Genomic DNA, 72,089 nt, shown 5'->3' with positions numbered 1-72,089 from the left:
TCCTCCTCCTTGTTTGGGTACATCTACAATTAAACCTAATCTTTTTCTAAAATCTTCTTGGATAGTTTTCTTTCTCTGTTCGAATACTTTGCGTTCTTCTTTTCTGACTTGCCATTTCTTTAATTTTAATCTATACGAAATGTGCAATAGGCATTCAAACATTCGTATCCAACCGTGAAGAACTGACATCCCAAGTTGTAAACAGTTTTCATTTATTGGCAACTTTGCCAGTTTTTCAAAATTATTCATTTGTGATGGTGTCGCACCACAAATGTTGCAGGTTTGAGTTGCAGTATTAGTAACTGCATGAGCGACTTTTCCATCGATCATTGTCAAAAGAAAATTTTGAGTAATTGTGTACTCATTGTTATCGCTGACCCACTTCGTCGGTTGTAAAGCAGCTATTCTCTCCTCAACATAGGTTTTTTTCAGATTTTATACTATCAATATTTTCCTTACAAAATTGAAATCTTATGGGACGGCAATATCTTGTTGAAGAAGGCCTGTCGTTTATCCATATTTTAGTGTGATTTGTACCCGTACTATATATTTGCACAGGTACAAGTGACGTGACAATCATGTTTTCGTCGGAGAATTCCTCTCCAGATTCAAATTTCTGTTTATACCGCGAATGTCCGCCGCATCCATCAAACCCCCATTTAAAAGTAGCAACCAAATTGTAGATGTCTGGCTGTAATTGATGTAAAATATTTGAACATTGGGCTGTTTGCAACAGCCTACTAATTGTATGGTCTACAAGGTTTTGCAATTCCACTTCAGCCATAATTTCGGTGACTTCAATACCATTTGGGTAACAGCGCTTTTTTGCTTCCAAGACTTTTTCATAGCTTGGATAGATACTTGCATTTCTGTTCTTTGCTTGCGTTCGAAACATGCGGTACTGATCTATCGTGAGCTTTCCATTAATTATTAGTGAGAGAGCTTCGTCTTCAGTGTATGGTGTTATTTTCTCACTTGTAGTTATCCAAGCTGTCCTAACCTTACATGCTCGAGCTGGGGATGTCATCGTTGCCTCTTGAACAATCTGCAGCGAATGTAATAAGTATTTCTGTAGTGAATATGTAAAATTGTAAATACTCTTAGTGTAAATACTCTCTACTACTTAGCACAATTTAGATGTCTCTGTTTGTGATTTCGCAACAATTTATTAAGCTCGATTAACATTCTATTAATTACTATGTTTGCGCCTAATTCAGGTAATGTGGTTGACTGAAAAGTTCGCAATCATGATAAGTAATCAAATATTAACTGATTTGAGCTTTATAAAACCGGCTCTAAAAATATTTGTTTTAACATTTTCAATTAATTGCGTGTTCAAAATTTATTATACGTGTATACCACATTTCCTCTTTGTTCGTAATTGTGCAATAATTATAATCCTTTAATATTACTTACCTTTGCTGCATCTATCTTTCCTTCATAACGAAGCTTCATTTGAGTGGCGTAACTTAATTCACATGAACTGTGCAAATTTCGGACATCTTCCGTTTTTCTTCTTTTCGATCGTTCACTACTATCCAAAAAATCATTTGGCGGACGCCCTTTCGATGTGGACGCTGTAGTAGCAGCATCAACATGAGAATTAGCTACTATTTCTACTTCGGATTGCAGCCAAAGGGCATTTTGATTCAAAAAACGTTCCTTATGTCGGGAACACCCTTCAAATTTCTGAAACAATTTTCCAGCAATCTTTCTAATCCTTCTTGTTGCATTCATCACAATGTCTTCATCATCCTGGGGACACATACGTTGAACTTGCTCAATTAGATAATTGAGTTGGCCGGTTTTTCCTTGTCCCTTCTTTTCCCACATAATATGAAAAATTCTTTGCACCGTGATGGATATTGCCATATTAATAACGGTAATAACAACAAACTCGATAACAATAACAAAAACGAGAACGAAAATAGAAATAATAATGAAAACGAACACAAAAAAGACAGAAACGAGAACAAAAACGAAAATCAAAACAGAAAAACTGTAGCGGCGAAAAACAATAAGTATAACACGGTAACACTAAGAACACTAACACTAATAATTAAATAACACTGATAACACAATACAAATCAACCTGTCAAATACTCGTACTAAGCGCTCGTACAGGATGAATATCACGATCGAATAATGTGACAGGTTACGATTTGTTTGTATTACTTATTCAAGGCCTGGTATGATTTGAAGCGATCAAATGCAAAATCAAATATTTGACTTAGAAAAAATGTTTGAAGATTTTTATTTCAAACAATAAGAAATTCTGATCCTTATAAGCATGAATAGACTCATTTATTATTATTATTCATTATTATTATTATTCAATAATTTATGGAAGGCTTACATTTAATAGACTGCCTAAGTCTGACGTCACAGAGCTGGGCGGAACTTATACTGACTCCAAACAATTTCGTTGCTAACCACAGTTGCTAACGATAAACCGCCATAAAAAATTTGAAATTTCATTTAAAAAGTCACTTGGTTTATTTTATTTTAACACTAATTGGCGTTAAAAAGTTCTTATAAAAAATCAAAGTGTTTGTGAATTTCATCCCTTTAGAGGCCGCTAGGTAAGCTTTAGGTATGCTTGAAAATAAGGTGTTAACCAGTAGTAAATACATACAAAATTTCAAATTCTTCGGTTTAATGATAGCCGAAATACAAAATAAAACGTAAATTTTTGGCGCAACTTTAATCGCTCGAAAACAAAACAGATGCGACCTTATGTTTGTATAAAAAACTTGTGTTATTTTGGCAAGTACTACATCTTAGTAAAGTTTTCCGATTAAAACTGAACCACCCTAATTTTGAAGTATTATTGTTAACAATAATCAAGAAATGAACTTAAGTTTATTTCTTGATAATAATTTTTGTGAAATAATCATCTGGTTTTGCGTTTTAACGCGTCATTGATTTTCTTTTTTATTACTGTGTGTTGGATAGGTATTTTTTAACTCAAAAAATACTTCGGACTTATTTGGGAAGAAGGTTACAACAACATGATATCCGAATCGTGACTCTTTTTTAAAAACGCACGGTTAAGCCCGAAAGCTTCTAGTTATACATTTAGTACTAATATTGATTCATAAAAATAGTTATTCTGAAAAATTGTAAGCGATTAATAGTTTCTAAACTAACTTTCAGTATTCACTGTCGAATATCCGTAGACACCACCCTGTATATTAGCCATTTTATTGAAAATGCGCAAGTATGCGCAATTTATTTTTTTGGGAACGAAACGTATAGGCTTGAAACTACATAAAAAAACAAATTTCAACCTGGGATCTTGTGGGACTTTTTTTATAGCTCAAATCAAAGTTTAACATTGCAAATAAAATCTGTTTATGAACAGTGTTGAGAAAAAGATAAATAAATCCTGTATTCAAGAAGCTATTACAGTGTTACATAAACAACACATACAGTATAAAATTATAGTGAAATTTCATAAGGGTACAACTTTTAATATGTTTACAATCGTTTCTCAAAATTAATCAAATGTTTTTGGAAATTGATATGCAAAATAAGTGTTAACTTTACATGTCATTTTTATCCAGAGTTGAAGTTAATAAAAAGTGGTTATTGCGGAGTAGCGAGTATTACGATATAACCTAACGATCCCCATTTGCCAAAATATTAAAAAAGAAAATTAGTAAAATCATATTATGGCCAGTAATTTCACATTTCCTAACACTGTGTGCCTTGTGCTTATTGGACAATTATTATTACAAATTGTGAAACTAGATATGAAGTAGTCATTTAATTATTGTTAAGTCAACATGTAAACGTCGTACCAATTAATAAAATATAATAAATGTAGGATTAGATTGTCAAATTAAAAAACACCTGTTTTAACAGTAACAAACTATAGTTATTTGTATTATAAGTAAAGAAAGTATACTTCTTAAAGAAGAAGTTACTTTTCTTTAAGAATAATACATGAAGTTTTTTCGGACACTCAATTTAAATGAATATGAACATTTTATAAGAAATTATTTAAAAAGTACACGACGAGCTCGAGAATCAAATTGTCGTTTCTGCCGTTTCCCTCACTACAGCAACCAAACAAAAAAAATAAAGTAGTGATTCATCAGGAGATCATCAGGAGGTGTTATCAAAATCGTCACTAACATGTGGTGATTTACAGTTACAACAGTGTACATCAAGTATAAGCTTCTCTAACCTTAATAATTGTACGTTTAATATTTATTCTAATAAATAATTAATTGTTTATTTGGTTGCTATAAAAAATGGTTGCTATAAAGAAATGAGGTATTTTTCTTTGCGATTTGTAATAAGATAGGCCATTTGCAGTGAGTGTTCGAAAAAAGTATTTATTAATGTAAAGTAACAAACTATTAAACATTTAGTCTTTAAACATATTTAACACTCTTTTATTTACAAATGTATTAATCATTTATTTTATAAGAAAATAGTTCAATTATTCTTTACGTCTTTACTCGTACCCGCTCTTCTTCATTCAGTCTCTCTCTACTGTTCTCCCTCTGAATTGTGCTCTCTCTCAATCCCACATAAATATTATTCTTTGAGTTTCATATAAAACACTAAATAATTCATAAATAAAGATAGTTTATTACAAAATCTTTCGCATAAATTTAGAAATATGAATGTTTCATTAAATGATCTAAAACGCGGTTATTGCGGTACCCCTCTCATCTTCGATCATTTCAAATTCGAGAAAATAAGATTAGATACAGACGTAGACAAAGATATTTTATTTAAGAAAACGAGTCTAACAAGTTTTTTTCTGTATTAATTGGCTCTATTTATCTTTTTAACTATACCTAATTTTTTTTCGAAAAGTGATTTATGTGAAGCATTTGAAATGTTTTCAATGTAACATAAATTGATACGAGAAATTGATAACTACATGATAATTACACCAATTTTCTATACATACCCATTAATAAGTTGAAATTGGTTCAATCGATTATTAATTATTAAACATTCTCCTTACGCCATTATATAGCCCTGTACGATTTAATTTAATTCAGAAAAGACGTACAGATGATGAAGGTGATATTTTATAAATTTATATCGATATATTGTTTGATTAAGGTGAGAATTAATTAATTAACCCTTTTAAATCTTTAAAGCAATATTTTAGGATCTGTTGGGAATACCGCCAGGTTTTACCAATAAAACTTCATTTCCGATTGGTTTACTAGTACACATATGTCTTCTCACATTATCATTTATAATTATATTATGTTTGATCGTTTCATGTATTATAATACAAATCTTTTTGTGGGGAATGGATTTGTGGTTAATGTACAAATTGGGCCGGAATTACGGTGGTAGATTAATAGGACAAGACGCAGCTTTGGAATCGACCGACGAGAAAATTCCGATTTCGATCATAATAATTTTGAATCATGACGAAGATCGGGCAGCCCTTAATAAACGGTTAGAAGAAACATGTAAAAGAGTACATAACAGTCTTGGTAAACTATCGTGTACAATAGAAAGGTGTTTGGGTTTTCCTTATTACGTAAAGAATCAAGTAACTGACGAAGATATCTGTGTTTACACTAAAGTTAACGATAAAGAATATTTAACCAGAGATGAATTATTGGAACATATTCGCAAGAACTGCATGGTTAACGTTATTAATCAAAAAAGGTTGTGGTATGGACGAATATTTACGCAGAACGTTATATGGAATAAACAAAGCGAAACGAAGAAACAAGCAGCGGTAATGTTAGTCTTTAGACATTCTTTGGCCGATGGTGTTGCTCTAATAGGGTTCTTAAAAAATTTTATGATCCGTGAAAAAAATCCTCAACTCATGCAACTCGACCCAAAATATACAGCAAAACCAAAATTTTCCCTCGATAACGCTTACATTTATCGCAATCTACTCACTTCTAAACGAGATGAACCCAAATTTAATGTGATAAACAACGAACGTCATGTAGTCTTTTATATAGAAGACGAAATTAAGTATGTTCCGTTAATAAAAAAAATCAAAAATAAGTTGGGGATAGGATTTACTGAGATATTAATTGCTGGATTAACCGCTAGTTTAGCGGAAATACTAGCGAGAAGAGGTGAAAAAATGGATAAGTGTTCCACAGCGCTTATATTTAGGCCCATAGACGAAGATTTAGTGAGTATTGTTAATGGAACGTACAATTACAATAAACTTACGAATAACTCAATACCAATTGTACTTAACACTCAAGTTACAATGCAGAAAGAATCTACGATGTTAGATCGGCTTAAATCCATTGGAAATGAACTTAATAAAGGAAAATTTTCAATTGATGGTTTGGTAACAATAACTACTACAAATAATAATTAAAATTAAACGAATATATTTCAAATGTTTAGGTGTATTATGAACTTTCAAACATGGGACATTTGATACCTTCTTCCATTGTAAAACAAATCGTTTCCCACACTAGTAACTTAACAGCAGGTGCAACTAATGTTGGTGGATTGAAAGCGGGAACAATAGCTGGATGTGAAGTTGAAGCAGCTATGTCATTTATTACGTACTTCAGCAACACATGTATTAATTAACTAATTACGCAAACATCAATTTTTATAATCTTATTTTTTAGGTTTTGTTTTATCGATAATTTCGAAAGACGATCGTTTTCAATTAGCTCTGACTATGAAGGAGAATGTTGTGAAAAGTAGAAAAGAAGCTCAAGATGTTATTGATAACGTATTTATGTTTGTTGATAATTTAAGTGAAGAATTACAAATCCAATAATCTAAATCATTTCTTACGATTACTATTGCATAAGATATAAAAGCACAATTATTGTAACTGAAGAATAAATAAATATAAAATTATTAATTCAATCTTCTTGCGCAATCTTCTTATTCAATTAATAAAAATTTTATTCAACTAACACTGCTCTTTGATGCGGCTCGATGTTACTTTCAGTTTGTAATACTTTCGACAACTGCAAGATAGCTTTCGGAACAATGAATGTTTGGGAAAAGGTGAAGGGCCCTAACTTAACCGTAACGGTAGTGGTGTAGGTAGTTTTCACTACCCCGAAGGTGGTGGTATACAATGTGGGTAATAGTTTGAGTAACGAGGCGATGATGAAAGAACTGTTTAAAAACAATATAGAGGGTGATATGGGAAAAGTTCAAGAAGGGAGCAAAAATGGTGTTTAACTCTGGAAAAAAGGATATCTAATAAAGTAATAGAAGTGAGTGGAAAAGTGTATAATAATAATAATAAAGGCCTTTATTTTGCATATAACAATAATACAATTCAACTGACATGATTTGCTATATAGGCGAGGTTCAGTTCGGAGACTGCTCTACCACCTAACCTATAATCAAGGGTGAGCACTACCCGGGTGATTTTATACCGGGGTAAATACCCGGGTATAGAAAGTACCCGGTACTCGGGTATTTAACTAAAACGTAACCCACGCTACACCTGACATTAATGTTGTGCACATCCGTTCTGAACGAGATTTTATTGTATAAATAAGGTGGAACTGCTGCACTCAGAAGAATTTTACGAAACATCGTTACGGCATGTAACTCCTTCCTATTTCCCATATTGAGCCACCTAGCATCTCTCAGTCTATGTGAAATTTAATATATAGCGCAGTATCCCATATATCAGACGTAAACACGCATTCTGAATTCGTTGAATCCTTTGTCGATCCCGGAGTCTGAGGTGGGACCCATAGATCATGTCACAATAATTTAAGCACGATAAAACAATGGCATCACAAAGCTATTTTTTGAGTTCTGCGTTTAGGATATCGCGGTTCTGAAATATCAGCCTGAGTTTAAAATAACATGCTTTTAGACAACTGTTAATATGCGAAGTAAAGTTAATGTGCTTGTCCAGTGTCAGACCAAGGATCCTCACCTCATTTTGAGCAGCAATAGCAACACCATTGATCTGTAATTAACTGCTGTAATAGCGATCATTACATAGCAAAATAAACTGCGTTTTAACTGGATTTATGTCAAGACAGTGCGCATGCATTTTTCTGACACGCTTGCCCTGTCTCTGACGGCGCAAAGGACATATACAACTGTGTGTCATCAGCATACAGGTGATTTTCCACGTTGCTCAAACGAGTGCACAATTTAGCTGTGTAGATCTAAAATAATAATGGACTGAGGACCGATCCCTGTGGAACACCACAGTTCACAGGAAGAGAATCAGATGTATCACTCCCATACACCACCATTTGTCTTCTGTTTAGCATAAAACTATTAATTAATTGAACCGCTGATGGCGCTAGCCCACATGATGAAAGAATACTCAGTAGAATTTGGTGGTTAATAGAATCGAAAGCCTTGGAAAAATCCAGTAATACAAGCGCCACACATAGTCTATTGTTTACACATAGTCAATGGCTTGATGTACATCATCCAATATTTTCAACAACGCGGTACTACAGCTGTAACCCTCCCTAAATCCTGACTGATATTCAGGCAACAAATTATTCCGTTTTACAAACTTACGAAGTTGGATATCCATAATTTTTTGCAATGGGGAACTATTTGCGCTGTTTTCCAGCTGCCCGGAAAAACAGAGTGAACTAGACAAAATTTTATTATATACGTTAAAGGTTCCAACAGAAATGGGAAGCACAAAGACAACATCTCCTTATTAATGCCGTCACAACCGGAAGCGTTACTACCAATTGACTCAAAAAGCGCAAGCACCTCACGACTTGAAACACTCTCGAAGCTCATTCGCTCACCACCAAAAATTGGTTTTGATAAATAATCGTTGACCATAGATGACCCGTTATGATTAAATGCAGGGACGGAATCAATAAACGCGTTGTTGATCGCCTGCACATCCGTCAAGTGATCGGGAAGGACATTCTTGTCGTTGCTACCATCACCCAGGAGATTATTAAGTTCTTTTCATAAGGATTTAACTTGTTTTACATTTTTCAGGTCGTTAAGATACGATTTCTTTGCTGAACGACATTCCCGAGTCACCAAGTTTTGGAGAGTGCAATATTCCCGCTTATTGCCATTAGATTTGTGTCTTATGATTGTTCGAAGAGATATGTCTCGCTGTTTCATTAGGAACCTGATATGATCATTTAGCCACGGCGCCGCCGATTTAGTAATCCTTCTGGTTACGAGAGGAGTATGTCTATCAAATAAAATACGTAAACAGTCCGTGAAAAACTCCACCTTAGAATCAATATCATCTCTATCATAAATATTACGCCACGGCACACTTCTCAGATCGCTCACGAATTGATTGTAGTTCAAATTTTTAAAATTTCGATATATTTTTTCAAGTGGTACCAACTTACGCTTTGCACCCTTGTAGCTACAGAAAATGGTCTCATGATCTGCGAATTTTTCCTGCAATAATACCACGCTTTGCAAGATAGCTAAATCCGAGATGATTTGTTTTAGAGACAACTGTTCGGAAAAATTAAGCAACTCTTGTGTTGGCCCCTCAAATGTTGCGCCATAATCAATATTAAAATCGCCAAGGATCAAGAAACTACATGCGTGATTCGCAAGGTCTAAGATAGCATCGTGCAAGGTGCCAAGAGATGGTGTATAAATAGATGCCACAAGATGGTACAGGTGCCAAGGATTTGGGCACTTGCAAAAATATTCCAGAGCTGAAATAATGTACAGGCATTGTTTAGGGAAGTAGAGCGACTTTCGGGGATGCAATGAACGGAACGGGCTTCCGATGTATGCCAACTGCAAGAGCAGGGGTAAGGACGCGGCTTCCTACAGTAATTAAGAACACGGGAAAAGACAGGATGGACATAAATGCGATACATGTTGGGAGAGAGCGAGACACGAATGTGTTATTGCTGCAGGAGCTATATCTGATACAGGATGCATGGGAGAGGAATAACACTATGGTTTGAATAATCACAGCAGATAAGATTATAGGGTTGGTGATTGAGGATGATTGTAGAGTGTGATATGGGTGTGAGTAAGGTAAAGTTAGGCTGTGCCATTTATTATACTATTTAAAAAACTCCATGAGTTAATCGTTAGTCATTTGTTTTCTGAAATAAAAACAATTGAATGCTGTCTTATTATGGCAAATAAAATATTAAACAACTTTTGTATAAAATGTTTTTTTATAAAGTTGATACCTACTTATGGTATGGTATGGTATAAGATATATACGATGTATGGAATACATAATGGGCACTCTGTATATCTCGGTAAATATTGACTTTATAAAAAAATATTTTATACAAAAGTTGTTTAATATTTTATTTGCCATAATAAGACTGCATTCAATTGTTTTTAATTCTTATCGGGTAGGCGGACCAACCAGCCTTGCACCGCGACCCTAAGGATCTATTGTATCCCGATAGATATCGTTATCAAATGTCCAATGCTCTTAACGAACATTAATACCTTGCTCGGTGAAAGGTCATTCAGATCCTTTGAGGAGATAAACTGCGACCCAAAAATCGAGAAGCTGATACGGTTAACGGCAGGGCAGTGGCATAAGACATGCTTAACCGTCTCTGCTTCCTCCGTACAAAGTCGGCATTCAATATTCGGCATTCAAACCCCATTCCCGGGTTTGACAGTGACGATGTTAATAAACACCTTAGCATGTCTCATTCCAGGAGAACTGGTCCACAGTAGGCTAAGTCTTTCTTCAGCCCACAGTCCAATCCTATATTTGGCCATCGCAAATGATACACGAACTGCTGGTTCCGGTCTCCCAAACGGTTTAGCGCTACCCTCTTGTGCTAGCTCATCTGCCGCTTCATTGCCAGCAACCCCAGAGTGATCCGGGACCCAGATCAGAGAAACTCTGTTATCACAACTCAGTGTGTTTAATGTTCTCTTACAATCATTAATCAGAGCCGACACCGTTTTCACGGCTTGCAACACCTGGAGAGCGTCTTGATTGTCTAAGAAAGCTCGTGCTGTCATGTTCTTCACCCCTCTCTCAAGAAGAATTTTATCACCCATGTTAATAGCAAATACTTCCGCCTGGAATACAGTACAGTACGTACCCAGGCTGTAGGCTTGCTTAATTCGAGGTGTCTGGCGGTATACTCCTGCTCCGACCCCTTCCGGCGTTTTAGATCCAATTTTCGTTTTCGATACCGCCAAACCTGACGGCATTGATAGCACAGTATCAGTGCTTATAATGTCTTCCGCAGCCCATTGGTAGGACATGTCGAAACAGTTTTGAGTATATTGCTTAAATCTGTAAATGGTTGTTCTAGCCACTTTCTCTATATGCAAATGCAGAGGAGATAGACCAAGCAGAACCTCCATTGCTATAATTGGCGTTGTGCTTATCGCACCAGAGATTGCCAACCCAGCTACTCGTTGAATTCGTGAAAGTTTACTGATAACTGAAGTCTGTCGGACTTTCCTATACCAGGCTGCTGCTCCGTATGTGATCATAGGTCTAACCACAGTCGCATAGAACCAGTACAGTCTTTCAGGGGTAAGACCCCAATTTTTTCCACAAAGACTGCGACAAGTCCACAAGGATAGTCTAGCTTTATGCAAAACTCCCTGCAAATGTCCATTCCATGACAAGGTTTCGTCCAGGATTACTCCTAGATATTTGACGACTTCCTTTGAGAAAGGAACTTTTTCACCTTGGATAGTTGGGTGGATTAGTCCATACAACTTTCGTTTCCTGGTGAAGGGCACAACAATTGTCTTTTGCGGGTTTATTGAGAGATTCTCTCCCTTACATCAAGCGCAAATGGTATCTAGGGTCACCTGGAGGACTTTAGATATCCTCGACAAACAGGTTACTTTGACCATAACGATAATGTCATCAGTATAACCTTGTATTTCTACACCAACGGCTTCAACTATCGCAATTAGATCGTCAACCAGAAGGGACCAAAGCAGGGGAGATAATACCCCTCCCTGCGGGCAGCCACCTCCCGGCCTGAAGCGTATCGTATCACCGTGGAGTGAAGTAGAAACTATTCTACTATCAAGCATATTGCGGATCCAACCCGCTATAGTTACTTCCACTCCCCTGTCAAGAGCAGCTCTTTCAAGAGATTGTGGTATTGCGTTGTTGAACGGTCCCTCTATATCCAGAAACGCACAAACCAAGATTTCTTTATCCTGCAGCTTCCTGGATACTCTACCAACTAAGTTGTGTAGAGCCAATTCTGCTGATTTTCCCGCTTGATAAGCATACTGGTGGCGACTCAGTGGACCAGATACCAATGGCACCGTACGAATATACCGTTCCAGAACTTTTTCAAGGGTTTTCAGCAGAAATGACGTTACATATTTCCAAGCGACACTCGCTCTGAAAATTTTTACCAAAATTGGCAACAACAATGACCTTCCTTGCTGTAACAAAGCAGGAAAGATATTGTCTTCTCCAGGCGATTTGAACGGCTTAAACATTTGAATCGTCTGGTCCACGGATATGCAAGTGACGACTTTTCTAGCCACACTCCAATCCGTATTTGAGGGGCGGTTTGCCTTGCAGGAATAGCCAGCGGTGGCATTATCAGCCCTCATCATCAAGCTTCCTGGGAAATGACTCTGCATGAGAAGCTCTAACGAGGCTCTGCTAGAGTCCGTAAAACTACCGTCAGGCCGCTTAAGTGAGCCCAGGGGTAGTGCCGGATCTCTAGCGAGAATCTTGTGAATTCTTGCAGTGCTGGGTGTGTCTTTCACTCCCTCACAGAACCTCCTCCAAGACTCTCTTTTTGCCTTACGTATGTTTTTGGTGTAATTCGTTAGAGACTGTTCATCTAATGTCTTGGCTCCGTTAAAAAGCCTCCGGACCTCTTGTGTTTCGAAGCTAAGAGATTCGTTCCACCAGGGTGTGCCCCGATTATTACATTTCACCTTCAGTGGACTGCTACTGTGATAGGCAGAGCGAATTGCCACAGAGGTCTGCTCCGTGGCTATTTCAACCTAATCACAGTTCCTAACGGTTGCGATGACACTAGTTAGGTTATCTGCAAGGCAACTCTTAAACAGATCCCAATTAGTGCCACGGGGATTACGGTACATACAGTCCGATTTCATCCCTAGGTCAATTTTAAATTGAATATGTCTATGATCTGAACACGACGGTTCAGAGGATACCTTCCATGAGGTTATCTTAGAGCTTAATATAAGTGAGCTGAAGGTAATGTCAAGTACCTCTGCTCTATTTCTGGTAACAAAGGTTGGTTTGGCGCCTACATTATTAATAGTAAGCCCCTCCCCTAATAGGTAGTCAAAGAGCAGATGGCAATTTCTGTCCAGCCCTTCTCACCTTCTGGGTGGATTAATCCAACCCTGATACCGCTCACAGCGGTTTTGTAGGTCAGCTGCTTCTTTGAAACCGCTTAGGTTTCCGTCGGTTGGATCTCAGCCAGTTGGGCTTTTTAGCTACTTGCTCGGGCGTCAACCCATCAGAGCGCACCCTCTTGGCCAAAGGCTTAGAGGTCTTTGCACTCTTCTCCGATGGAGTGTTGAGCTTTTCAATTACCTGCTTGAGGGCAGTCTCATTAGGCACTCCGCTCCCCATAAGCTTGCGCAGGTTCCTTCTAGCAGACCCTGGCAGCCGCAGGCGTTCTTGTTGAAGAGTGAGACTGTGTAGTGCCTTAACAGCCTCCTCCTCATCTTCCTCCCCTTCAGAGTGCAGAAGAACCTGCTCCTCTTCCAGAGAGGGAGAACTTGACTTGGGTGCGAACGGTCCGGCTATCACAAGTGTAGATTGTGATGAAGGACTATCATTCATCTTTTTTGTTTCCTTTTCAGGATCGAGGTTTATCCCCCCCCTCGTCTAGGGTTTTATTTTTACTGGGCGTCTCCATACTAATCCCACGAGTAGGGCAGAAAGGGTAGTCCATCGAGGCAGTGCTCCCATACCCCGATAAGCCTATTGAAACTGAAGGTCGGCAGGTCTCCAGAGTCCGCTGATTAGCAGCCATCACTTCTCGGATGACTAGACCGTCAGATGACAGCCTAAAGTGCTCTGCATAAGCTGTTCCACATTCACTTTGGGGTTTTTAATGACGTTGTCTCCTCTTGACCCAGGCAATTAAGCCAAGATCCTCTGCATGCTCTGCCCGTGGAACAGGTCCACAAACAATAGGCATGCATGGTATAACGGTTTCGACTATATCAGTCGTCCCCGGCCACGTTTTCTCCCGTGCAAGCCCTAAGCCACGCGATGACAGCCGGGCGGGAGGCCTGTTTATCGACTGGCAAGTCTAGATCCGATACTTTTGGTATGGTAAAGGGGCACCTCGTGAAGGAGCAGTAAAAACTGCAGTGTCGGTCCTGATTCAGGTCATAAGACAAGAACCCTGAGTACGGCAAAACAAGTAGGACAAGCCTACCTAGGATTCACCGCACCCTCACCCCCCACTTAGGACCCCTCCTTAGACCATACATTGGTCCCAAACATTAGTCCTTCGAGCCGGATGTTGAAGATTATGTTCAGCAGAAAAACTTAACAGGGAATCACTCATAGCTTTCCAGTGCAAGAGCCATATCCTATTGGCGGCATCTCATACCAAGACGGCGGTACAGTAAGTACCTACGTTTCAAAAATAATACAATTCGAAAATTGTATATTGACATAAATCATCAATTATTATTATGACGGATCAACTCATTCGAAGGCGTGCGGTGTTGAAAAGATCTTTAACGTGATTTGCTAATTTCATTGCTGGTATGGACGAATCACGAACAAGTACGTGATGATTTTGAACAAACATATTACAAAAATCTTAGCAAAACAAAGGAACTATTGGGGAAAACAGCACATTCAACAGGCAATCTAAGCACAGGCAACTGGCAGAATTCGATGGTACTTATGTAAACTGGTACAAATTTAAAAATAAGATTCGTTCAACGCGTTAGTCCACGAGAATAATAAATTATCAAACGTGCAAAAATTCATATACTTAACATCACCTTTAAAAGATACCGCAGCCGAAGTTATTCAATCATCGGAAGTTTCAAGTAAAAATTATAAAGTTGCCATAGAATTATTAAATGAACTCTTTGAAAACAAAAAGATCATTATGAATAGCCATATTCGTGGAATTTACGAATTGGAAAATGTTGCAAAGGATTCACCAACGTCATTAAGATATTTTTTAGACAGCTTTTTAAAACATTTTCGTGCGTTAAATGCCTTGGAATTACCGGTGAAGTATTGGGATGTTCCCAAGATATCTATTATCAAAAAAAAATTAGACAACAACACCCGTCGTTTATCGGAACAATCTACGAAAATGATATTCCGCAGTTAGATGCATTTTTGCAATTTATTAAAAACAGCTGCCAAATTTTAGAAAATGTATCACAATCTACTAAGAGTCTATTAAGAGTTTTCCCTAAATTGTATAAACAACGTTCCATAACAAATTTCATAGCTGCGAAAAATAGTTGCGTTCAATGCAATAATTCTCATGCTATTTATCAATGTGAAGAATTTCTAAAAAAGAATATTGGTGATAGAATACTATTAAAAATATAAATTGTTTTAAATGTAGCAAACAACATCATACTTTAATCCATTTGGAGAAAGAAAATAACAAAACTCCACCGACATCTCTTACATCTCACTCTCTTAATAAAGGAGCTTATAATATTTTATCCACTGCTATAGTGTATAATAAGATGGACATAAATCAATCGAAGCTCGCGCTCTTATTGATAATGTTATTCGTAAGGATAGGGATTTTGCAATGATTAATCGTGGGAGGGGCGGTTGGGGTTTTGCTTGCACTAAAACATACCATACTATTTGACATTATCGATAGTAGTCATCTTCGTGCAACAGTACCTATGATAGATTTAGTAATTTGTAGGTGTCTTATTAATAACAAGTCTATTTTAATCATACTAGTCTACATTCCTGCCGATATATCTTCTGATGATATGGAGACATTTACTACTGCTCTTGAGGCTATTATAATTAACCATTTCTTTGTATTGGTTGGAGATTTCAATCTCCCCGATTTAATCCTACCTACTAGTCAATATTCAATTAAAACCAGGGCTTTTATTGATTTTTTAAGTGTTCTTAATGCGAAACAGTACAATAACGTTAAGAATGAAGATGGCAGAATGTTGGATTTGTTGATCTCTAATGCTGACCTGAATTTTCACATAATAAGATCTGACAATCCAGTTCTACCAGAAGATTCTTATCATCCCAGTCTTGAAGTGGAAGTTTACTACTCTACACCTACTAATCAACAGCGGTTCTCATCTTCTGATAATTTACGATATGACTTCCATCGAGCAAATTACCCTGCATTATATGATCACTTCTTTAAGTATGATTGGTCTTTTTTGCTTTCCCATACCGATGTCAATGAGGCTTTGGATGCCTTCTATTAAAACCAAATCTAATAGTTCTTACCCACCGTGGTTTTCGCCAGTAATAAAGAGACATATTAATATGAAAAAATTCTATCACAAAAAATGGATCAAAATAAAAAAAATTGTATTTTATAATGAATTTAAGCGACTAAGGAGGTTGTTAAAAAATGAAATAAACGACAGTTACATTAAGTATCTTAACAACATACAAAATACCATCAAGACTGATCCGTCCAGTATATGGAATTTTCTCCGAGCTAAGAAACGTACCACAAGAATACCCCGTAATCTGATTGATACTGAGAGCAATGTTCTTGCTGATCCTCAAGATATTGCAAATGCTTTTGCTAACATGTTTTCTGCTGTTCACACTGTATCTACTGACCGAACTTTCACTGAATCTAATTTCAATCCGTTCCCATACTCTTTTCATCCCACTACAGAAGAGGAGCTAATTAAGTTAATGGCAACGTTTTCTAATAAGCATACTGCTGGAGATGATTTGTTGCCAAGTTTTATGGTCAGAGATTGCCGTTATATATTTGCTTGCCCTCTTAAATTTATTATTAACTTGTCCATTACGTCCTGTGAATTTCCTGAAAGATGGAAACGATCAAGAATTGTGCCTGTTTATAAAAAGGATGGTCGTACGTCCCTCTCAAACTATAGACCAATTTCGATAATTTCCAATTTTGCTAAACTATTTGAAAAGTTATTATATTCTTTTATGTACACCAGCACGTGCCCTTTTGTGTCAGCTTCCCAGCATGGTTTTGTTTCCGGTCGCTCTACAATTACCAACTTGGCTGCGATTTCCGAGTTTATCTGTAGCACCTTGGATAGACGTGGGCAGGTGGATGTTGTATACACTGATCTATCCAAAGCCTTTGATCTGATTGACCATAGAATTCTCTTGTATAAATTGAGCTCTTTCGGATATGTTCCTTCAGCAATTCAACTTCTGGCCTCTTATTTGCAACATAGAAAATGTTATGTTGCTTACAATGGATATTTTTCTAATGAGTTCACTCTTATCTCAGGGGTTCCACAGGAATCAAATTTGGGCCCTCTATTATTTGTTCTTTTCCTAAATGACTTACTTCTAAAAATTGATTGTCGGATATTGGGATATGCTGATGATATCAAGATCTATGCCGAAGTCTCATCGGTGGCAGATGCAGATAAGCTGCAGCACAACTTAAACACAATAGTGCAATGGTGTAAAACCTACAATCATAATATAGATAAATGTTGTGTACTTACTTATAGCCGATGCTCGTCACCATGCATATATCCTTACAATATTACTGGCAGCACTTTAAGTCGTGTTGAGGAGTACAGGGATTTGGGGGTCCTGTTTGATGCAAGTCTTAATTTTAAAACACATATCAATAATGTGTGTTCGGAGGCCTTTAGGTCCCTAGGTTTTGTGATGCGTATGTCTAAATATTTCACAAGTGTCAGCTAATTAAAGACCTTGTATTGTGGTTATGTTCTGAGTAAGTTAGAATACGCTTACCTGATTTGGAGTCCCTTATATGCGTGTGAGTTCTTAAGCCTTGATCGAGTCCATCGTAGATTGTAAAAATTTCTTTCTTACAAATCTGATGGAATTTACCCTGAGCGAGGTATACCACAAAATGATTTGCTTGCACGACACAATATGGTTTCCTTGAAGGACAGAAGAAACGCGTTTTATGAAAGGTTTCTACAAAGGCTTATCGAATATAACATCGATCCAAGGAGTAACTCAAGATATAGCTGCGTATTCGTCAATTCCTTATGCTAGGACAAACATTATGAGACGGGCGCCAACATACACTCTCTGTAAAGTGGGCAACAGAATTCCAGACAATCAGTGATCACCTGCATGTAAATTCACTTATTTAGTTTTTATTTTTATTTTCTTTATAATTCGGTCAATTGTTAATTTCTTGAATTTTTTGTAATTTTTGTTTTTTTTTTCTCACATACAGATACATATTATTGTATTATTACATTATGTAATATATATTGTTATCCTTTTTTGGGCTATGCCTGTTGGATAATAAAGGAATATTATTATTTTTATTATTATAATGGCAACGATACCAATTACGTAACGAATGCTCTAACTAGAAAATTGAACGTTATTCAACGAAACATAGATCCAATAACAATAGTTAGTGTTAATGGAGCTACTTCTTAAGTATTCAAACAAACTAATTTGACCATAAAATCAAAATGTAGTAATTATCAAGTGACTTTACCATTTTTGATATTAAATCCCATAACAAAAAGAGTTCCAACGATAACGTTTAATCAACAAGGACTGAAAATGCCTATGGGAATAAAATTAGCCGATCCAAAATGGCATACGCCGGGTGAAATCAGCACCAATGAGTAGGAAAGAATAGCCCTGTGATGAGAGAAACTAAACTTGGTTGGTTAATAACTGGACGGTTAGATCAAGACAGGATAAGAAGCATTTGCAATTTAATTCTGAGCACACTGTGGATTTACATTGTGAACTACAACGATTTTGGACGTTAGACGAATGCCCTTTTGAAGATGAAAGGTATTTGTTGCGAACAGAGTGGCGAAAATACAAGCTCTCAGCATAATCGATGATTGGTATCATGTTACAGGAAAGGAAAACCCAGCCGATATTCCAACACGTATTCATGATATAACCAAATTAAATGAAACAATGTGGTGGAATGGTCCAAAATTTCTCCACGATATTCCTGAAACTTGGAAATTGCATAATAATATCGAAGTAATTGAAACAGAATTAAACAGAGAATTAAAACAACAAGCAGTTTCTCTTGCATGTAGTCAAGTAAATGATTTCTTGGCCATGTTTTCATCACTCAACAAACTAAAAAGAGTGGTGGCTTACATACTAAGATTTAAACAAAATTCATCACGACTACATGAGCTTAGAATACTTGGACCTTTAACTCCCGATGAAATAAATAATGCATTCATAAGAATAGTAATATTAGCGCAGCGCGAATTCAGCTCTGATATACATCACCTGAAAGCTAAGGGTGATTTAGCTACAACGAGTAAATTAAAGTCTTTATCACCTTTTATTGATTCTAATAACATATTACGCGTTGGTGGAAGACTAAAGAATGCTAATATATCATATAATTTTAAACATCCAATACTTTTACCAAAAAATTATGCATTGACGAAATTAATTGTCTGGCATGAGCACAATAGGCATTTTCATGCAGGAACTTCAGCTACTTTAGCTGCAATTCGACAATCTTTATGGCCAATATCTGGAAGAAATACGGTTAGAAGTTTATTAAAAAATTGTATTGTATGCTATAAATATTCACCTAAACATGTTCAAGGAAAGATGGGGGATTTACCTGAACCCAGAATGGCAATAACATTACCCTTTCAATACACTTCCCTAGATTTTGCTGGACGTTTTGAGATTAAAGAAACAAAATGTACGTTTGTGTCTTGGTCTGTTTCTCAACCAAATGTGTTCATTTAGAGCTCCTTTCTGATTTAACATGCAAGACCTTTTTAAATTGTTTAAAACGATTTTTCTCCAGACGTGGTCTGCCACAACAACTTTACTCAGATAATGCTAAAACGTTTGTAGCCGCTGATAAAAGGTTGAAACAAGGTTACAAAACCCTTACAACGTTTTTAATGATAACCTAATAAATTGATTCTTAACGATGAATTCAATAGCTTGGAAGTTCATGCCTCCTCGGGCTCCACATTTTGAAGGCCTACATGAAGCAACAATAAAATCATTTAAACGACATCTTACAAAAATTACATTCAGCATTAAGTTAACAATTGAAGAATTTTCAACTTTATTGTGTCAAATAGAAGGGATCCTAAATTCTAGACCTTTACATCCTATGAATACCCTATGAATATAAGAAACACCGAAAACAATTACAAATGGAATTTCAACATATAAAATTTCTCAAAACGTGCTACGAAGAAGACCTCACACCTAACTTCACAATACATAAATACTCCACCCACATAGACGACAGAACAAAACAGAAAATGATTAGAAAACAAATTAAAGAAGAAATTAACAAGCACTACTCAAAAATAAATAACCTAAACGTCAAACTTTACCAATCCTATCAAGAGATGACTGCGATTTATGACCACTCGCAGATCGAAGATATCATTAACAACTCTATAAAGATGCAAGAAAACATAATGGAAGATGAATGGAGGAAAAAGGATAGAAAACTAAAAAAGCTACGAAAAATAAAACATTTAAAAAAGAATAATATACAGAATGAAAACAAACACAGATTTCATGATAGAATAACCAACTTATCAAAGACAAAATTCAATGAGGAAGAAATGAAACTTCTCAACAAAGGCGAAAAATATGCCATCCATAAGAAACCTACACTACGAAGAACAGCTATAGAAATTGAAGCCGCCATAGGAAATAGACCTGAAAGTAGAAACATAAGCAGGGAAATACAACAATTATTGATAAGAGAGGAAACAAAGAGAGATAGAACAACAATAAAAAAGAAACACAACATGCAGAAGGAAAAACAGAAAAAGGAAATAACAACTATAAGAAGAAAATCAAAGAGGACAACCTAATTATTACTAAAGGTGACAAAAATGCAGGTATAGTAATTCTAAATAGAGAGGAATACATCAATAAAACAGAACACTTTCTCAAGGAGAATAAATTTAAAACAATTAAAAAAGACCCGACAATAGCCTTCAATAACAAGGTTAAAAAATTCATTATTCAGATAAAAAAGACGTTGATTAAATACAGAAAATACCCTAATAATCTAATCCCAATGAACCCACAAACACCAAGACTCTATTCCAATATCAAACTACACAAAGACAAATATCCCATACGACCAATAATAACATCAATAAACTCTAGTACATACAAAATATCGAAATTCCTAATAGAATTTTTTAAAAATTAAATAAATTTTCAACCAAAACATACAGTTAAAAACAGAAACGAACTTATGAATGACCTTAACCAATTGACTATACAGAAAGATTACATAATGGCTTCATATGACATAACAAATTTATATACCAACATAGCCACCGAAGAGACACTGACAATAATAAAAACCATTTTACAAACCAATATGACGAACCAAACAGAAATTAATATGATCCATAATCTCTTCAAATTGTGCATTGAACAGAACTTCTGCATATTTAATAATAATATATATACAATGAAGGCCTACCGATGGGTTCACCCCTCAGCGGGCTCATGGCCGATGTGTTTTTGGACAAAATTGAAAATGAATATATAATAAATAACGTTAACCCCTATAAAAACAATATATTAATATGGAGAAGATACGTAGACGATATATTAATTATATTTAACACCCAAGAACCGACCATACCTCAGAAGATGCATTCATATATTAACGACATACACCCAAACATAAAATTTACCACAGAAATTGAGCAGAACAACAAAATAAATTTTAAAGATATCCAAATCCACAGAATGGAAGATCAAATACCATATGACATAATTCATTCCACCCTAACACACAAAAGAACATATCTCTATAGAGCATACAACACACACCTTGATCAAACCAAATTGGATAAAGAAACGAATATCATTAAACAAATAACAAAAACCAATCAATTTCCCGAACCGATGATTAACAAAATGATACACAAACAAAAACAACAATATGCACTAAACAATACTTTTAAACTAAAACCAATAGAACAGAAAAATAACTTTCCCTATTGTCAATCCATACAATATCCCGGACATATAGCCTCCAAAATAAAAAACATATTTGCAAGAAATAACCTGAACATAACATTCAAATCTAACAACACCCTATCAAAGATACTGATCAACAATAAACACACATTCCATAAATTAGAAAAACAACTTGTTGTTTTTCTAATTTGTGTTAATACGTGTTGTACAAATTGGTATGCAACACCTGTGGAGCGACATATATAGGAGAGACTGGAAGAACATTAAAGACACGCATCAAAGAACACAAAACCAGGAATGAATCGAAATTTGGAAACCACCTAATACACAACGTATACCATGAATTTGACGAACAATGCACAGATTTTACATAATATTGACAAAGGAAAACTAATGGAACTACTAGAGGCATATGAAATAAAGAAATTTATCCACAATAACCCCAATACACAATGCCTAAATGAACAATTACAAAATAACAATAGACCTCTATACACATTTTTGAAAACCCCATTCACACCACCCAACAGACAAATGAACGAGAGAAACCAGACAAAGTAGCACCTTGTATTCTGCAACTTTTGTCTTCCTTAGCTACAAGCCTATCCTAACCCCATATATATCCTACCCTATCTCCTTCTAACCTACCACAAATATAACAAAGAGGAAAATAATAGATAACATGAACAACTAGATATATAAAGAAAGAAAATAACAAAATAACGAAAAACACAATAACAAATAACAACACAATATAAAACAAAGGGTAAATGAACGAGAGAACAAAAGCAAGTAACAACTTGGCCCTGCAACATTATCTTCCCTTAAGCTACACTCCCATCCTAACCTACACAAATCCTAACATACCACCTACACCCTTTCGCAACATACCTACGATAATAAAATAAAATAAGAAATAGAACACGAATAATGATAGAGAAATAATTCGAAAGTTTCATAAAAAGAAAAATTAAAAAATTTAAATTTCAAATTCCAAACATAAAAACAACAAATAATGCAAATTCAATAATACCAACCAAACACGAAGTGTCACAGTCCTCCATTACGACGATTACCGAACACGCCACAACAACGAGAAAAATAAAATTTATCCATAATCGATAAACATCAATAACAACAAATAGAAAAACGGAACATGGTGGAAATTTATTCATAAAAATAGACGTAAGTTTACTTAGTTTTATTATATTTTAAGATAATTAGCCAATTAAGAACAAATTTAACAACATAACCTTAGATAATTTAAAGCGTAGTTAAGATAATAATAATGAACATTTATAATTGTAACAGGATTTCATCATCTTCCTGATGATGAGGGCTCAGATTCCTCGAAACATGTAGAAAAAACAAAAATAAATAACATCGATAAGTACAAAGAAAATAATTTGACCTCATATCCTTTACATCCTATTTCAACCTATCCGTACTTTTTGATTAGTCGTCCAATGAGTGTTATTCCTGAAGCAAATACATCACATGATATACCAAACTAGTGATGTAAAGTTTAGTTACTTTTTAGTATTTGTAACTATCCGTTACTTTCAGAAAAAGTATTCGTTACTTTGTACTCGTTACAAGTAATCGTTTGCGCTTGAGGTTCCAGTACTAGTTTGCGCTCGAGGTACTCCTTTTAGTTGAACTACATACTTATATGAATTTATTTTATATTACACTTATTTTTGAAAACAAATACTGTACGTATATTATATTGTGTTTGTTACGCTATTATGCACTGTGCACTAATATCAAAAAATAGAGTGTAGGTTATGGGATTTACTTTTTCACTGCATATTATAACGAAGAATTTTTCTTAATTATTATTATTTAATTATTAATAACTTATGTTTCACTTATTATATAACAAAAATATTTGAAAGTAGTAACACATTAACAATGGAAAACAAAACTTCTTCTATAGAACAAGCAATAATAAAATAAAATAAAAATATTAAAACAACAATAAAAGATATTACAGCTTATTATTGCAATGTAAAAATTAATTTTGTTGCACATTTCGAGTTTTAAGTCGATTTCGCCTATCCAACAATACTTGGCCTTTGGAAAAAGTAACTTTTAGATCCAAAGTAACTGGTATCGATGTGATACGGTAACAGTTACTTCGGATCTCGCGGAGTAACGAGTACTCGTGTAACGAATTGTTACTTTTTTTACATCACTATACCAAACCAACTTCTAAATTACGAAAAATTGAAACGACTTCAACAACAATTTTGGAAACAATTGTATAAAGATTACCTCACCAGTCTTCAACAAAGAGGCAAAATGCATAGAGACACAACATTGGCCATTGGGACGAATTATTAAATTCCACCCTGGCAACGACAACAGAAAAAGAGTAGTAACAGTTATGGTGAATTGAAAGAATTACCTAAGAGTAGCTGACATCTGTCCACTACCAGGTTTGAAGGATATTGAAATGAATTCTTTCAAGGCGGGGGAGAATGTTGAGAAGTACTAAAAATAATATATTTGTTACTATATTTTTCATCTTTTGTTTTTGTGAATAAATAAAAAACAATTTTGTCATCTGTCCAGAATAATAAAACATTCATAAAAAATGTAAACAAATAATCGAGTTTATATTGAATAAAAACCAGTCCTTAGACCATACATTGGTCCCAAACAATATTACAAGATCAACAACACCGGAATAATAATCAACGTCAACAAAACTCAAACATCAATAACGTAAACGAACGTAGCAACTTCCTTCTTCTAACTACTGCCACTTAAACTCCAAAGAAACAAGTAGTCACAACATATTGAATAACCTTCCCGATCCCCCCAATTTACCTGATACCATCCTAAATTTCTTTAAAAAACTCATTACGCCACTAGTAAATTAAAATCCTTTGTTATCAATGAATTAATTCTCAATATTTTCAATGCCTGAATTAACCCGGTTATTAAATGACATCAATATATTAAAGTTTAACCTTTAGACGTACTATTTACCAAACAGATATCAACTCCCATCGAGCAAGAAGTAATAACTGAATTAAACTCGGACCATTTGCCTATTGTAATCTCAATGGCCAATAATTCTAAATATAAATGCAACATACCCAGATTAATTATGGGTATAGTAAATTGGGAACATTTCAGCAAAGTAGTGATAAAAATAAGAATCCCGATAATCAACATAACAACACCCTCTGATGTTGACAACAACCTGAGGATTCTTACCAATAAAAAAATACATCAGTACGCACCAGTATTAAGCCTACCAAAACAAATATTAATCCTAATTACACCATTCCTTCTGCTTATATAGTTGAAATGATAAACCAAAAAAGCCGTACTAGAACAGAATGGCAAAGAACTCGAGATCCAAAAAATAAGAGAAAACTGAGCCAGTTAACACACCAAGTCACTGACGAATTAAATCAACATCAAATAGATTCTTACAATAACTTAGGATAATCAAAAAAAAAGGAGAACCAATTCCAACATTAATTCATCAAGAGAACACTTTTAGCACAGATTCTGATAAAGCCGTAGGTTTTTAAAACTATCTTGAAAAAATATTCACTCCACAATTTTCAAAAGCGAGTTACACATTCACAAATAAAATTCAACAGTATATTAATCTCTCAGAAGCTAATCTTCCTGTTAATAAAGCCACTATTAACCACGAAGCACTTCGAATGCTTACCAATAGACTACCTACCAAAAAAGGTCTCAAAAAGAATTCAGTAATCAAAAATGTACCCAATCAGACCTTAAATATATTAAGCTCCATTTTTAACGTCTGCATGAATCTGGGATACATTCCTAACACCTGGAAAGAAGCTGAAATGCTATTTAATATCTGTTTACATGACATTCCCATTAATAAAAATAACCGAAAAGCCTTATTCGCAGATGACATGGTTATAATAACCCTAAACGAAAATCTAGAAAAATCTATTCAAGATCTCCAAAACTCGGTTAATCAGATACATAAATGGTTATTGACTTGGTGCTTTCACTTAAATTCAAGTAAATGTGAGGCCAAAATATTAACCCTTAGACAAGTTAAAAATCCGACAACAATAATAATCGAAGATCACCCTTTAAAGTGTAATCCGAAAAATATCTGAAGAAGAATATCTGGGAGTATATTTGGACCAAAGACTTACATGGAAGTATCATATTAATTAAAAATTAAACGAAGCATTTGCAAGACTGAAAGAACTTTATCCCATCATCAACAGAAAATCGAAACTGAAGATCGAATGTGCAATGCTACTATACAAATCATTAATAAGACCTGTAATAAGTTATTACTGTTTAATCCACGCTAAAAGGACGGACCGTGATGCGCATGTGCACCTGATTCGTTCGCAAATTCAATTTGATCGACAGAGAGATCGCTCTCTTCTGTTCATTCTGATCACGAGTCAGTGCAATTCCGATAAAATCGTAAGTTTTTTTTGTATAAAAAGGGGGAACAATATAATAATACATTTAATTTCACACCGATCTATTATTAACCTTTAGTACATTTTTATCACGAATCTACGAATCAGCCCTTTATTTAAAGTTGTTGTCTGGCTTCTTGCCTGCGCAAACATTGGTCCTTCGAGCCGGATCTTATTCCCAAATATAATTTTTTTTTTGCTTATTTGTTACTTTTGCGTCGTTACGCCCTCATTTTACCCCATTTCTCATTAATTTTATCCACGTTTTTACGGTCCTCCACGTTCCACGTTTCGAACATCTGGTACCTAAAACTGGACCAAGCTATTTTTAGCATCACCTTTTATGTTCAAATTTTGATTCTTACCTTATTGGTCGAATTCAGCCTAAATCGTCATCACCTATTTAAACGAAGTATTTCTAGTAATACGCCTTTGTTTAATTCTTCACCTTGTTGAATTTAACATTGTCCGTTTCGTACTCGAGAATTATTTCTCACTCTTATTCCTCAAATTGCGACTCGTTGATAATTAAAATTTATCTTCCTAATTCATTATCTAAAAAAAATACATATATTATTTTCTTTTACCTCACCATGAGCGCCGAAAAGCTTACAAGACTCACCTTACGCCGTACTAGCGCCTCTAATCACTTACAAGAATGCCTAGCTCTCAGTAAAGATCTCTCTGATCCTCTAACAAATTCCATTTTTCTTGAACGAGCGCAGGATATTGAGAACAGTTATAAGGATTTTCAAACAGCTCATAATACCATTATTGGAATCATTGACGAAGCTGACTTTGAGACTCACGATAAAGTTCGAGAAAACGCAGCTACTGTTTACTATACCATTAAAGCCGTCTTCCATCAACGTTCGCCACCTCCTACAACATGTCGGGATGTTCCCTTACCAGAAGCTCCGAAGCTCAATAAAATCTCACTGCCAACTTTTGATGGTATTTACAAGGACTGGCATACGTTTTTTGGCCTGTTCCGGACCCTGGTTCATGAAAACAATTCGTTATCATCCATTGTCAAGTACCAGTACCTTCTCAGCTCTTCAAAGGGAGAACCCTTTAATCTTTTAAAGGGATTGCCAGTAATAGAGGCTAATTATGAAACGGCTTACAATACTTTAAAGGGAAGATACAATAATAAACGGCATTTAGGCACATTGTATTTCTTGGAAATTCTTCATGTAAAACCTTTGAAAGACGAATCTGTAAAGAATTTTCGAGCATTAATTGACACATTTCATGAGAATGTTGAGGGTTTCCGCACCTTAGGATTTCCCGTAGAACAATGGGATTTCTTGCTGTTTAATTTAGTGCTTCCAAAATTGACAGACGCAATCAGAACCACCTTCGAAGCAGAACATACTGATACCAACAATCCAACATATGTTCAGCTAATGACCTTTCTTGAAAAGAGAGCAAAGGCACTAGAATCCGTCTTACTAATGTCGGGGGATAAAACTTCCCTTATGCGGTTCAAGCCCAACATGCGGGAAAAGGCAGTGAATCTGAAACTTGAACATCTTTCCGCAAAACCGCAATCATCTAAATGTATTTTATGCCCAGAAGTGCATCCCATCTATCGATGCCACGTTTTTAATGGAAAATCAGCTATTGAAAGGTTGGCAGTTGCTCGAGAGTACAATTTATGTCGTAACTGCCTTAGCCAAAACCATGCCACACATAATTGCTCATCTAACCGTACCTGTCGCATTTGCAACCAGCATCATCACTCGTCACTTCATCTTAAGGGTCCAGGCTCTGCAGCTATTCATGTGGGGACTTCCTCGCATAAAATGTCTTCTGAAACAAAGGACATACCTCATAATGTTATATTGCCAATAACACCCGTACACATTCAAGATAATTTTGGAATATTACATAAAGTAAATGCTTTAATCGACTCTGGAAGTATGTCAAATTTCATATCGGAAAGGCTCTCAAAGAAGTTACACATACCTAGAAAATACACATCTTGTATAGAGATTCAAGGACTGAACTCGATGACGTCGATCTGTAAAAAGGGATCAATTGATTGTTCCGTTCAACCTATTCATGGTCAAAAACCATCCTTCCAATTCAAAGCTATTATAACCCCAAGTATTTGCTCCAATCAACCCTCAGCTTCCTCTATTGCTTCCCTGCACTCACATCTTAAACACCTAAACATAAATTCAGATAACAACATTCCTACCATCTCGGTCGATCTCTTATTGGGAGCGGAATTGGTTCCTCAGATATTTACCGAAGGTCCCATTCAGGGCGGATCTCATGAGCCCATCGCTGTCAATTCCGTTTTTGGATGGATTCTTATGGGGAAGTCTTCTCTGTCCGATCCAACCCACAACTCGACATGTCTTTCAACCACCAATGCCTCTTTGGAAAAGACGATTCAGAATTTTTGGGAATTGGAATCAGTTCCGAACATAGCCACGTCATCACCTGAAGATGAAATATGCGAAAGACAATTCGTTACAAATTATAAAAGAACTGAAACAGGAAGATTTATGGTTTCTTTACCTTTAAAAAAAAACTCCACTGTTGGGAAGCTCTTACCAAAATGCAGAAGCGTTTTATTTCTCTTGAAAAGAGATTGTTGCACAATTCAACGTTACGTCTCGAGTATGTCAAGTTTATGAAAGACTATCTTCAGCTTAATCATATGTCCCTTATCTCTTCTTCGGAACCTTTACCTTCTGCCACTTATTATATCCCGCATCATTGTGGTTTTTGATGCTTCGGCGACCACATCCAACGGTCAATCACTTAATGACACATTGTTGATAGGACCCAAGCTACAGCAAGATATTATTAAGACCTTATTGTCTTTTCGCTGTTTTAATTTTGCGTTCATCTGCGACTTAAAACAGATGTATCGACAGATTTTGATATCACCTGTTGACCGTGACTACCAACGTATCCTTTGGCGTTTCACCCCGACTGAACCAATTCAAGAATACGCATTAAATACAGTCACGTATGGAATAGCCTCGTCTCCTTTTCTGGCATTACGTACCCTTCTAGAACTCGCCAACCTTCACGCCGATGAATATCCAAGAGCAGCAACCGCGTTGAAAAATCACATCTATGTTGATGATATTGTGGCGGGAGCACCGTCGATCGACGAGGTTTTACAACTGCAAGAGGAACTAATTAATTTACTAAAAAAAGGAGGTTTCGAACTTCGAAAGAGGGCAAGTAATTGTACCAACCTATTACAAGCAGTATCGGAAACACATTTACAGAAGCCAATCGATTTTGGCTTCCGCCAATGAACTCAACTACGTCAAAGTTTTGGGTCAGCGGTGGGATCCAACCATGAATCAATTCAATTATTCCTACTCTTCCCGTCCAAATCACTGTTCTAAACGTTCAATCCTTTCGGAAATTGCTCGGATTTATGATCCATTAGGTTTCCTAACACCTTGCACTTTCAAAGCAAAGGTGTTCATGCAACAGTTATAGCAGCTGAAAATTTCCTGGGATGAACCTCCTCCATTTCATATAACTGAAAATTGGGTAACTTTTAAAAATAATCTTCCATTATTATCAGAATGGAACTTACCTCGCTTAATGATCCCTCTTCAAACCCAGTCTATTCAAGTTCATTTGTTCTGTGATGCATCCCAACAAGGGTATTGCGCAGTAGCGTATTTACGCTGTTAAACTCCTAACACTATCCAAACGTCTTTTGTATGTGCTGAATTGTTGTGTGATGCAGTTCTTCTTGTCGATCTGTTGCAGAATCTTAAAGAAATCTTGTCTCCCCTCACAAATCTCGAATCCATCACTGCATGGTCTGATTCACAAGTGACTTTGGCATGGATTGCATCCTCACCAAGCTGATGGAAAGTTTTCATTGCAAATCGTGTGTCCCATATACAAAACATTCTTTCTTCAAAGTCGTATCTCCAAGAATTCCCTCTTCTGACAATCCCGCGGACTGTGGGTCAAGAGGACTATCCCCTAAACAATTAATTTCTGCCGAACTATGGTGGAAGGGTCCCCCTTGGCTCGAAAAATCAGCAGACTATTGGCCCTCGCTCGACAAAATTTCAGAAACAACAGAAATCACGTGTGAACAACAACCAAACTTCGTTCAAACAATTGAAATTAATAGACATGTAATAGACATTCTTTTAATTAAATTTTCATCTCTGACCAAAATACAGTGCATTTTGGCATATGTTCAAAGATTTACCACTCAATGTAAAAAAAAGAATTATGTTACTATAAACTTATATTTATTTGAAATCCAACGGGCATTAACCACTATTCTCCGTCATGTACAAAACCAACATTTTTCTTCGTTGTTTGCCTCCATAAAAAAGAATCAGCTACCCCCTAAACCTTTTCGAAAGTTAGCTCCATTCCTTGATAGAGAGGGTTTAATTAGGGTTGGGGGACGTTTAAAACACGCAGTGATCCCATTCGATCATAAACATCCAGTGTAAAAATAGTCGTGTAAGTGAACTTCTGGTGGAAGAAATACACCGAAAACATCTTCATCCCGGTTAACGTACACTACAATCTCTTGTGATGCATCAATATTGGATCCTCGGATCAAGAAGTCTGATTTACCGAGTAATCTGCAGATGTATTCGGTGTTTTCGTTGCAAGCCTAAGTCATATGCTCCCTGAAGATCGGCCTTCCTAGTTTTCGGGTGGCAGCAGAAAGGCGTTTTCCACGGTGGCTGTGGATTTTGCTGGAACCATTTACACTACGATAAGTCGGTGCCGAGGAGCCCGTTCGGTGAAATCTTATATTTCTGTGTTTGTTTGTGCTTCCACCAAGGCTACTCATTTGGAATTGGTTTCAGATCTTTCCACAGATGCCTTCATAGCTGCGTTGCGGCGATTCATCTCCCGAAGAGGTCGATGTTCATTAATCCTTTAGGACCAAGGAACCAATTTCGTGGGAGCCTACAATAAATTACAACAAATGGCTCAAGATGCCAGCGAAAAATTAGAGCTACGATGGCAATTTCACCCTCCTGGAGCGCCACATTTTAATGGACCCGCTGAAGCTGAGGTGAAATCAGTAAAATCACATTTATTGAGAGTCTTGGGGGAACAGAGACTTACCTTCGAAGAAGTTTACACCCTTCTCACTCAAATAGAGGCCGTCCTCAACTCACGACCATTGTCAGCTTTAAGCGAAGATCCAAATGATCTTCAACCCTTAACCCCAGCACATTTTTTGTGCTTGGAAGCCGTTTCTTCTTTTGTTGTAGATTCCAATTTAACCCAGGAGTCGATAAGTGGTATGAGTCGCTGGAAATTGATTCAAAGGATGATGGGAGATTTTTGGAAGAGATGGCAACAAGAATATTTGCATGCGTTACAGCAGAGACAAAAATGGAATGTACCTGTGTCAAGTCCATCGATTGGAGATCTTGTAATAATTCGTAATGAATTACGCCCTCCATTACGGTGGGAAATGGGTCGAATCGAAGCACTGCACCCGGGAATTGACAACGTCGTTCGAGTTTTGACAATCAAAACAAACCATGGTCGTTTGACGCGGCCGGTAACTAATATTTGCCTGTTGCCAAATCAACTTAATTAAAAAAAAACTGTACTTTGTAATTGTATATTATTTTTTTATTGTTATTATAAAATATTTTAGTACTTACTATATTACTTACCTTTATTTTGGTTTTTTTTTGATATTTTGTTCATTTCGTAAAAAAAATCCCACGTTTGTTTACATTTTTGTTGGTTGGGGAATGTTTAATCCACGCTAAAAGGACGGACCGCGATGCGCATGTGCACCCGATTCGTTCGCAAATTCAATTTGATCGACAGAGAGATCGCTCTCTTCTGTTCGAGATCGCGAACAATCGACCACTAGTCAGTGCGGAGCCTACGATATTCGTCGGAATATCGTAGGCTCCGGTCAGTGCAATTCCGATAAAATCGTAAGTTTTTTTATACAAAGGGGGAACAATATAATAATACATTTGTCCATGACTACCTTATAATATATACCTTATGAATGAGTTTTTTAAAACAAAATGGTAGTCATTTTTCACGGAGTGAATAATAGCGGTGAATAATAATCATTATCCACGGGTAGCCATCTTGATCAGACTAATAATAATTATTTGAAACGTTAAAAGTTCAAAAAACGTCAATTTAATTCAATTTTTTAGGAGTTTCTAATAGTTTGACATTAAAAAAACCTAAACAAATTCCTTTTTTCGTATGATTTAAGCATAAATTAATTAATTTTCGTAAAGAAAACGACGTTTTATAAAAATGACATTTAATTTTGACAAATTGTTGTGAAGTTGGTTACAGTTAGTAACATTGAATTTGGGTCACATTGACGTTTAACCTTTATTCCAAAATTTATTTAAAAAATTAATTTATGGAATCAATTTCAATAGTCATGGACAAAGTATAGTATTCTACTCGCATATAATGAGCTATTATTCACTCAGGTTAATTATGCCACTCGCTACGCTCGTGACATAAACTTAACCTTGGTGAATAATAGCCCTCATTATATGCTCATATAATAATATACTATTAATTTCACACCGATCTATTATTTGATGGGTTAAATGGAAATAACGGAAGTTTACTTGTTGAGTTGAAGAAATTATAAGTTGAGTCTTTATGATTTATTGAAAATAAATGCGAACGCCGATTAACAATCGTGTAAAAACACACACAAGATAATATCGCATTCTACTTAACCTACGCCGGTCGCTTCACACAATTAATCTATACGCTAACGCCATCTTTTAAACGTTGCCTCAAACAGATTATGTCATTTAAAACTTATAATCTAACACCCCCCCTCAACGTTTATTCAAACCTAATTAAACCCAAACTAGTTCTAAATTTATTCAGCTTAATATGGTCTAAAGGTTTAGTGAACAAATCTGCCACCATATCTTCAGTAGGCACATATTTTATAATTATTTTTCCTTCACCAACCTTTTGTTTTATATAATGATATTTTGTATCGATATGCTTTGATCGATTTTTCATCTTTCCAGGTTTCAACATCTTTATACAACTTTGATTGTCCTCATACACTGTTGGTATATCGGCATTTATGTTCAATTCATTTAAGAGTCTTAAATACCACTCCAATTCAGTTATCGCTTCTGTAATAGCTATATATTCAGCTTCGGTAGATGAAAGACTTACGCATTGCTGTTTCTTACATTGCCATGATACTAACATATTGTTTAAAAATATGCAATAGCCGCTGTTGGATTTTCTATCTTTTAAATCGGACGCCCAGTCTGCATCTGCATAAACTTTTACCACGTCCGTTTTGTTATCGCCTTCATATCCTATTTTTAATTTTAAGTCTATTGTTTCTTTTAGATATTTGAATACTCTTTTTACTTCAACCCAATCTCTATTCAAGGGTGCTTTTGTTTGTTGCGCTAGAATAGATACGGAGGCTGAAATATCAGGTCTTGTATTATTACATAAATATAATAGAGCTCCTATTGCGCTTTTATACTTTACTTCGTCGAATTCTTCTGAACCCGTTGATTTATCTTTTCTGTAACCTGTATTCATGGGGATTTTGCTACCTTTAACATCGTTGAGATCAAATTGTTGTAACTTTTTCTGAATATAAGACTGTTGGTGTAAATAAAAATTGTTATTTTCTCTTTCTATTTGAACTCCCAAAAATTCCTTGATTTCTCCTAACGATTTAATTTTGAAATAGCTTTTTAGTTCTTCTTCCATAGCACTGAATGTTTTATCATATTTTGCTATACAGCAAATGTCATCAACATGAACTGTTAAATGTAAAGTATCATCTTTAGTTGTTTTAGAGTACAAACATGGGTCGTTTAAACTTCGCTTAAATTGTTGCTTTTCTAAAACTTCGTTTAATCTTTTATACCATTCACTGGCCCCTTGTTTTAAACCATAGATATTCTTCAATAATTTGCAAACCTTGTTTGTTTTTACACCAATTGGTGGTTTCATATAAACTTCATGTTCAAGTTCACCATTCAGGAATGCTGTTTCAACGTCGTAATGTCTTACTTGTAGATTCTTTTTGGAAGCTATAGCGAAAAGTGTTCTGGTTGTAATGGGTCTCGTCACCGGCGCAAAGACTTCGTCATAATCAACGCCATACTTTTGAAAACATCCTTGAGCCACTAATCTTGCCACTTAGATCCTATAGCCTTTTTGTCTTTAGGTAAATCTGTCAATATCCAAGTATTATTCTTTTCTAGAGATGTCAATTCTTCTTTTATAGCATTTTGCCACTTTTCTTTCTCTTTACAATTTATAGCTTGTTCATACGTTAATGGGTCTTCTGTTAAATGCTCTTGAACATTGTTTATAGATTCTATTAATCTCTTGGCTGGTACTCCTTTTGTAGATCTAGTCGAAAATCGTTTTTCTTTAGTTTCGTCTGTTAAATATAAATCCGTATTTTCTTTATTTTGATTCATTTCGACGTTTTTGTTTTCTATAGAAACATCAATTCCTATTGTGTTACCTAAATCAAGCTCTTTTTCGTTGTTCTCATCTTTGCAGTTATTACTAGCTATTTTTATGTTTCTGGTAATTTTAATTTTTCCGTTTTCTGTTAAGATTCGATAACCTTTAGTATTTTCCTCATATCCCAACAAAATACCTCTTTTTCCTCTATCATCTAGTTTATGTTGACCAACGTCATCTACATAATAAAATACGTTTGTTCCAAATGGTAACAAACTATCGTAATTTGGCGTTCTACCATACCATTCCTCATACGGAGTTTTATTGGTTGATTTTGAAGGTACTCTGTTTAACAAATAACATGCAGTTAATACCGCTTCCCCCCAATAACACTTATTTAAGTTTGCTTGACTTAGGAGACACCTTACAGCTTCAATTAATGTACGGTTCTTCCTTTCGGCTGTTCCGTTTTGTTCTGGTGTGTAGGGACATGTTTTCTGGTGTGTAATACCTTTTGACTTTAAATAATTTTCTAAATCTTTGTTTACATATTCACCACCGCGATCACTCCTTATTATTTTAGGAATTCTGTTGAACATTGTTTCAACTATCTTAACATAATCTTTAATCTTGTCCGCCACTTCGTTTTTGTGCTTGAGTAAATAAACATGAGTATAATCCGTATGGTCATCTATAATCGTAAGAATATATCGATAACCCCGAATAGTTGAAACTTCAATAGGTCCACACACATCAGTATGAATTACATCATGGATATTAACTGTTTTTAATTTGTCTTTCTTTATAAACGGTTGTCTAGTCATTTTTCCTTTTAAACAAATTTCACAAACATCATCACACTTACAAGTATCTATCTTAATTTTCTCTGGATACAACATCTCAAGTTTTCTTATGTCTTTAAAATTTCTATGAGCTAAAGTACTATGCCAGCCATGGACACACCTCCTATTGTTTAGCATTGATACCACTTTATAAATTTTATTTGTCAAATTTACTGTAAATAATTTGCCTGTTTTTATGCAAAACATTAACTTTTCATTATTTATCTCTGTATACCCACCCTTATCATCAAAATGAACATGTATCCCCTTATCAACTAACATACCTACAGAAATTAGATTACTATCGAGTTCGGGAACATGTAATACATCAGTTAGTTTTAATATTAAACGCTTGTTACCTGACGTACATTCAAGTTCACATGTACCTTTACCCTCAATTTCCAATTTTCTTCCGTCAGCAACGGTTACAGTACTGGTCTTCTCCATGGGTCTGTAATCTATGTAATATTTTCTATTGTTGCACATATGTGAGGTTGCTCCAGAATCCAAATACCAGTCGTCATCGCGACCAATCCTCTTGAAATCTTTATCCGCATTGTTGCACAGCTCATGTTCTTGATCTCTTCTTTCTGCTGCAACTTCTTTTGCGTGCATCGCTAGTTGAATGGCTTCTTCTTCATTAGTTTCCGCTTCAACTTTCTTGACTTTTTCATAATTCTTCCTTTTCCAAGCTATGTAATTATTGCAATCCTTCTTCATATGGCCCCGCTTCTTGCAGAAGTAACACTCCATTTTTCTTTCTTCCTTTCCTTTTCCGATCTTCATTGCCTTAACTGTGTCGGTATTTTCATTATTTCTACTTAATTTTCTTTCATATTCTTCTAATAATCTTTGCTTCACAAATTCTTGTGTTAAATCTTTTTCCGGACGATTTTCTAATGCTACGATAAGATGGTCGTAGGTTTCCGGTAAGCTTTGTAGCAAAAACATTACACACATTTGCTCCGGAAATGGATGTCCCGCAATACACAACTGCTCTAAAGTATTTTCTATGCCATTTATGTGTTTCTTCATGTCTCCGTTCTCTTCTAATTGTGCCTTACATAATCTCTTCAGTAATCTGGCAGTTACACCCAACGTTGACTTTTCATGATGTTTTTGTAAACTTTCCCACATGTCCTTGGCTGTCTTTTTATCTTTGACATATTTTAATTGCGTATCTTCTACTAAAAGACCGATTGTTCCTCTTGCTTTCGCATCTTTCTGAGTCCACTTTGACGTTACCGGGTCCGGTACATCATTGACTATTACTTCCCATAGTTCTTCTTTAGTTAACAATAACTCTACCTTAAATTTCCATATTTGATAATTAGAGCTATTTAACTGATTTATTTGCGTCTTTATGTCCGCCATTTTGGACGCTACTGGTTCCTTTATCTTTAATTGTTATAACCTTTTAATTTCTTCCGCTCCGGCCTGGGCCCATAACCTGATGGGTTAAATGGAAATAACGGAAGTTTACTTGTTGAGTTGAAGAAATTATAAGTTGAGTCTTTATGATTTATTGAAAATAAATGCGAACGCCGATTAACAATCGTGTAAAAACACACACAAGATAATATCGCATTCTACTTAACCTACGCCGGTCGCTTCACACAATTAATCTATACGCTAACGCCATCTTTTAAACGTTGCCTCAAACAGATTATGTCATTTAAAACTTATAATCTAACATTATTAACCTTTAGTACATTTTTATCACGAATCTACGAATCAGCCCTTTATTTAAAGTTGTTGTCTGGCTTCTTGCCTGCGCAAACAATTACTAATAACATAGGTTATTACTAATAACCAGAGCCCGGACAGTTTAGGAAAAGTGCGCCCCTCCACACGAAATGAATTCCATGACAACGACGTAAGTACGTTGTTGTCGCTTTTGACACCTTTTGATCACTAAGTTGCTTTTCAAAATTGAATTTCGAAGAGCGATGAGCGTACCTTAGCGAAGAACTTGCTGTGCAACATTAATTAATGAATTAATAAAAATAATATAAAAATACGACTGAATTATTCATTTTTGGTTTTATTAAATTTATAATTAATAAATTAATTCATAATTTATTTCGTGACATAAGGTATGACGTATCCGACAGGTTCGCACCCTTCGATTGAATTTTGAGACTGGAGTGGGAGGCGTTTTAGGATAACTTTCCTAAACTGTCCGGGCTCTGCTAATAACCTATGCATGCCAAGTTTGGATCTCAACAGCTAAACCTAATATTAAAAAAAATCAAGTGCTACAAAATAAAATTCTAAAAATGTCTGTAGATGCCCCATGGTTTCCGGTCGATACGAAAACAGAACACATTACTAAAACAACCAGAAAGTACTTACAAGACCTCCAAAGTGTCCAAGTGCACAAAAACATCAATTGGGAGATATTGGAATTCATAGTCGACTACAACGGAGACTTCTCAAGACATATTTATAGAAGAAGACTTAGAAGATAGCGAATAGATATTAATGGTATTACCGCTATTATTGTATAACTAATTTCAATTGTTATCAAAACCATGAAGTAACATTTAATGTTGAACTGGTTGACGTTGTTAATGAAAAAAAGAGGTCCAACTACTTACTAAATCAGTGTTTAACACTCAGGAAATTGTTTAAAATAATTGGTTACTACAGTTACTTATGACTACTACTACTTTTATCAATTAATAAAATAACTTTAAAGAAATTTTTCTCGAAAATTTTCTTATGTTACCTATACGAATATTGACTGTACTAGTTTCAGAAAAAAATCGTTTTCTATATTCAGTAATAAAAATGAGGTAAAAATTCGTATTTGCTATTTGAAAAAAATATCGATGACGTCATAACTCGTTAAAAAATGGCGATAAAATTTAAAATCTACACTAAAAAATTTAAATCTTTAGAAACGTTTCAGGAATTTTTCCATAAACCGTTTATAATGATTTTGTCGCCTATATCCGCAACAATACGGCCACACTGTATAATATTTTAAAGGGAGTGCTTCCGCTGCCGGCGCCGGCTCCTAAAAATATCACTATTGAGAACCGGCAGCGGTAGGTATACTGCCGGCAGCCGAGATTTAAAACAACGGCTGCCGGCGCAGGCACTCAAAATGGCAACCGGCGACTAAATTGTAATGTGCAAAGGGCTGGGTTTCAGTAACAGTAAACAAACACTAAAAAAACATAACCTCAAAGACTCGACTGTGTCAGTTTATTTGTGCTTGTGTTTATCTTCACGGTTTGGTTATTTAGTTAACAATAGTAAAAAATGAAAGTCGGTGACGAATATTCGTCGTATGAAGAGTTGGAAGAGGCTTTAAAGATATATAAAAAGAGTGTTTCTAACGAATACTGAATTCGAGATGCTAGAACCATAGCAAATCAAAAAAGAAGATTTCCTGTCACTGTCGACAAAATAAATGAGAGCCTTAAATACTATTACATACGATTAGCGTGTGTAAAAGGAGGCAGACCTTTCAAATCAAAAAATGAACATGAAATGAAATGAAAGTGCACAACTTTAAAACAGGACTGTGAAGCTACGATTTTCCTACGTTTAAGTCCTTCTCAAAAGACACTTAAAGTAGTTGAATTGAATGAAAAACATAGTCATCAAACATCCAAGTCCTATTTTGATTCTCTTTCTCAGCAGACTAAAATTGCCAAAAACTGTTAAAGAACAGGCTAAAGAATGTTTAAAAGCAGGTGTCAACAAAAAAATTGTATTAGATTCACCAACAAACAGGATGCAAAATCACTTTAAAAGACTTGACTAACTTAACTAGACGGATTGAAAAAAAGAGTTTTGCAGAATGTATTGACTTGTTGAAAAATACCTTCAAATGTAGCAGTATTGAAGTATGGGTTGATGAACATTTAATCTTTAAAGGATTATATTTTCAAGACGAGAGGATGAAGAAATACTTTGAAGCTTTCCCTGAGATACTGTTTGTGGATGGGACATATTGCTTGGTGGATTTAAGAACAGCAACTTATATAATCATGGTGGAGAATGGAACCGGTTTGAGCGAAATTGTAGCAGTATGCCTACTAGTTGATGAGGATGAAGAAGCCTTGAATTTCTTTATAGAAAATTTCAAAAAATATAATCCCACTTGGAACAAAGTTCAAGTTGTAGTCAGACAAGGATAGGACAGAGAGAAAAGTTTTTGCGAAACATTTTCCAAACGCAAAGTTCATGATTTGCCTATTTCATGTATTTCAAATATTTAATAGAGAGATTTCTGCTAAAAAAATGAATATTACAACCAATGAAGTCCAAAAGAGCAAATTGTTTCTACAAAAATTAACTTATGCTAAATCAGAGCATGAATATGACACAATTTACGAAGAAATGATAGACAATGTACCTGAAATTGTAAAAGATTATTATGAAACAAACTGGGCCCCTATTACTGATCAATGGGTAAAATATCTGTCTTTCCAAAATTTATACCTATCAAATACTACAAACAATTGTTTGGAGAACTTAAACTCTAATTTAAAAAGCGTAATAAGCCGATATAGCCCTCTAGAAGATTTTATCAAGCACTTGTTTGTTTACATAAACAGCTTCCATGCTGGACAAAACGTCAAAACCTCACAAATGTTAAACAAGCGTTTGGCAAAGCCGTTTAAGACTGGATCTATGAAAGCGTTATATTGCGAACTTTTGACGACATTTGCATATGAAAAAGTTGAAAAACAGCTTGAATTGTCAGATTCATGTACTGACTTCAAAAATATTGAGGATGACACATTTTTGGCTATATCGACAGAAGGACTGTTAAAAATAACACCATTAGACTGTGAATGCATGTTCCGTAAATCCAATCAGTTACCCTGCAGACATATTTAAATGCAGAAAACGTTTATCATTGTCTTTATTCGAATCAAGCTTATGTCTAAACAGATGGACGAGACGGTATTCTGAACAAATACTACAAGAATGTGAAAGTAATTTGTCAAATAATTTTGAATTGCTTGAGACAGCAAATACCAAGGAGATAACAGATAAAGTAACCAATACAAAACCAAAATCTATGACTAAAAATTCAAAATGATTGATGACCAAGGGAAAATAATGGCCAAGTTATGCAGTGAAGTGTCAACACCAATATTTCACAAAAGATTAGATTTTATTCAAAATGTTATTAAAAGATATTGCTTTAAACAATATTTTCTCTGAAAAGTTTGAAAAAGAGGAAGACATTAAAATAATGCTTCTGTAAACATTGAAGAAATAAATAATAATAAAACTAATGAAACACAGGAAGACTACATTTACTTCGAAAACACAGGAATAGAAATAGAGTATATTGAAGAAAACGCACAGGTACCTGTATCTGATCCTTCTACTGAGGAAGCAATTCAAATACCAGCTGAACAAACAAAAGAAATTATCAGTTTTCATATTAGCCAAGAAGAAACACTGCAAACAAAGAAAAACGAGCAGATAACTGAAGAGAAAGAAAAACAGAATATCCGAGAAGAAACTAGAGAAGACCTGAAAACTGAAAAACAACAGATTAGTGGAGAGCCGATTGGTGAATTAATAACAATAATAGAGCAGATTACTGAAGACGAACAGGATGGGCAGCAAATTAAACAAAAAAAGATTATTCTAAATCGAGACAGTGAAGATCAGGCTGAATGAACACAAGGCTATGGAACAAATAAATCTTAATAATATAAGAATGCCTGCAAAAATGAAAAAAAGGGGTAGACCTAAGGGGTTGGGCAATACTGTCACAGGTTTAAAGCGTAAGAAATTAATTAAAAAAAGCATGTAAGTGATTCTTAATAAAAAATGTTTTTCTAGTCAATTAATGTTTTATTTTTATTTTATTGTTCCTACTCCCTTTTGTATAATATAAGTTAGACGGCCAATTTGGTAACGGGCGCCGGCAGCGGAGGCACTCCCTATTTTAAATTCGTCCGCAATATCCCATTATAAAGAATACAGCACAGATTCAAATGATAAGGTTAGTTAATTGTTTTATTAATTTCACCATTTTATTTAACATTGGTTACAACAGATATTGATACAACAAGTGGTAATAATTTTCTTCTAGCAACAAAATGTGTGCATTAAATAACCTAATAAATTGATGGTTTAATAGTTATTTATATTACAAGTGGGTTAGAAACATAATTACTGTATGAGTGTGAAGTACTGTAAGTATGCTCTAGCTCACGTGTGGTATACAACATTTTATCTACGACTGCTAAAAATTACTTAAAAATCAATTTCTTTAAAACGATCTATTTTGACATTTATAAAAATATTTTGGAAAGATTGTTGACAATTTTGAATAAATGTCAGTTTCAATAACTTGTTTACACATCAACAATTAAGGTTTATAATAAATAATATTGTTTCTCTTTAAATAGGTAGCACTTTTTCTTTTGTATTGTTGCTCGTTTCAATAAATTAAGTCTGCTGTGATTGGGCTAAAAATGCGTTACGTAACGAAACCGGTAATGAACTTCATTACGTAACTCAAATCACCTCAAATGAGTGTGGTAATAATGACATCCAAGCAGTCGTAGATAAATTGTTTTAAATATCTACATTATTTTTATTTAAATATCATAATTAAGTACTAAATAATTAAAAAAGATATATCTAAACGTATCTGTCTCTTGTAAGACTTAATACCCAATTATAAAAAAGGTAAACTTTCTTGTATTCCTTAAAAATGACGCCAATTTTATTATTTTTAATTTAATTTAGCATAATTTACTTACTTTTGCTACTGCTGCATGCGACATTTCACCGAATATAGGTAATTCAATAGCGAACCCCTTTTGTGTAAAACACAATAAGTTTACAATATCTTTCCGTGTTGACACATCTGCTTCATACCAGTTCAGATCATAAACGACTTCCGCCATACTACTAACCTATTATAAAATATATTTTAATATTGGTTTATTATACGAATTCTTGTTCATACCGCTGTCGTGAATTTTTGTCCCATTGTATGGAGTAGAAATAACGAAGAAAAGGTCGTTGTGATAAGGGTAAAACTTACTAAATCCTTTTTCTAAAAGTGTTATATTAATTAATGAACGAATGATTAATTCTTTATGAAAATTTATACCAATGCAAATTCGATAGTAGACGTGGTTAAACAAAATGAAACTAAAATTTTTGTTGGTACTAGAAAACTGGTAAAGAATTTTTTACCGACATTACAGATTCTAAAACAATAGAAATAATTGAAATGGTGAATGATACGAATATCAACCTAGAGATCAGAATACCTGTATAAATCTTGAAGGTACAAGACAACTGGACACAAAACTTTAAAATTTATTTTCTTACTGTTTGTCAAATTTACATTACCAATCATTTCTTTAAGACATTTTATATGTAAGATTAAAATTTTTATGGAATACCAAGCTAATAAAGCAAACAGCTCTAAAAAATTGAGTGTAAGCCCCATAGTATACATTTGAAACAACATCATTAACGTAATTTGCCAATGTTTTAATTGATACGGAAAGTAATATACCAGTATTAAACAATGCTCCGTATCCTTAAAATTATTACAATTAACATTGCACATGAAAATGTTTGTAATAAGAAACGTAATAAAAAATCCTCCATAACACATTATTTTTAATGAGGTTTTTAGTTTTTTATCAACAGAGTTTGTGCTCTTCGTAATACCGAAATTAAAGTCACTCAATAAATTAATCAGATGGGTTAAACATTGTTGATGACGATGAAGCTGAATGTTACAACAAACGACTAATACCAAAATCGCGGAAATCCCCATATGAAATAAAATATTTTCAAAATTTTTCTTGTAATCTAAAATCATTGAAACAAAAATGATGTGTTTCTCTTAATTATTAAATAACACCCACTTTGAATTTCTATTACTAAAGGGTACATTCGCCACACTATATTAATACCAGTTAAAATTATCGGGCCGAATCCTCGAAGACCACGCGAGATGGACTCACAGTGATATTTCCGAAAATAATCTTCAAGAAGATAAAAACCAAGTGTTTTCGTCATTTTGTTCTAGCCAACTTGAATGATGGGGTTAATTTGAAATCCAATTATACGTAGTATTTTATTAAACATTTAAAATTAAGTGTGAAACATAAAAATCGGCTTGAACTTGAGTATTGAAATATTGTTAATATTAAAAACTTGTATAAGACTTACTAATAAATTCTCTCTTATTGAAGAATAAGAACGAAGAACAACCCAACGCAACCACGTAAGCCGTTAGCTAAAGACAAACTCACTGTAACATCAATTTTATGATTTATAAATTATCGATTCCAAGTGTTTCGATTTTTTAATGAAACCTTCAGAAGCAATAAATGCACTTTTAAAAGACATTAAGTAACATCATTACGGGTTTAAGCGAAATAATTAATAAGACGTAATAGAAGTAATGTAATAAGACTTTATGCATCAGCTATAATCTACACAGCTTATTTTATGTAGATACGCAATTTTTTTATAGTGCTATTTATTACAAAAATTTCTATTTCTTAATGGCTCCGTTTGCATTCCAAAAAATTTATAATAATTTCTATGCATATCTCAATATTTTAGAAGATGTTCTGAGGTTTATAACTAAATATCCCCGGATCGAGTTATAAAGAGGAAAAAAAGATGTATTACTGATTTTTAAACTTATCTTAGCGTAAATAATGCGTAGGATATGTTCAAACCACTAAATCGCACAAATTTTATACTCTAACTATAGAAGTTAACTAATTATTCCCATTTTTATGTAAAAATTAGACCTTTTTCTAAATTGAAAATTTTTCAAGTTCAATTTATATTATGTAACCATAGAAACCAGCGTATAGGTATAACAAGTAGAGACAATTCGCGGCGATGCCTTTGATCTCTATGTCTCCATTTTTCAACACTTAGGAAGGGGTTGAGGCTGGGTTCGCGTTAATGGCACTAGATGGCGCCAAAGAGAACGCTACAGTTTAAAAACGTATAACAGAATTCAATGAAAATACAAAATAAAAATAAAAGTTTCGATGATATAAATTAAATATTAAAATATAAAAAAAATAAATTTTTAAATAATAATATAAAATTTTTGTTTTAACCGAAATTCAAATTTTTTTAGTCGTATATATAGACCACTTCTTCTCAGTGTTGATTTGTTTTATTTTTTATAAAATTAAAAAATTAAAACATTATTTCTTCGACGTTTCGAGCTTTATATTGCTCATTATCAAGAAATTATCATCTAAAATTAAATTTAAACTACAAAATTATACAACGACATACCAAATACAATAATTTAAACCGTTTAAAATTACATTTCTATAAACAAATACGTACCCTCTTAGCGCAATCTTACATTTTAAATTATATTCTAATAATATCACGTGTCGGTGACTGCAAAGTTATCGATGGAATAATTCCATGTTGTTTGAAACGTGTATCAAAAACTTGTATACTCAGGTGGGGGAAAGAACGTATTCTTGTATTACTTCAACTTGTATATTATTATATCTTTATGGAATTTGTTAAAAGAAATTTTATATATTTAAATCATGAATTATTCCTGCGTAATGTATCCCGATTCCACCAGCGTCCGTTTTATAATTCACTGTGCTATCTATGTTTTTTCTTATAAATATAGATTCAAAATTTTTTCTATTTAGTGTATTTCCACTAGTTGATAATGCTTTTGGGTTATCAAAATTAAAAGTATGGTGTTCTTGTTTACTATGATAACATAGAGCTGTTTTATGTATGTTTCTTATTTGTTTTGTGTCGTATTCATGTTGTCGCAGTCCTTTCTTTAAATGTTGTTTTGATTCACCAATGTATGCTTTGTCACAATTGTTACATTTTAATTGATATACAGGGTGTCCCGTTAAGCGTACGGAGCGGCTGTATCTCAACAACGGTAAGGCCTAGAGGTTTGGGAAAAAAATCTTTATAAGCAAAGTGACCAAGAGAAATAGCTGGAAATTATTTTGAAGTTCGTAATTCGACCGCTAGGGGGCGCAACTGCCATAGAGAAACATAAAATTCCCGCGAATTCCTGCGTTTTCATATGTTTACATTTTAATATCTCCAGGACCATTCAACCGATTTGAATATTTTTGGTCTTGTTTGAAAGAGCATTTCATGCTCTTTTAAAAGATATTTTCAGTAAGACCGCTTGGTTTAAAACAAATAAGCTAGAGGGCGTTATCTGCAGCGGTTAAATATTTTTGTGATTTTTGAAAAAAAGTTAAATGGAACGGTACTATTTACTTCACAGACCGTTAATCACCATAATATTTGCTAAATATTAGTGAAAATCGCATCTCGATATCTCCATCCATTCTCGAATTATAAAAGAAAATGTTAAAAATTCGTATATCTTAATCGGATCAAGTTACCTTAGGAAACAAATAAGAGATAACAAAATTTTATTATCTAGAACCTTCCATCACACTTTATCCAAGCTTAGAACTGTTTCAAAACTACTTTTGAGGCGTGTTGAAAAGCCAACGGATCAATGAAACATCAACAATGATAATAAAACAAAATAAACCGAAACACTTAGAATAACTTAAATTTTTGGCTAAAATAGCTCACTAATGTTCGAAATGTCTTACATAAACCTCGATGCATTTATTTAATCTAGTTTCGACGAAAAAAAGCGCTGCTAAGTCTCTTCCCTGGACACGTTTTTACTGGTATTTAGTGTTTTGTCATATTTTCCCTGGTTATTGGTTTTTCTTGAAAAGTCAGGTCGTTTAGTCTACCCAATAGATAAAGGGGTGAAAGCAATGTGGGTTTTGCTCGAACCAAGAATGCATATTATGCAAGTTTACATCAGCTTGTGGACAGATGCCTCATGCATCCATAGCATTTGTGATAAAAGGTTTGGATTTGCCCAAATCATATTTAACAGTCAATGGTAATAGTTCAGTCTGTTATCATAATCGGTATCTGTTAAGGCCTGATGTAAAACAACGTGGTGGAGATATTATTCTCTTGAGAACTCTTGTGGACAATTGTTTTCGGAGTTCCCAGATTATGTGGGATCACATTGCGCACCAATATGATTTACGAATTCATAGAGATGTCTGAATGGGCTACACGTTGCCAGTTTTCCGTAATCGCTAAGTCAATCTTAAAAACACTTCTAGATGTCTTTCTTTGTCGTAATTGCATTGCACATTTTTGCCATGCAGTTGCATCGTATTCGAAACATTGAAAATAAATCATCATACGCTCTACCATACGCTTCTGCGTTAGTAAATGACATGTTTACAGTTACCATGGTAATGTGATTTGTTTTTCTCGATGAGGTAACTGGATCCGATTGATGGCACTCGAGTTTTTAACATTTTCTTCTATAACTCGAGAACGGGTGGCGATATCGAGATGCGGTTTTCACTAAAATTTAGCAAATTTCAAGGTAACTAAGGGTCTGTGAAGTAAATAGTATCGTTCCATTTAACTTTTCTTCAAAAATCACAAAAATATGTAATCGCTGCAGATAACGTCCTCTAGCTCATTTGTTTTAAAGCAGACGGTCTTACTGAAAATATCTTTAAAAAGAGCATAAAATGCTCTTTCAAACAACACCGAAAACATTCAAATCGGTTGAATGGTGTAGGAGATATTAAAATGTAAACATATGAAAACGCATTGGCCTTCCCCTCCCTTATTATGACAGATATGAGAAATATCGCAAAACAAAAGCGATGCGGTATTATCCAAGCTATTAAATGATGTTGTCAAAGTTATAGCTCATCGTCTAAGTTTCTGAGATAGCGGCAACTTTATGTTTCTCAATGGCAGTTACGCCCCCTAGCGGTCGAATTACGAACTTCAAAATAATTTCCAGCTATTTCTCTTGGTCACTTTGCTTATAAGGATTTTTTTCCCAAACCTCTTGGCCTTACCGTTCTAGAGATACAGCCGCTCCGTCCACTTAACGGGACACCCTGTATTGTATTAATTTTGTCCTTTATTTTTATTTTATCTTATATTTCATGTTTGTTAAGTAATCTTTTACTTTGTTATTATTATATTTGGTGAATCCTATTTCGTTAAATCCATATTGTTTAAAAATAGATGTTATTTTATTTGTTAATTGTGGAATGTAATTTATTTTGTGATATGATGTATTAGATCTTCTTTCTGTTCGTTTTTTGGTTTTATCATTGTTAAAATGATTTTGTTTGTTTGTATTTTCCGGTATGGTCGGTTTTATTACTTCTATGTAATTAGTTATTAAGTTTCTTTTTTTATTATTTTCAACTCTAGATCTAAGGTTGTAATTACGAGATGATTGAGTATTTATATTTGTATTAATATTTAATGATACTTCAGTCGTTTCCGCCAATGCGCGATCAACGCTTTCATTTTGGATTCTATGATATATGGAATACCAAGCATTATTTATTATTGGTTCAGGAAAAGAGTTTTCTAATAGTATGTCATATACTTTTGATTTAATTTGTTTTAAAAAAGGTGGATCTGTTACTGATATGACTCTACGTATTAGATTGTTCATGGTGTTAATTATCTGTGACTTTGGGTGGTTACTCATATAGTGTAATATTCTATTACTGGAAGTCTCTTTCTTATACCAAGTAGTGTAAATTTTATTTTTACTGTTATCAATAATTAATTTTAAGTCTAGAAAAGGTAGTTCATTATTTTTTGTTGTTTCTGTTGTAAACTTTAATCTATTATTATAATTATTAAATGCTTCCAATAAGGTTTTGTATTTATCAATTGGTAATATTAACAGTAGATCATCAATATATTTAACGAATAGTATTGGTTTTATTTGTGTTTCAATTAATTTTGTTTTTAGTAGGTTATTCAACACGATTCCACTCAAATTTACGCTAAGGTTGGAACCCATGGGTAGTTCAAAAATCTGTTTATAATATATGTCCCTATATTTAAAATAACTATTATGTGTACATAATTTAATTCCTTCTATAAAAAGATTTTTATTTTTAATTACTGTGTGATCAACAATGTTATGCCAATTCTCTTCTAACAATTCTATCATTAATCTCAACGGTATATTAGTAAAGAGAGAAATTACATTACGCAGGAATAATTCATAATTTAAATATATAAAATTTCTTTTAACAAATTCCATAAAGATATAATAATATACAAGTTGAAGTAATACAAGAATACGTTCTTTCCCCCACCTGAGTATACAAGTTTTTGATACACGTTTCAAACAACATGGAATTATTCCATCGATAACTTTGCAGTCACCGATACGTGATATTATTAGAATATAATTTAAAATGTAAGATTGCGCTAAGAGGGTACGTATTTGTTTATAGAAATGTAATTTTAAACGGTTTAAATTATTGTATTTGGTATGTCGTTGTATAGTTTTGATGTTTTAATTTAATTTTAGATGATAATTTCTTGATAATGAGCAATATAAAGCTCGAAACGTCGAAGAAATAATGTTTTAATTTTTTAATTTTATAAAAAATAAAACAAATTAACACTGAGAAGAAGTGGTTTATATATACGACTAAAAAAATTTTTAAATAATTTATTATTGTACAATATTACAATATGTATTGTATTGTAACTAATATTGTAATAACGAAATATAATAAAAATAAAATAGAAATTAAATTAATAACAAAACTAATTCTAAAATTAGAACTAAACCTACAACTAACACTAGAAAGTTTCGGGTTTTGCCGTGCGTCTTTTAATAAAAGGTTTCGGATGCCATGCTGCAACCTTCTTCAGAAAACTGGTTCGAAGTAAACTGACTTCAAACCAGTTTCTGAAGAAGGTTGCAACATGTTTCTAGTGTTAGTTCTAGTTTTAGTTCTAATTTTAGTTTAATTCACACCGGCCGTGAAAGCCTTCGTACTTATAAAACTAATTCTAATTGTGTTGCCAAATAATTATTTTACGGTGAGTTTTCTCACATGAGCTGGTTACACTTTTCAAATTCTTATTAATAAATTTAATTATGTGGTATAATCTCATTCTTCCATATAAATCTATAAAATAAGTGTAGGAAAATTGGGGGCATGGGTGTTCAAATTTTGCTGATTTGTATAGATTAATAAATTTAAATAATATTTTTTCTGCAACACATATTTCTCGAAAATTGTCTTTAAAAATTTTCTCTAATTTGCATAGGTGAATAAATAAACTATTATCAGGAGTATACAATGTTGAATTGTCATAACATTTAAAGTGGGTTAGGAATGATGTTTCGTCCAAATCTTTGTAGTTATTGGCAAATGTTGTGCATATTTCACAGCTATGAACATTCAATGTTTTTTTCATTAAATATCCACCTATGTATCGGAGCACATTTTCCTCTACTTTTTGGTATTGGTATTCACAGTCTGATGAATTTAAAGGTAATATACAACTGTCATCCTGTTTAAAGACTTGTGGAGTTTGTGCCATTGTATCCTTGAATTCCTCAAAGTGTAAAAGTATATTTTCAAAATCATCAGTGCAATTTTCCATGCGAGAATTAAAAAAATTTAATATCAATAATTTTCTGAACGCACGAGTAAACTGGATAGGTGTTGGGTTTAATGCAGCAACCACTTTGCCGTCGCACTGTGCCGAAAAAATTCTCTAATGAATCCGGATTTAATCTTCGACAGAACAAATACGAAAAACCTTCAGATTTTAAATCTTCCCATAACAATTGTAACACGCAAATTGAAATTTTGAAACATTTAAATACTTTAATTTTATGCGTTATATCTTTGTTCGCTTTATTCAAAACTTTCACTCTTTGTAAATAATCCCAACATTCTTTTAATATGTCTACATGATGTTTCTCCCCCTTATAAGCTGTTTTATTGATGTTTGCCGAGTATAAAGTGTTACTAGTAAATATGTCAAAGACGTTATTAAACATTTCTAATACACGTTGTGTATGTGTGGCTTGTGCTGTTATGTGTCTTAAGCTAACTAAAACCCCAATTGCATTAGCTACTGAAGCGCTTAAGATTTGTGTGGCATAAGACACCTTCATTTTATATAGATTTATTGGATTTATATGAATATCGGAAAGACCCGGTGCTAGACGACTTTGCAATCCTTTATCGATACTATACATTTCTTCAATGTACTTCCACGAGGCTACTAAATTTTCAAAATGAAAATTATTTGCGAACAAATTGTTTCGTAGTGCTTTTATCACATGGGGTGGGTCACACATAAAATAGATTTTTTTGCCTTCTATTTCAAAAATGGCTTCCTTTCTGTTATATTTAAGAGACCTGCTAATTTAATATTGCTAGGCCCCATGTCGCTTAAAAGCACCCTCACATTCAAACCTATTGCAGTCAGTGCCTCTATGGAGGCCTCTAAGATGCTTCTCGAATCACTGGCAGAGCAAACGCTATTAACAAAAAAATATGCTAGAGGTTGCTTCCAATTGTTTGCTAAGCCTTTAACCATAATTGCAAGCATATTTAGGGCAGGAAGAAAGGATTTCCTGCTTCCTATATTCTCAAACCTCACAACCTCATCTGTACTTACGCTGTAAAATAGGTGACTTTTTATTGACATTTCATCGAAGCATATGTACAATTTTTATCAATACGCATTCTAACAACTTTCAGCTTTAAAGTTTGAAATACCAGATCGTTTAGCCCAGATTTAGCACAATCCCATGAGTCATTCGTGACAGAGTTCTCTTTGAGGGGAACTTAAAGCAAGATTTCAAAAAAGAATATGCTTTAGCACTTAAAAAATAAATTTTCAAACAAAAATATTTGAAATGTACTGAATATCTAACACCCTTGCTTTTGGTATTTAACTTATACTGCTGGTAAATAAGCAGTATAGCGATAGAAGTTAACTTTTTTCCCGTTCTTCCCGCAATTGTAGCTTCAAACGGTTAACTTGTCGCTGCAAAGTTTTTATCTTGTCCCGTAACTTCTTCTTACGGGGACTGTGAGCTGATAAGGTGATTGGCGTCTGGTTTCCTACCGAATGAGAAGCTTAAAAATAAATAAATAACATATTGGTTACAGAAAATAAGCTGACCTAATTCTATTTTGTGCAAATCTATTATAATTTTGATAATGTTTGCACAAAAAACAGAAATATGCAAAGAAACTTACGAGGTACTTGATCATCTTTATAAGTTTGTTGCATAACAACTTCCTCAGATGGTAAGTTCTCATCATTAGAGGTAGACTGTAAGGGATGTCCTACAAAGTAAATACAAAATATTAAGTACAAATGCTTAATTTCTGACGTTGATGTTAAGCATAGTATAATTGTTATACATGAATGCACACTTTATACGAACTATTACTCATGAGGAATTCAAATTGTAACTTATTCATGACTAAAGGTAACAAGCCACATACTTCACCCCATTGCTTTGCCCTACAGGAATACAGAAACAAAGAAGCAAAGAACATAATACAGGTGATTCAAACGTAGATGGCTAAAATGAAACCCCATGTAGAACAATCAAAAAGTAGCTAATATGCCATAAGCTGTTCTATAGGGGATTTAATTCCTGCCTTATATTTGTGCTTGCATTGAGGCAAAAAAAAACATACATACCTTTCCTTATCCTTCGGAAACCGAAATAAATGTGTGTCCTTTGTCAACGAAAACGTATAACAACAATTTCTCACACAACACTCACTCATTTTAACTTCACTAACGTTTATTACAATAGTAAAAACCATACAATAAACTGGCTGACGAACAACGCTCGACAACGTTTAAAAGTGACATAAGCTAGCGCCGCCAGCGGAGATAAAGCGAACTCAGCCTAAACCTAGCGTGTGCGAATCAGATTTGAGTTCGCAATTTTCTGTCTTTGTCCTTACTTGTTACACCTATACGCTGTAGAAACCATAAAAGTTACAGCCTATGTCAGTGAGATTAAGTCTTTTCATGCGATGTTAACCGTGAAGGAGAGAATTTATTTAGTACAGTGCTATGGTACTGGTAAATCATGTTTTCGTGTAGTTATACAAAAATTACAGCACAAATATCCGGATACAAGAATATCTCACGTTGGGGCTCGCAAACTTATAACAAAATTTTTGGAAACGGGTTCTGTATTAACCATAAAGAAGCAGAAAAAGAGATTGATTGAGGAAGACGCTGCTTCTCTAATACCGTTAAATTCCGTTCAAGAAACTAAAAAATTATCACTTCGAAAACGAGCGTTACAAACTGAAATTAGTAAATCGCACCTCTCTAGAATTTACAAAGAAAATAAAATTAAGCCATTTAGACCACCATTTAGACAGACTTTGGATGCCGGCGATGATGCAAAACGTTTGGATTTCTATCTTGAAATTGGTAATGAAATATTAAATAACCGAAATTTTCATAAATTTATTGTATTTTGGGATGAAAGCAACTTTTCAAAAAATGGCATTGTTTCTTCCCAGCATTGTCGATATTGAAGTGATGTCAATCCAAATTTTACACTCTCTAGATGAAATCAACATTTCAAGAAAGTAAATGTGTGGTGTGCTATAACATATCACGGGGTAATTGGGCCATATTTCTTTGATGAAAAATTAAGTTATTAAGTTTGGGTTATTGTGTTTTGCTGAGAAAATGAAGTTATGGTACTTCAAAATTTCGAAAAGTTAACGTGCCATAGTAAAGTAACCAAACGTTCTAGACAGGCGTTCTCGGCACCAAAACATACTCCATCATGTTGCTTAAGCATGTTCTGAAGTGTGTCTGAGTGTTCTCTGATTTTTGAACAAATGTCTGCTGGGGCAGATTTTTCTAGAAAAATTCGAATAACCCGAGAACGGCTGAATCAAATTGCAGAAAGTAAATTGATTCATAAGCCTTGAAAACAGACAAATCCAAACTTGTAAAAATATACAGGGTGTTCCATTTAAAATAATAAAGTAGGTGGCCTTATAACCGGAAGTATTAGAAATCTGAAAATATTTTTGTCGAAGAGAACGCAATTGATTATTTTTGATTAAATATGAATTCTAAAATTTTTATTTTGCCCAGAACCCCAGAAACGTCTAGTGACCAGTCTCGCTGAGACATCCTGTATATTATATTTTTTTTTATGGGGCAAAATCAAAAATGATAAAATAATCCATTTTTATTTTCTTAATCATTAACAATTTTTTCAATCTTTTTTTATTTAACATTATTCAATAAGTTACCTGCTATATACAGAGCGTCTCAGCGAGACCGTTCATTAGACATTTATGGGGTTCTGGCCAAAATAAAAATTTGACGATTCAGATTTATGTATAATCAATTGCGTTCTCTTCGACCAAAATATTTTCAAATTTGTAGCACTTCCGGTTATACCGGAAATCGCCACCTACTTTATTTTTTTAAATGAAACACCCTATATATTTAAAAAAAAAATTGTTATATATTACTATTTTTAAAAATCTGCTTTTGCAGACATTTGTTCAAAATGACTGTCTAAAATGTCTAGATCGTTTGGTCACTTTACTATGGCACGTTAACTTTTCGAAATTTGGAAGTACCGTAACTTCAGTTTTTAAATGGCACCCCCCATATTTTATTACTTAGTCGTCTTCGGTGTATCATTTTACATCTTTTGAACCCATATGTCCTATACCTAACATTAATAGTTTGGAAAATAATTACGGTTTTTTGGAAAATGTACACATACAGGCTGTCCCGTTAAGCGTACGGAGCGGCTGTATCTTTACAACGGTAAGGCCTAGAGGTTTGGGAAAAAAATCCTTATAAGCAAAGTGACCAAGAGAAATAGCTCTAAATTATTTTGAAGTTCGTAATTCGACCGCTAGAGGGCGTAACTGCCATTGAGAAACATAAAATTTCCGCTATCTCAGAAACTTAGACGATGAGCTATAACTTTGACAACATCATTTAATAGCTTGGATAATACCGCATCGCTTTTGTTTTGCGATATTTCTCATATCTGTCATAATAAGGGAGGGGGAGAGGGAGGCCAATGCGTTTTCATATGTTTACATTTTAATATCTCCTGGACCATTCAAGCGATTTGAATATTTTCGGTGTTGTTTGAAAGAGCATTTTATGGTCTTTTTAAAGATATTTTCAGTAAGACCGTTTGCTTTAAAACAAATAAGCTGGAGGGCGTTATCTGCAGCGATTTCATATTTTTGTGATTTTTGAAGAAAAGTTAAATGGAACGATACTATTTACTTCACAGACCCTTAGTCACCTTAAAATTTGCTAAATTTTAGTGAAAACCGCATCTCGATATCGCCACCCGTTCTCGAATTATAGAAGAAAATGTTAAAAACTCGAGTGCCATCAATCGGATCCAGTTACCTCGTCGAGAAAAACAAATTACATAACCATGGTAACTGTAAACATGTCATTTACTAACGCAGAAGCGTATGATAGAGCATATGATGATTTATTTTCAATGTTTCGAATACGATGCAACTGCATGGCAAAAATGTGCAATGCAATTACGACAAAGAAAGACATTTTTCTCTAGAAGTGTTTTTAAGATTGACTTAGCGATTACGGAAAACTGGTAACATGTAGCCCATTCAGACATCTCTATGAATTCGTAAATCACATTGGTGCGCAATGCGATCCCACATAATCTGGGAACTCCGAAAACAATTGTCCACAAGATTCCTCAAGAGAACTCTTGAGGAACTATTATCATTGACTTTTAAATATGATTTGGGCAAATCCAAACCGTATATCACAAATGCTATGGATGCATGAAGCATCTCTCCACAAGCGGTGTAAACTTGCATAATATGCATTCTTTTTTCGAGCAAAACCCACATTGCTTTCACCCCTTTATCTAAATTATTTTATTATTGGGTAGACTAAACAACCTGACTTTTCAAGGAAAACCAATAACCAGGGAAAATATGACAAAACACTAAATGTCAGTAGAAACGTGTCCAGGACCGAGACCAAAACAGTGTTTCTTTTTCGTCGAAACTAGATTAAATAAATGCATCGAGGTTTATGGAAGGCATTTCGAACATTAGTGAGCTATTTTTGCCAAAAATTTAAGTTATTCTAAGTGTTTTACTTTATTTTGTTTTATTATCATTGTTGATGTTTCATTGATCCGTTGGCTTTTAAACACGCCTCAAAAGTAGTTTTGAAGCAGTTCTAAGCTTGGATAAAGCGTGAAGGAAGGGTCTAGTAATAACATTTTTGTGCTCTCTTATTTGTTTCCTAAGGTAACTTGATCCGATTAAGTTATACGAATTTTTAACATTTTCTTCTATAATTCTGGTGATTAAGGTGATTAATGGTGATTAAGGGCCTGTGAAGTAAATAGTACCGTTACATTTAACTTTCTTTCAAAAATCACAAAAATATGTAACCGCTGCAGATAACGCCCTCTAGCTTACTTGTTTTAAACCAAGCGGTCTTACTGAAATTATCTTTTAAAAGAGTATGAAATTCGTCGTATTTGTGTGGACGTGGATTTAGCGCGCTGACTTACGGTTATTTTTGACTAAATTCGAGCTTGATATCAATAAACTTGTTAAAAAACATCAGATTTACCCTTCACATTAGATTAGTTTTAAAATTTAACTCGGAATATTTGTTTTAATTTGAACAACAGTTTTGCTGAATAATATTCCCAAAGTTACGTTTTATTGGACTTATTAGAACAGTTCGTCACTAGTATATAATATACTAATAATAGCTGCATAGCGATTTTCTAGTTGGAATAAAGGTAAAAATGTAAGGGGCGCTAGAAAGTATTTGATTCTCAAAGTGGGCGGTAGAAGAAATTAGTTTGACCTCTGCTCTATATCGAAGTCGAATTTCAGGAGTCTCCCAATTCACCTCGCAATTTGTATCTTAAGGATTTTCGAACCTCGAGTAGCGATGTTAACGGAGCGTGGTCGACCCTTAGAAGAAATTTGCGGCTGTTTAGATGTCTGCAAAAATTTGCCATGCTGTAATAACTGTCAAGAGTTCTTTCCGTGTTACGCAGAATGCTTCTGCCTAGAAGGTATTGAGCTGCAAAATGAACGACAAGAATTTATAATCCTTGGTGTCTCCGCACACGGGGCAATACGAAAGCAATAAAAAGTTGCTATAAAAGCATAGCGATGTTGGCGATACTTGTGATATTGGTGATATCGGTGACCTGCAGCAACTAGGGGTACTCACATGGAGCAATTTTAAACAGTCAATTTGTGCGTTCTATAACGTAAAAATGTCGAGTGCATCAAGCAACGAAGAAATGTTTTATTTGTATCGGTACAGAAGAACAAAAAGAATCAAAAGAAAGTATTGGGTTCATCCTTATAACGACCGAAACATAAGATTGCGATACGAAATTTCTTGCATTCTACAGAATCTCAAAAGAGACATATACCGCTCTTGCGGAAATTATCACCCCTGCTCTTTATCACCAAAACACCAACATGAGGGAATGCGTCACTGCTGAAGAAAAGATATTAATTACATTAACCTCTTAAGCGCCTATGTCGTATATAATCGTCATCACGAAAGTCGCTGCGAAGTGGGTATGCCGGATATATTCGCATCTTAGAAATTAAAGTGATATTCAATAGGCAAGACGATTTTCGCCACGTATATTCCATTTTTGGCTAGTATAGACTTCGGTCTAACACATGTTTGAACTGGTTTCACGTTTTAATTCGCTGTTCGCTTTTAAAACACATTTTTGCGCTGTTGTTCGGTGATTTGTTCTTATCATTTAGACATGGCAAAAAAAATTAGATGTAAATATGTGTGATTCTGAAGATTCCGATACGGACGACGATTACAGCGAAAGTTACAGCGATGCTTCTGGTGATTCTTCAGATCACGATTTTGAAAGTGAAAATAAAAATCTAGATTCTTTTGTTGACATTGCTTGGAGCGATTCTGGTCTTCCTCGACCACATTTTATTATATACACTGGTGAAGATACTTTATATAGTTCCCATTACCCTGATGAACTGGTATCTTCTGTGTATCTGTGTAAGTTCCAAAACTATCATGGTTTTGGAACTTACACATTCATTTCTGGGAAGTGACTACTGTTTATTTTTAGATAATTATTACTCAAGTATTGATCTTAGTGATAAACTAGTGAAATGTAAGACTGACCGTGTAGGAACTGTCCGATCAAACAGGAGAGGAATCCCAGAAGAAGTTAAAAACAGAAAAGTAGTAAGAGGTGCAAATTGCAAGGACAAATTGCACAATTTAGAAAGAAGCAGATGATGTTGAAATGGAAACACAAAAAAGCTTATCTTATATAAGCGTCATCAGGTACAACTAAGGTAATTAAATTAGGTGTTAAAATTATAGTCAAAAGCTTAAAAATTAATAATTACCGTCAGTTACGTCAGAGTTGCAATGCATTAAGAGAAATAAACATGATGAAGGCGTCGAGAGACTTGAATTACAGTTCAAAGAAGAACAAATTGAAAAACTAAAAAACATTTTAAAAAATATTCAAATTTAAACTAGTAAAAAGTAAATTATTTGCAAGAAACATGGTGATGTATAAAATTAATTAATATAATAAAAGGTTAAAAATTAAAAATTACCTTAACATATGAAAGTCGTGTGCATGCTATCGTGTTTCGAAACGGTCTGATGTTAACGTTAAGGAGTTAGTGAGGGTGAAAAGTAAAATTGAACAGAGAGAGGTGACAAAACCTGCAAGGAGCGGAAAATTTGACTCAAAATATATTTATTAAAGGAATACAGAAAATAATCTATTTTGGAAAAAAATCTGTATAATCGGTAATTAAGAGGTCTGGATTAGATTTGTAGTGTGATCTAATAAAATATTCCTCGTACAGGTCCATCTTTTTGGATTTCTTTAGGTCTTTTAGGAGGGAAATATTAGAAAGATCAGATTTATGTCCCATTGCAGTTAAATGTTTGAAAAAGGCAGAATTATTTTTCGAAATGTGTTCTTTATACCTAGTTTTTATGTTACGCCCCGTTTGACCAATGTAATAACAATCGCAATCTTCGCAGTTAAGCTTATAAATGCCACTTTTATGGTTTTGATCGAATTTATGTTTATTGTTGACAAGTAATTGACCCAATTTAATCACATTAATCACATTAACAAAGACCCTACACTTAAATACAACAATAACCTAAAGTTACTTATTAACACCCGTAAAGAAAGTATGAAAAAATTCGACATCAACACGTATCTCCTTACCCAAATGAATCCATTGTCTCCTACACTCAAATCTCTAATTAAGCAAGATAAAACTGAAAAAAGCATTAGACCCATCATATCCAATATTAACACACCTAATGAATTAATCGCTAAACACTTACAGAAATTCTTATACAACAATTTTCAAAAAAGTTTTATTTACGCCACTAAAAACTCTTCAGAACTCATAAAACAACTTTCTAAAGTCCAAATTAACAATAAATCTATTTTAGTTTCCTTCGATATAAAGAATCTGTACTCTAATGTACCTGTTAATGATTGCATTAATATAATCGAAGATTTCCTATGTATTAATATAAAGAGATTTAATAATGTTCAATATAAAGACATTTTTCATCTTGCTTCTATAATTAAATTAGTTTGTGAACAAAACTTCTTTATCTTCAATGGTAAACATTATCGCATGACCGATGGTTTAAAAATTGGAGAACCCATGAGGTTCTCCAATTTCCGGCATCATCGCTGATATTTTTGTGAACAGGTTTGAGGAGACTCTTCTCGGAGAAGTATTCCCTATTTACCAAGGATATAGTTTTCTATAAGAGATACGTTGATGATATTTTGATTATCTTTAATGGTAATAAGGTTCAATTAACTGCCCTCACTAATAGTGGCATTTATAAGCTTAACTGCGAAGATTGCGATTGTTATTACATTGGTCAAACGGGGCGTAACATAAAAACTAGGTATAAAGAACACATTTCAAAAAAATAATTCTGCCTTTTTCAAACATTTAACTGCAATGGGACATACATAAATCTGATCTTTCTAATATTTCCCTCCTAAAAGACCTAAATAAATCCAAAAAGATGGACCTGTACGAGGAATATTTTATTAGATCACACTACAAATCTAATCCAGACCTCTTAATTAACGATTATACAGATTTTTTCCAAAATAGATTATTTTCTGTATTCCTTTAATAAATATATTTTGAGTGAAATTTTCCGCTCCTTGCAGGTTTTGTCACCTCTCTCTGTTCAATTTTACTTTTCACCCTCACTAACTCTTTAACGTTAACATCAGACCGTTTCGAAACACGATAGCATGCACACGACTTTCATATGTTAAGGTAATTTTTAATTTTTTACCTTTTATTATATTAATTAATTTTATACATAATTTACTTTTTACTAGTAAAGTAAATACCCTCACGTAAATTTAACTAATCAACAACTTTATTGAAACTTCATTCAAAATATCAATGTAATTCAGTTCAGCGTTTATACTTCTCAAAAACACACCCGTTTAGTCCGCCTTTTCTCGCGATACACGTCTTTTTACCTCTGCCACGCACCAACTCTCTTGTTCGACTCTCTCAGTCTTGTTCAAACCTGTTCGTTTTTATCTGACGTCTCAGAACCTTTTCGACCGCGGGAATCACTCCATTGCCACCCCACGCTCCGCACTACCAACCCAAAATCTCCCGCACACAAAATATCCCTAACACTCGGCCCTCCTGAAATCTTCGGACTCCTGACCGAAGTAATCTACGTCATAGTCATTAAATCGTTGTGGACGTCTTCGTGTTCGTTGACTCGCCTTTCCCGGTGTCCTTTCTTTCGCTTCTTTTCCTTCCTCTAATTCCACTGTTTCCACGTCTTCTCCCGAATTCTCTTCTGCGAATTCCATCTCATCTTCGTCTTCATCCGAACTATCCTGACTTTCTTCGTGATTTATATATAGTTTCAGCTGTGATACATGTGCGGTGGTAGCGTAACGATGGGATTTATTGTTTTCTATCGTTACAACCCGGTATGTATTGGAGGGTAGTACCTCGGTTATAACAAGAGGTCCTTTATATTTTGGTTGTAACTTCGTTGGCTCGCCTGTTCCCACCGGATTTCTTCGTATATATATTACGTCGCCAACATCATACTTAACACCCAAAAATCTCTTTCCATCTACCCGCCTTTTCATTTTGACTTGCTCTTCGGCAATTGTTTTACGAATCTCGTCCTGCATTTCTTTCGCTTCATATGGTGTACGGTTAGTTGTTTTGTTTACAGCACTGTTGAGATTTTTCTCTGTCATCGAGATTTCTTTGTCCCAAGTCTCGTTATCCCTCATATTCGACATAATTACCGGTACTACAGTTCTGTTTACCCGTTCGACCTGACCGTTTGCCGCGGGATAACTAGTCGAATTATAAGTCACTTGGATCCCGTATCTATTCGCGAACCGTCCAAATTCACCAGAGGTAAATGTCGTTCCTCGATCGCACACTATTCGTCTTGGAATCCCAAAATCTCCGATCAATTTTTCTAATGCCCGAACCGTTGTTTTTGTTTTCGTATCTCGCACTGGGTAGAGTTTAACGAATTTAGTCAACGCGTCGATTGCTACCAATAAATGAACGTTACCACTCACGCTTCGCACAAAAGGTCCCAGATGATCTACATGAACGCGTTCGAAAGGCCTCTGTGGGCTCGGTATGGGATGTAATTCCCCGGCTTTATGTCCGCTTAGTACCTTACTTAGAATACACTCGGCACACGCGCGAATATGTTTTCTAGCGTAACGTCTTAATCCCGGAAACCAATAGTTTATTAAAATTGCACTTACGGTTCTCTCTAAACCGAAATGACCTCGCAAGTCGTGATATTTTACCGCTATACTTTTACGAACGGATTTCGGAAGTACGTACAAGTCTATGTTTTCGTTATTCACTTTCACAGTCTTCACTAACCTGCCTTTGATTTCCTTAAACCCATGCACTAATAGTTTCTCTTCTTTCGTCCGGTCCTCTTCGTTTTTACGCAAAATCTTGAATCTTCTTTGTAGATCTTTATCTGCGTGTTATACTGCAGTGATGTGATCTTCTTCAGACATGATACTCAGCACCTCTCCTCTGTATAAAATTTCATCTGTTTTGTTGTTTTCATTATCAACTGGAGCTCGAGACAAAGCATCCACATGTTCCATCTTAGAACCCGGTCTATACCTGATCACCAAATCATATTCTTGAAGGATACTGAACCAACGCGCAATCTGCGGATTTTGTGTCGTCTTTAAGTTCAGGTATACCACTGCCTGACAATCTGTATAGACAGTTACAGGAATGCCAATTAAAAGATATCTTAATGATAGTTCTTTTCGGCGTCATTCGTCTTCTTCGATAGATAATAAACGGGATGTCGATCCCCATCGCTCTGTGTCTGTAGCAGAATACCGGCTAAACCCAAGGAACTAGCATCCGTGTGCAGCTCCGTTTTTTCTGCTCTTGGGTTGAAAAGATGTAATATAGGCTCTTTGGTGAGGGCTTCCTTCAAATCGTTGAAAGCGTCCTCCTGATCAACCCTCCACTTATATTTTGTTTCTTTCTTCGTTAGGTCACTCAAAGCTCGTGCCCTTCTGGCGTAATCTTTCACAAACTTTCGAAAAAAGGAGGTCATACCCAAGAATCGTCGCACCTCGTGAACCGTTTCTGGTCTCGGATAGTCTGCTACTGCCTTGACCTTGCTCCCAGGTTTAATTCGTCCTTCAGATAAAATGTGTCCCAAAAATTCCACCTCTGCCTTACCGAAATAACACTTTTTAATGTTCAACGTTAATTTAGCCGACTTTAACGCTTCAAACACTCTTCGCAACTTCTGCAGCCATTTCTGGCCAAGTCACCGCCGCTATCAGAATATCGTCTAAATACCAATGTGCAGTATCCGGTCCCAATGGACCCAAAACTGAGGCCATCAACCTTGAAAACTCATACGGAGCATTACAAAGTCCAAAAATCATTCTTTAAAATTGGCCAGTCTTATCCAGTGTTACAAATGCAGTTTTTTGCTTTGTTGATTCGGTGAGTGGAATCTGCAGGTACGCGCTACCCAAATCTAGTTGACTGAAAAGTCGACATCCGCTCAACCCAACGAATTGTTCGTCTAAAGATGGTAAGGGGAAACTTGCCTTTTCTGTTTGCTGATTTAAAGCTCTGTAATCAACCACAAGTCGAGGCTCACCACTCCGTTTCGTAACCAGAAGACAAGGAGAAGCATAAGGTGAAGTCGTCTGTGTTACTAATCCAGCTTCTCTCCATTCCTTCAAAATGCCCTTCATCTTCTCCCGTTCCGTAAATGATGCTCTGTACGGCTTCTTTCGCACCGGATTTCCACTGTCCTTGATGTCCATTTCCGTTTTGTTCGTACACCCTAGTTCATCGACTGACAATGCGAAACACCCCCGAAACTCATTACACAGTTCCACTAACTCATTCCGCACTGACTCGTCTCCATCACAATTAATCATAGCATCTGTGACTCTTGTCGGTTCATTTCTCTTGATCATTCGGACCCCAGCTACTTTCGAACCACGAATTTCGGCAATAGTCATACCTTTCTCCAGGACAAAATCTTCTTGTCTCTCATTTACTATTGGAACAATAAGATATTCACCACACTGTGTCTCCGCCATAATCAAGTTCATTACTCCGGCTTTAACAATCGCATCCTTTTCGGCCATAACGGTTGTTTTCTTTGATTCCGGAATTTGGAAATCCTTGAACGGCAAGGTATCCTTCCAACCGAAAACTAGTTCTTCCCCAACGCGCGCGTAAGCAATTTCAGGTCTTTCCGTAAACGAACGTCCGATTATCATCGCTACATTTTGTGCATCGTCCGGCACCACAAACACTTCCACGCCATTCACAAAAACCTCGTCTACCATAAGTCTTACGCAAACCTTTTCGTTACAAAGTACCTTATTTTGTCCACCACCAAAACCGGTCAGCTGCATTATGGCTTTCTCGCGAATCACTGAATTGTCTAGAACCCCTTCTTTGATCGTACAAACCGCACTTCCCGGATCAATTAAAGCAATTTTTTTTCGATTTCGTTAAACCAAACGCGTTTTAAGTACTTTTGTAGAGATTTTTCTACCGTATTGTTCACTAACATAACTTGTGCTCTCGGCTCTCCCTTAGAACCTCTTTGTTCCGGGCAATCTTTCTTAAGATGCCCAGTTTTTCTACACGCGAAGCACATCGCACCCGATTTCTCGCATTTTACTGCCAAATGTCCCCTTTCCCCACACTTGAAACATCGAACCACCGGTAAAATTTGCTTGTTGATAACGCGATCTGTTTTGAACATTAGTTCACCCGACGCACGACTGTCTTTCGACGGAACACCACTTTTCGTTTTTTGTTCACGTCTGTCCGCGTTAACACGTTCTGCAGTTAAAATGTCTCGGTACAAGTTCTCGATATCGTCATAACGTTTCGTACACAAATTACCCGCAATCTCACCTGATAAAAGTCCTTTCAGGATTTCTTCAGCGGTTTCACTCGTTGTTAATCCTAAATTCTTGCACAATCGGGCCTTGTCGTGAAAATAAGCACCTGCGCTCTCGCTTGATTTCTGCTGACGTTTCTTCATTCTGTCCCATTTCTCGCTCAACGTTAAATTTTCGACAAAAGTTTTCCGGAAACACCCTTCAAAATCGTTCCACGAATTAATCTGATCTTGTTTTGTTTTGTACCAATTTAACGCAGGGCCAATAAGATGAGTACGCGCCGTTTCTAACTTCACGGCCTCCGGCCATTTGTAAAGGTTGGCACTCACAATTACGCCCTCTAGCCACTCAGCCGCCTTCGGTAAATCTTTATCTCCGTCAAAACAATTGATCGATTTCGACAAATCCGGCATTACATTGAATTGATTAGAATTTACCTCACTTTGCGTTTATTTAATTTCTCTAAACAAATCCGTCATCGCTGACATCATCGTCGCCATCTGGAGGTCTCCGTCATCGCTCCACTCTGTCTCTCCGCAAGGTTAAACGCAAATCCACCCGGACCCGTCCTTGAGCCACCGCTCTCGGATGTTCTCATGTCGTCCGTGGAATCGCTGTTTTCCATTTTGTTCTCACAATTCAACTCACACAAGAATCCAAGACACACTCGAATCACCCGTCGAAAATGTCCGATCCAACACGTGGTTAAATTTAGTTTTATCCCACTTCTGAAGTAAAGTAAATACCCTCACGTAAATTTAACTAATCAACAACTTTATTGAAACTTCATTCAAAATATCAATGTAATTCAGTTCAGCGTTTATACTTCTCAAAAACACACCCGTTTAGTCCGTCCTTTCTCGCGATACACGTCTTTTTACCTCTGCCACGCACCAACTCTCTTGTTCGACTCTCTCCGTCTTGTTCAAACCTGTTCGTTTTTATCTGACGTCTCAGAACCTTTTCGACCGCGGGAATCACTCCATTGCCACCCCACGCTCCGCACTACCAACCCAAAATCTCCCGCACACAAAATATCCCTAACATTAGTTTAAATTTGAATATTTTTTAGTTTTTCAATTTGTTCTTCTTTGAACTGTAATTCAAGTCTCTCGACGCCTTCATTATGTTTATTTCTCTTAATGCATTGCAACTCTGACGTAACTGACGGTAATTATTAATTTTTAAGCTTTTGACTATAATTTTAACACCTAATTTAATTACCTTAGTTGTACCTGATGACGCTTATATAAGATAAGCGAAACACGTGTTGTACAGATTGAAATAAAATAAATATAATTGTGGAACAAAATATTGGATTTATTCAATTCTTAACTATTAATTTACACAATGAACCTGGAGTTAAGTATCGCCAAACTAGCGGACAATACTTATATTTTTATTCCTCTGCCAAAAAGAGCCAAAAAAAATTTTGCTTGAAAATATTTCGCCACTTTTTGAAAACTTGGTGAAATACTTGGCGAAAAATATGCTAAAGAAAAAAATCTTTCAAAAGAGCGCTTAAGAGGTTAAGGTAAATAAAATGCTGTTTCCTCAAAACAGTCTTATTTATTTCAGAGATCAAAACAAGCTTTGTTATACAATGTAGATATTTGTACAGGGTGTCCCAGACCACCCGTACCAGCCAATTTATTCGGAAACGGTGAGTCCTAGAGAGTTGAAATAAAAAATTCGTCAACTAAAGCAGACACCCTCCTTCTAGATAGTGTGTTACGACCGACCAACAACATCCGGAAGTGGGTGCAATTGAGTAGTACTTTAATATTTTATATGTAAAGAGGGGTCAATTACGATATCATCGTAAAGAACTCTTCAATAGAAATCTCTTTCGCTTGAAAAAAATTTTTATATTGCTAATCGTTTTCGAAATAATAAACCCTAATTGTTGGTACTTTTTACCGGTGTTATTTAAGTTGACAAATAGATGTCGCTATTCGTCGTTTTGAAAAATCGTGTAATTTAGAAATGGCTGGTTAATAACAAGAAATTGTTTTTACTAACAAAATGAATAAAATAACAAGGAGTTTTTTTTACCACAGAAGAATATTACAAAACACTAAATAATAAAACTTAATAAATTAAAGTAAAAATACCAGTTCTTATTAAACAAATGAATAAAATAACTATGGAAAGGAATTATTTGGACGACAAAACGACACAAAACGCTCAATCTAATAAAAAATTAACAAAATCAAGATAATAAAGATTATAAATGTTCAAATTGTCTACCATTTTGAGCAACACATTTTTCAAGCCGGAGCCTTACACTATCTACCGCATTTAAAATTTCTCTTGCACTTAAATTCTGACACGCTTCTTGAATTCTGTTCTTCATTTCTTCCTTTGTTGTTGGTCGATGTTTATAAACTAAATTCTTAAGTCGACCCCAAAGATAGAAATCAAGAGGGGTCAAATCGGGTGATCATGCTGGCCACGCCACACAACCTCCTCTTCCAATCCATCGCCCAGGGAATTTTTGGTCACAAATCGCACGAGATACCGCAGCATAATGTGCTGGGCAGCCATCTTGTTGTAGCCACAATCTCCTCCTTATTGCTAGTGGAATGTCACCCAACAAATCATGCTGCAATGTGCCAGCAAGAAATTCCGCATACCTGCGACCATTGAGAGTGCCATCAAAATAAAAGGGCCCAATTATGGTGTCGCCCAAAATCCCGCACCACACATTTAGAGACCACAGATTTTGATTGTTCATTTCAACCATCCAATGGGGGTTAACTTCTGACCAGTAGTGGGCATTGTGCAGGTTTAACTGCCCATTACTTTTAAATGTCGCTTCATCTGTCCAAAGGATATTCCGATGAAAAAATTGAGTTTGGCCTAATAACCAATTACAAAATTGTAATCGGTTATTAAAATCTTGATCTCTTAATTCTTGGCAAAGATTTACATGATAAGCGTAAAATTTATTTTCTTTTAATATCCGTTGGACTGAGCTCTTGGTGATATCGAATTCCCTTGCCATATCACGGACGGATAAATGAGGGTATAACTCAACACCGGCTATTACCTCCGCTGTTCGATTGTCTTGCACGGTTCTTTTTATTCTGTGTCTGATGTTGTGATGAGGACGAACTACCCCAAATCGCTTAACTCTACAAGCAAGACGACTGAAGACATGACGACTTTGCTGTGGTCGGTAAGGAAAGCGCTCGGCATACAATCTTTCGGCAGCCCGAAAATTTTGTCTGCATTCCCCCAATAACATCAACATGTCATACGCTTCTTCATTGTTGAAAGGCATGTTGATGTTTAAATAAAATTCTAATTAGTTGTTCAAGATAAATACGAAGAATTGATAACTGCTAGTTTCACAAAGTTGACGTTCTGTCAATAACATTTTGTTAGTAAAAACAATTTTTTGTTATTAACCAACCATTTCTAAAATACACGATTTTTCAAAACGACGAATAGCGACATCTATTTGTCAACTTAAATAACACCGGTAAAAAGTACCAACAATTAGGGTGGATTATTTCGAAAACGATTAGCAATATAAAAATTTTTTTCAAGCAAAAGAGATTTCTATTGAAGAGTTCTTTACGATGATATCGTAATTGACCCCTCTTTACATATAAAATATTAAAGTACTACTCAATTGCACCCACTTCCGGTTGTTGTTGGTCGGTCGTAACACACTATCTAGAAGGAGGGTGTCTACTTTAGTTGACGAATTTTTTATTTCAACTCTCTAGGACTCACCGTTTCCGAATAAATTGGCTGGTACGGGTGGTCTGGGACACCCTGTATAAAAAACTTTCAAAAAATAAATATAATATGTACATCTCTATTAGGATTATAATTGATGGTACTGAAAAGTGTTCGTTTCTAGTTGTGGTTCAGCAGTTAAAGGAGGATTATATTCATTACTTGTAGGAGTGGGATCGAATGTTGAAAGGAAGCTACCAGTTAGCGACGCTGTTTCTGATGGAAATTTTTGAGGAACATTATCTAACATGGTGTTATTACTTATTATGTCATGAATTAAGTCAGTGTCAGTGGAGTCTTATCAGTCAGTGGCTAGATGTCGGGCACAATGCTGTTGAAAAAGTCTCAAAGTGCCTCTTTCCTTGCGTCTTTAGATCCAAGTGACTTTTTTTCGTAACGTAATATGCTGCCACTGCTTTATCGGCATCATTTTCAGATGTACAAGATTTTCTTTTTTTACTACATTGTTTTCTAGCAGTCGGAAGAATTTCGGGCAGTTCTACTTCAGAATTATCAGGCTGCTTGCTTACTTCCGACAGAGAATGTTGTGGTGCTGAAGATGTAGATGCAAGGGATGTTGGAGTTGGTGGTAATATTGGTGATAGAGAGGGAGTACGTTATAGTACGTTTATGTTAGAGCTGCAATAAATGATAAGAGCAGCGCAAAATTCATTTTTATGAATTAATATATAGCGACGCGCGTCTCAACGCGGCACTCCAATATACACAACTGCATATAAAATAATGACAACATTTTCTTTGCTTCGCTAGTATCGTCGCTCTTATCGTTTATCGCAGCTCCAACATAAACGTAGGTACCCTTAGATTAGTTAAACATCATTATTATTAATTTACTCATTTTATTTAATATTGGTTACAGTTTTCAGCACTAATTTTTATTTTTCAGCATAAATAAAGCAATAATATTTGTACATTAGAAAACTATATTGTACTAAACGAAATTGGGATAGCCGCAACTTTTTATCTTTCATAATAACTGCGATACCCTGCAAACCCATCGAAATTTGGACACCCTGTACATTATTTCGAATTAGATATCATAATTAAGTGCTAAATAATTAAAAAAAGAAATGTCTATATGTATCGTTTCTTCGTAACATTTAATACCCAATTATAAAAAAGATAAACCATCTTGTATTGCTTAAAAATGCCAGTTTAATTATTTTTAATCTATAACAGAATAATTTACTTACTTTTGCTGCTGCTGCATGCGACATTTCACCGAATACAGGTAATTCAATAGCGAACCTCTTTTGTGTAAAACACAATAAGTTTAGAATATCTTTTCGTGTAGACACATCGGCTTCATACCAGTTCAAATCATAAACTGCTTCCGCCACACTACTAGTCTATTACAAAAAATATGTTAATATTATTTTATTATACGAATTCTTATTTATACCGCAGTTGTGATTTTTTGTGCAGTTGTATGAAGTACCAATAACGAAGAGAAGGTCATTGTGATAAGAGAAAAACTTATTAAATCCCTTTTCTAAAAGTATTATATTATATTAATTAATAGACTATAATTCTTTATAAAAATGCGTACCAATGCAAATTCGATAATAGACGTGGTTAAACAAATTGAAACTAAAATTTTTGTTGGTATTAGAAAACTAGTAAAGAATTTTATAACGACATTACACACTCTAAAACAAGAGAAACATTTAAAAGGTGAATGGTATGAAATATCATCAATGAGAGATCACAATACCTGAATATATCTTGGTGATAAAGAACAATAGGACGCAAAGATTTAAAATTTACTTCCTTACTGTTTATCAAACTTATGTTACCAATCATTTCATTAAGACTTTTTATACGTAGGATTAAGATTTCTATGGAATACCAAGCTAATAAGACAAAAAGTAGTAAAACATTGAGTGTAACCCACAAAGTATACATTTGAAAGAACATCAATAATGTTATTTGCCAATGTGTTAATTGATACGGAAAGTAATATACCATTATTAAACAATGCTCGGTATTTTTAAAACTGTTGCAATTAACATTCAACAAAAAACTGTTTGTAGTAAAAAACACAATAAAAAATCCTCCATAATAAATTATTTTTAATGAAGTTTTCAGTTTTTTATCAAGAAATCTTGTTCCTTCTGGATTGCGGAAATTAAAGTCACTCAATAAATTAATCATTTGTGTTAAACGTTGTTGATTGCGATGAAACTGAATGTTACAACAAACGACTAATACCACCAACGCGGAAAACCCCATATGAAATAAAATTTTTTCAAAACTCTTCGTGTAATCTAAAATCATTAAAAAAAAAATTATGTGTTTCTCTTCATTGTTAAATAACACCCACTTTGAAGTTCTATTAGTAAAGGGTACATTTCCCACACTATATTAATACTAATTAAAATTATCGGGCCGAGTCCTCGAAGACCACGCGAAATGGACCAACAGTGGTATTTTCGAAAATAATCTTCCAGAAGATAAAAACCAAATGTTTTCGTCATTTTGTTCTACGCAACTTTAATGGTGGGGTTAATTTGAGATCCAATTACACTTGGTATTCTATTAAACCTTTAAAATTAAGTATGAAACATAAGAATCGGCTTGAACTTGAGTATTGAAATAGTGTTAATATTAAAAACGTGTGGAAGACTCACTAATAAATTCTCTCTTATTGAAGTAGGTATAAGAACCAACAACAACCCAACGCAACCGCGTAAGCCGTTAGCTGCAGATAAACTCACTGTAACGTCAATTTTATGATTGATTCCAAGTGTTTCGATTTTTTAATGAAACCTTCAGTAGCAACGAATGCACTTTTCAATGACATTAAGAAAGATCATTACGGGTTTAAGTGAAATAAAATGGGATTTTTATGATGGTGTTATTACAATAAGACTTTATGCATCAGCTGTAATCTACAAAGCTAATTTTATGTAGGTACCCAGTTTTTTTTATAGTGGATGATTTAATGAAAACGGAATATCCTATTTTTTACAACAGTTTCCATTTTCTGAATGGCTCGTTGGGTTGCTTCTGTCAAATAATTCGATATCCATTCTAGAAAATTTATAATTTCTGATAAAATAAAGTTATCTAAAGATATCTAAATATTTTCGAAGATGTTCTGTGGTTTACAAATCTCTTATAATTTTTCAGGAATGAGAAGAGAATATGTAGATTGTGTGGGCCTGGCTAAATATAACTACGTTTGTGAAACCTGTCGTATTTCCGGTACCAGTGGTACATGTTTCGAATCGTTCATAATGATAATAATACATTTATTGACGTAAATAAAATAAAGAACAGAACGTCAAACGTCACAAAAAACAGTAGTATACCTTAGGACCAAATAACAAAAAATTCAAACTATACTTCTTATAACTCAACTATAATTCAGATACTCTGATATCGAGTATGGTTCAATTTTACATAAATAATCATTCAATAGTCGAGGTATATGCCGTGACAATTAAAATCACACACACTATAAAGAAAATAATTGTGTTTAGAAGATACTCAATAAAAATTCATTTTGAATATTCTCCAGGGATGCTTTTGCCTTGTTGCCAAAAACTCTTTCTTGTAATCTTTTTTTCCTTATTTTGCAAACAGATTTTTAATGTCTTTTCTAATAAGCTGTCATCATTCGCAAAGCTGTCATGTTCTTAGCACGTTGAAGCTATGAACAGACGTTTAGCCAGGAAGCAATAACAAAAAGAAATAGCTTTTGATTTATCTTTATTTGATTAGTATAAAATCAATAATATAATAAGGTTATACATATACAATAATATCAAGTTTCTTTATGAATAATGGAAAACATTATTTTGATCTATATTTAGTCATGAAGAGTAATAAAATAATAAAAATGGTGGCATGTTGGCCATATAGATATAGTCCATATGTTGTCAATTCGGTTGTTAGACAATTCATTCAATTCAGTCCACTAACTTTTCAGAGATATTATTTGTAGTAATATCCACGCCCTTTTCCATTTCGGCCTTTTGGTGTATATACTGGTTTACTGGTAGTTCTTGGTCTACATGTTAAGCATGGTCGATATGTTGGGGCAATTATAGTAGATAAAGGCAGATCCTTTTGTGCTTCATCATTTTTAGTTACACTATTCACCTGCACGTTATAATCTTTAGGTACTTGTTTTGTTATCG

The 72,089-nt window shown here is 34.7% G+C and overlaps 5 protein-coding genes and 2 long non-coding RNA genes across 9 annotated transcripts in view; 3 read left to right on the top strand and 4 right to left on the bottom strand.

The window, feature by feature from the left end:
- Window positions 1–3,885: 3,885 nt before the first annotated feature.
- On the top strand, window positions 3,886–6,843 carry LOC111418425 (uncharacterized). The gene is made up of 4 exons (XM_023050967.2): window positions 3,886–5,088; window positions 5,138–6,304; window positions 6,364–6,544; window positions 6,597–6,843. The coding sequence occupies exons 1-4, from the start codon at window positions 5,038–5,040 to the stop codon at window positions 6,749–6,751; spliced, it is 1,554 nt and encodes a 517-aa protein (XP_022906735.1). The 5' UTR covers window positions 3,886–5,037; the 3' UTR covers window positions 6,752–6,843.
- Window positions 6,844–19,003: 12,160 nt separating this feature from the next.
- LOC111418422 (uncharacterized) lies at window positions 19,004–19,810 on the top strand. Its single transcript, XM_023050965.1, has one exon. The coding sequence runs from the start codon at window positions 19,004–19,006 to the stop codon at window positions 19,808–19,810; it is 807 nt and encodes a 268-aa protein (XP_022906733.1).
- A 7,270-nt stretch (window positions 19,811–27,080) lies between these two features.
- On the top strand, window positions 27,081–29,138 carry LOC139432298 (uncharacterized). The gene has a single exon (XM_071200791.1). The coding sequence runs from the start codon at window positions 27,081–27,083 to the stop codon at window positions 29,136–29,138; it is 2,058 nt and encodes a 685-aa protein (XP_071056892.1).
- Window positions 29,139–29,228: 90 nt separating this feature from the next.
- Window positions 29,229–32,012, bottom strand: LOC111418429 (uncharacterized). Of its 3 annotated transcripts, none has more exons than XR_011642137.1 (4): window positions 31,585–32,012; window positions 30,065–31,422; window positions 29,712–30,007; window positions 29,229–29,636 (listed from the first exon to the last, which is right to left on the bottom strand). It is a non-coding gene; the product is annotated as an uncharacterized lncRNA (long non-coding RNA). The 3 variants fall into 3 exon arrangements; XR_011642138.1 differs by having other exon boundaries at window positions 30,065–31,773; window positions 31,869–32,012; XR_002706819.2 differs by having other exon boundaries at window positions 30,065–32,012.
- Window positions 32,013–42,431: 10,419 nt separating this feature from the next.
- LOC111418420 (uncharacterized) lies at window positions 42,432–44,418 on the bottom strand. The gene is made up of 3 exons (XR_002706814.2): window positions 42,736–44,418; window positions 42,527–42,682; window positions 42,432–42,470 (listed from the first exon to the last, which is right to left on the bottom strand). It is a non-coding gene; the product is annotated as an uncharacterized lncRNA (long non-coding RNA).
- An 18,267-nt stretch (window positions 44,419–62,685) lies between these two features.
- LOC139432297 (uncharacterized) lies at window positions 62,686–63,675 on the bottom strand. The gene has a single exon (XM_071200790.1). It carries the CDS (start codon window positions 63,673–63,675, stop codon window positions 62,686–62,688), a length of 990 nt encoding a protein of 329 aa, XP_071056891.1.
- A 7,977-nt stretch (window positions 63,676–71,652) lies between these two features.
- Window positions 71,653–72,089, bottom strand: part of LOC111416594 (uncharacterized) — a 1,439-nt gene continuing 1,002 nt past the window's right edge. The window contains exon 2 of the mRNA XM_071200784.1: window positions 71,653–72,089. This exon is cut by the window's right edge and continues 874 nt beyond it. Coding sequence (XP_071056885.1) covers window positions 71,884–72,089 — 206 coding nt within the window. The 3' untranslated portion in view covers window positions 71,653–71,883.

Source organism: Onthophagus taurus, unplaced genomic scaffold (genome assembly GCF_036711975.1).
Source record: "Onthophagus taurus isolate NC unplaced genomic scaffold, IU_Otau_3.0 ScKx7SY_14, whole genome shotgun sequence".
NCBI classification, from domain to species: domain Eukaryota; kingdom Metazoa; phylum Arthropoda; class Insecta; order Coleoptera; family Scarabaeidae; genus Onthophagus; species Onthophagus taurus.
This window is presented reverse-complemented; position numbering and strand designations above follow the sequence as displayed.

Excerpts from the sequence above, each read along its gene's own strand:
- LOC111418425 (XM_023050967.2), top strand. The coding sequence starts at position 5,038 with ATGATGAAGGTGATATTTTATAAATTTATATCGATATATTGTTTGATT. Across the intron at positions 5,089-5,137 it reads CGATATATTGTTTGATTAAG|GATCTGTTGGGAATACCGCC; the intron begins GTGAGAATTAAT and ends GCAATATTTTAG. Across the intron at positions 6,545-6,596 it reads TACGTACTTCAGCAACACAT|GTTTTGTTTTATCGATAATT; the intron begins GTATTAATTAAC and ends CTTATTTTTTAG.
- LOC139432297 (XM_071200790.1), bottom strand. The coding sequence starts at position 63,675 with ATGCAGCTGACCGGTTTTGGTGGTGGACAAAATAAGGTACTTTGTAAC.
- LOC139432298 (XM_071200791.1), top strand. The coding sequence starts at position 27,081 with ATGAGCGCCGAAAAGCTTACAAGACTCACCTTACGCCGTACTAGCGCC.
- LOC111418422 (XM_023050965.1), top strand. The coding sequence starts at position 19,004 with ATGTGGTGGAATGGTCCAAAATTTCTCCACGATATTCCTGAAACTTGG.